General features: G+C 51.9%; 1 protein-coding gene across 1 annotated transcript; it reads left to right on the forward strand.

Moving 5' to 3' along the window:
• Nucleotides 1–1,451: 1,451 nt before the first annotated feature.
• Nucleotides 1,452–58,201, forward strand: LOC129712845 (tolloid-like protein 2). Its single transcript, XM_055661565.1, is given in 21 exon segments — nt 1,452–1,571; nt 13,539–13,649; nt 14,496–14,633; nt 16,395–16,512; nt 19,983–20,161; nt 21,262–21,367; nt 24,104–24,228; nt 25,797–25,912; nt 27,514–27,616; nt 28,546–28,662; nt 30,005–30,150; nt 31,760–31,955; nt 32,893–33,018; nt 40,477–40,592; nt 40,594–40,638; nt 41,501–41,681; nt 42,836–42,961; nt 46,900–47,027; nt 53,827–54,040; nt 56,175–56,425; nt 58,067–58,201. Coding segments are annotated over 21 exon segments (2,895 nt in total). The 5' UTR covers nt 1,452–1,453.
• The last annotated feature ends 13,888 nt before the right edge of the window (nt 58,202–72,089 follow it).

The raw sequence follows: 72,089 nt of genomic DNA on the forward strand, positions 1-72,089 counted from the left end.
AGGGCCTGCTTAAACATATAACTTCGAAATTCATCCTGAGCATTATTGTGTAATGTTTTAAACATAATATTGTTTCCCGCTTTTTGAGATGAAATTAAATAAATCTGATACATTATGTATTTTGAAAAGCCGATTGTTGACGACCTTGAAGCATCTGTGTTTGCGAATTTTTCATTGGTTGCCCAGTTTATTCCTTTCCCTTTCAGATGGAGTCAAAGAGTGATACAGCGTGGACAGGGGCCCTTCGGCCCAGCTTGCCCATACCGGCCAACAATGTCCCACCTGCCCGCGTTTGGCCCATATCTCTCCAAACCTGTCCTATCCCATCCACCTGTTTTAGTAAATTAGTGTAATGTTCCCCTCTTTCTCGCCGCCACTCCATCAGGCTGAAGGGTCGCCGATACATTCCCTGCTCCGCCTCTCACTACTGTACTTCATCCAAACGCTCATCTTCAATGTGGAAGGTTGCACCCCTGCAACGGACTGTTCCAGCTGCTGTGGTCAGGCAAACGCCTCCGTTGCCATGCGGTGAGAACGGAGAGGTTGAGAAGGAGTTTCTTCCCAGAGGCCATTCGGACTGTAAACGCCCATCTCACCAGGGACTAACTCTACTGAACGTTTTTCCTTCCATTATTTATTATGTAAAATAATATGTGTGTTATGATTGTGTTTATAATTTGTTTGGTTGTTTTGTTGTTTGTCTTTTGCACAAAAGTCCGCGAGCATTGACACTTTCATTTCACTGCACATCTCGTATGTGTATGTGACAAATAAACTTGACTTGACTTGACTTGCGCGTAAATCCCCGCCCGGCGCGGGTTGTTCGTGAAAATGTGGTTCCTCGTGGTTTTGCGCGTGGAACTTTGTTTGAGATTGTCTCACTTGTGAGTCCTGTCCCACCCCGGGGCTTGGCTCTGCGTCTGCGGTTACCCTGAATGTCCTGGCTTGGCCCGGGTCTGCTGCCCTCCTACACTGGCCCGGCCCATCCCAATCCCGGGCGGAGCCGTGCCGGGTCCCCTGTCCTCAATACACTGAGCCGCGCTGTTGTGCCGGCTCACCTTGCCACGCCGATCCATCCCATCCCAGACCGTGTCCTGTCCTGCTCTCGCTACACTGACCCGGGCCGTGCTGGGTCTCGCTGAATGTCCCGGCTGGGCCCAGGTCCCCGCCCTGGCTACACTCATTGGCCCATGCCGGGCCGTGCCGGGCCGGGCCGAGCGGCGCTGCCTCCTATCCCAGGACACGGTGCGGGCGATGGGCGGAGTCGCCGCTCAGTGGCGGCCCGTGAACTGACCGGGACAGTCGGGCAGCAGAGAGCTCCGTGTCCGCCCTCCCTCCCTCCCGCTCTCCGGCCCGTCTACCGGACACCCGCACCGTTACCACAGGCTCCGCTCTATACCAGGACCCTCACCCACCTCTCCCGGGGTAGGGAATCTCCTCTCCCCGCCCCGCGATGACCCTCCGCCGCCTCCTCGTGTCCCACCTGCTGCTGGAGCTGTGCGGCCGCTCGCTGCCCGTCGCCCCGGGGCCCGGCTCCGAAACCAGCCGCTACCTGGACCCCTGCAAGGCGGGTGAGTGCGGGGGAGAGGGTCCGGTGAAGTGTTTGTCCGGAATGTCCGTTAGCGGGGTGTCCGGAGCGTGTGCAGGGGATCCAGCGGCCAGAGGAGCGGGGGGTGGGTCGGGGAGGGGGCAGTGATCGGGGGGGATGTTGCCGTGGGGCTCCGGGCGCCGGCACCGGTCAGTCACGGCCCGCTCCCTCTGTCCGGCCGAACATCCCTGGACCGCCGGCGCCCGGCGCCAGCTCCGGACAGTGAACCGGCGCCGCCCGGTGCTCACCCCGCACCGCTCAGGGGTGTGTGTAACATCACACTCTCCCAAGTATCAGAGCTGTCTAGTTTATTTAGCTTACGTTATTCAGGTTTATTCAAACAAAGATCACCAGTTGCTGCCTGGTTTTGCCGGTAACTGGGAGAGGTTGGGATCGTTTACGGTGGCGCAGCGGTAAAGTTGCAAAATGCAGCGCCAGAGACCCGGGTTCGATCCCGACTACAGGTGCTATCTGTATGGAGTTTGTACGTTCTCCCCGTGATCTGCATGGGTTTTCTCCGAGAGCTTCGGGTTCCTCCCACACTTGTAGGTAATGGCTTGATTGAAAAATGTAAAATTGTCCAAGTTGGCGATATGTAGAGTACTGCCCTGCCGACTACAACATTCAGAAGGTTTAGTTTAGAGATACAGCGCAGAAAAGTCCGCGCCGACCAGCCATCTCTGCACACTAACACCATCCATCCTACATACACACGAGGGACAGTTTACAATTCTACCGAAGCCAAGATTCTACCGAAGATTCTACCTACAAACCGGATCACCCGGAGAAAACCCCGCACGGTATCGGGGAGAAACTCCGTACAGACAGCACCCGTGGTCAGGATCGAACCGTGCGTGGTCAGGATCTCTGGCGCTGTTAGGCAGCAACTCCACCGCGGCGCCAGCGTGCTGATAGACTTGTCTCTTTAAAGTAGGAGGTTGCGGGGTGGTGACCGTACTGAGGTGTACAAGACCATGGGGGGGGGGGGATTTCTGTTATTTAGTCCATATCTGTTATTTAGTGAACTGTTTTGTGTTTTATTATTATTATTATTATTATTATTATTATTATTATTATTATTATTATTATTATTATTATTATTATTATCTATTTACAAACCTGATTTGCAGCTGCTGCAGATTCAGTTACCAGACACCTAACGATAAAACACTCTTGACCCTTGGAGAGTTTAGCATCTTCTTTGGAAGATGGGAAGGGGAGGGGAAGGAGGGAGAAATCAAGGACTACCTGAAATTGGAGGTCAATGTTCATACCGCTGGGGTGTAAACTACCCAAGCGGAATATGAGATGCTGCTCCTCCAATTTGCGGTGGGACTCACTCTGGCCATGGAGGAGGCCCAGGACAGAAAGGTCGGATTCGGAATGGGAGGGGGAGTTGAAGTGCTGAGCCACTGGGAGATTGGGTTGGTTAGTGCAAACTGAGCGGAGGTGTTGTGCGAAGCGATCGCCAAGCCTGTGCTTGGTCTCACCGATGTAGAACAGTTGACACCTAGAGTGGCGTATGCAATAGATAAGGTTGGAGGAACCTCACCTGGAAAGACGGCTTGGGTCCTTGGATGGAGTCGAGGGGGGGAGGTAAAGAGACAAGTGTATCATTTCCTGCGGTTTTTCAAGGGAAAGAGCCAGGGGAAGGGAGGGGTTGGTCTGGGTGGGAAGGGATGAATTGATCAGGGAGTTACGGAGGGAATGGTCTATTCAGAAAGGGGAGGAGATGGGAAGATGTGGCCAGTGGTGGGATCCCTTTAGAGGTGGCGAAAATGTCAGAGGATTATATGTTGTATGCGACGGCTGGCAATAATAATAATAATAATAATAAATTTTATTTGTGGGCGCCTTTCAAAAGTCTCAAGGACACCTTACAAAATTTAACAAACATAATTGGAGTAAAATAAATAATAAAGACATCACCAATACACAAATTAAAGACAGAATTCGATCCAAAGACAAAAAAAATCAAAAACACAATGTGAAGAGAGAGCAGCGACAGCTAAACTGCGCCAGCGTCCACTCTCCCTTCCGACAGCCATCTTGGACACAAACTAAAATAATCACTTACACACAAAAATCATCCCCCCACAATGGTTACCACTGTGGATGAAGGCACAATGTCCAGTCCCCATCCCCAGTTCTCCCAAAGTCAGGCCTATTGAGGTAGGGCGGAAGGTGAGGACAAGGGCCTTGTTACGAGTGGGGGGGTGGGGGGGGGGGGGGGGGGGGGGGGATGGGGAGTGAGAGCGGAGCTATGGGATATAGATGAGACCCTGGTGAGAACCTTATCTATAGTAGAAGAGGGGAACCCCCATTCCCTAACGAATAAGGACATCTCTGATGCCCTGGTTTGGAACACCTCATCCTGGGTCCAGATGTGGCTTAGACGGAGGAATTGGGAGTAGGTGATATAGTCCTTACAGGAAGCAGAGTGGGAAGTAGTGTAGTCCAGATAGCCATGGGAGTCAGTGGGATTGTAGCAGATGACGGTCAGTCGTCTGTTACCTGCGATGGAGATGGTGAGGTTTAGAAATTTGGGTGCCGGATGGAAGTTAGTGGTGAAATGAATAAAGTCAATGAGATCTGCATGGGTGCAGGAGGTAGCACCAATGCAGTCGTCAATGTAGCGGAGGTAGAGTTCGGGGATAGGGCCACGGTACACTTTGAACAAGGATTTTTCGTAATTCGTAATTTTACAGAGACTTGGACAGACAGACTAGATATATACAGCACAGAAACAAACCCTTTGGCCCATTGAGTCCGTGCTGACCAGTGATAGTATGGTAGCACTATCCTACATACCAGACACATTTTACAATTTACAGAAGCCAATTAACCAATAAATCTTGCATGTCTTTGGAGTGCGGACGGAGACCAGAGCACCCGGAGAAAACCCACGTAGGTCACATGGAGAACATACAAACTCTGTACAATTAACATCCGTAGCCAGGATTGAACCCGGGTCTCTGGGCTGTAAAGCAGCAGCAATACCACTGTGCCACCCTAATATGTATGGATAGGAAGGGTTTAGCGGGCAATGGGCCAAATGCAGGCAAATGGGACTAGACCAGTATGCCAACGGCTGGAATACTGAGATGGGCCGAAGGGCCTGTTTCCAACTCCATGAAGTGAAACCTGGCAGGTGATGGAAGTGTCAGCGGGGGAACACTTTGGGGATAGTGACAATAATTCAGTAAGTTTCAAGCAAGCTAGTTATGGTAAGAGGATGAAGTTGGTCCTCAAAAAGAAGGCTGATCAGTGGACCTGGTGAACGTACACTGGAGCAGACACATGAGGCTAAAATAACAGTGGAAATAAAAGTTAGTAAGAGTTCAGATCCTGCATGAGGGTGAAAGGCAAAGTGTATAGAAGAGAAACATAAGAAAAATTATCCGGGCAGAATGGAGACTTGAAATGTCAACAGTAAAGTAAGATTAAAGAGACATGTTATGGCTATATCAGGTCCAAGAGGCTAGCCAGGGGAAGGGAGTGGTGTCCAAAGGTGTTAGTCTACGTGTGGAGACAGGGGATGTGGGTGAGGTGCTATAGAATACCTCGTTTGTATACAACAAGCAGAAGGGGCACATGGTAGAGTTGGTACGATCCTGACTGCTGTCTGTGCGGAGTTTGTACGTTCTCTCTGTGACCGCGTGGGTTTTCTCCGGATTCCTCCCACAATCCTGTTCAGGGTAGGGAACGTGGAGAATGTGTGTTAGGTTGGTGTGAAGAAGGAAGTGTTACATGTTGTGGGATGTGTACACATTGATAAATCGCTACGTTTGAATGAGGATCCGCCTCTGGTTGCTATTGGGGCCCTCGCGGATTGATTAGCATTTTCTTTGGCCACAGGTGAGGTAGCAGAAGACTGGAGAATAGTTAATGTTGTTCCTTTATTGCAGAAGAGCAGCAGGGTCTGCACAGTGGTAGAGTTGGCGCCTCACAGCGTCTGAGACCCGGGTTCGATCCTGACTACGGGTGCTGTCTGTACGCATTTTGTACGTTCTCCCCGTGACCTGCGTGAGTTTTCCCCGGTTGCTCCGGTTTCCTCCCACATTCCAAAGTCGTGCAGGTTTGTAGGTAAATTGACTTTGGTAAATTGTAAATTGTCCCTCGTGTGTGGGACAGCGCTAGTGTACGGGGATCGCTGGTCAGCACGGACTTGGTGGGCTAAAGGACCTGTTTCTGCGCAGTATTTCTAAACTAAACTAAACACAAGCCAGCCAACTACAGGCTGATGAGCCTTGCATCAAACCTGAATGGAAACCTCTGGAGACTTTGCACCCCACCCAAGGTTTCCGTGCGGTTCCCGGAGGTTGCAGGTAGGGAGACTGACAAAAACCTCCGGGAACCGCACGGAAATCTTGGGTGGGGCGCAAAGTCTCCAGAGGTTTCCCTTCAGGTTTCCTAAGTGGAACAGGGGCATTATTAGGGATTGGATTTATGCTCATTAGAGAGGCTGGGACTGAGCAGGGATAGCCAGCATGGCTATACAGTTTGAAGGAAATTGTATCTCATGAATTTGAAGACAGGTTGGTAGATGTTTAGTTTAGAGACAGGCCCTTCGGCCCACCGAGACAACACTGACCAGCGATCCGCGCATATTATTACCGCCTACCTACACACATCAGGGACAACTTACATTTATACCGAGCTAATTAACCTACAAATGTGTACGTCTTTGGAGTGTGGGAGAAAACGAGAGATCTCAAAGACAGCTCACGTGGGTCACGGGGAGAACGTACAAACTCCGTACAGACGGCACCCATAACCAGGTTCAACCGAGTCCCCGGAACTGTATTGCCCCTGTCCCACTTGGGTAACCTGAACGGAAACCTCTGGAGACTTTGCGCCCCACCCAAGGTTTCCGTGCCGTTCCCGGAGGTTGCAGGTGGTTGCGGGAGGTTGCAGGTAGTGGAAGCAGGTAGGGAGACTGACAAAAACCACTGCGCCACCGTGCCGCCCATGTTGTGTATAGGGACTTTAATAAAGTACAGTATATTTAAAGGTCCTGAATGATGACTGAAGATAAAGGCACCTGGGATCCAAAGCATCCGAGTGAATTGGATCCATAATTGTCTTGGTGACAGCAGACAGAGGGTGGGGAGGAAGGATGTTATCAGATTGAACAACATGGGACCTGTGATGCCATAAATATCATCTATAATTTTTAAACAGCCTTGATATGAATGTATGAGGTGTGATTAGTAATTGTTTTGGATAACAGGAAAGTAGATGGTGTTGTGCATAGTGATGAAGGTTGTGTAGGAAGGGCCTGCAGATGCTGGTTGTCACCTTCCCCACAGCCAACAATGAACCATTCTACATTTCCTTGATCATTGCCAGCTTTGATCTGACGTTTTCACATCTTTACCCTTCCATATCTCTAGTCTCCCTCTCCTCTGGTTCTCGGTTTGAAGAAGGGTCTCAACCCAAAACATCACCCATTCATTCCTTCCCTCCAGCTGCCTGTCCCACTGAGTTACTCCAGCATTTTGTGTCTACCTTCAGTGAGGAAGGTTGATGATGGCTAGAAGTGGCAGTTGCAGCGGTAGAGTTGCTGCCTTGCAGCGCCAGAGACCCGGGTTTGATCCTGACTATGGGTGCTCTCTGTGCGGAGTTTGTATGTTCTCCCTGTGACTATGTTAGACATAGAAACATAGAAATTAGGTGCAGGAGTAGGCCATTCGGCCCTTCGAGCCTGCACCGCCATTCGATATGATCATGGCTGATCATCCAACTCAGTATCCCATCCCTGCCTTCTCTCCAACCCCCCTGATCCCTTTAGCCACAAGGGCCACATCTAACTCTCTTAAATATACAAGATACAAGATACAAGATACATTTAATTGTCAATAATATAGCCAATGAACTGACCTCAACTACCTTCTGTGGCAGAGAATTCCACAGATTCACCACCCTCTGTGTAAAAAATGTTTTTCTCATCTCGGTCCTAAAATACTTTCCTCTTATTTTTAAACTGTGACCTCTAGTTCTGGACTTCCCCAACATCGGGAATAATCTTTCTGCATCTAGCCTGTCCAACTCCTTAAGAATTTTGTACGTTTCTATAAGATCCCCCCTCAATCTTCTGAATTCTAGCGTGTACAAGCCGAGTTTATCCAGTCTTTCTTTCTTCATATGAAAGTCCTTCCATCTCAGGAATCAGTCTGGTGAACCTTCTATGGCAAGAATGTCTTTCCTCAGATTAGGCGACAAAAACTGTACACAATACTCCAGGTGTGGTCTCACCAAGACCTTGTACAACTGCAGTAGAACCTCCCTGCTCTTATACTCAAATCCTTTTGATATGAATGCTAACATACCATTTGCTTTCTTCACTGCCTGCTGCACCTGCATTCCTACTTTCAATGACTGGTGTACCATGACACCCAGGTCTCGCTGCATCTCCCCCTTTCCTAATCGGCCACATAGAAACATAGAAAACGTAGGCCATTCGAGCCTGCACCGCCATTCAATATGATCATGGCTGATCATCCAACTCGGTATTCTGTACCTGCCTTCAGATAATAGCCTACTTTCCTGTTTTTGCCACCAAAGTGGATAACCTCACATTTATCCACATTATACTGCATCTGCCATGCATTTGCCCACTCACCCAGCCTATTCAAGTCACCTTGCAGCCTCCTAGCATCCTCCTCACAGCTAACACTGCCCCCCAGCTTCGTGTCATCCGCAAACTTGGAGATGTTGCATTTAATTCCCTCATCCAGATCATTATTATATATTGTAAATAGCTGGGGTCCCAGCAATGAGCCTTGCGGTACCCCACTAGTCACTGCCTGCCATTTGTGAAAAGGACCAGTTTACTCCTGCTCTTTGCTTCCTGTCTGCCAGCCAGTTCTCTATCCACATCAATACTGAACCCCCAATGCCATGTGCTTTAAGTTTATATACTAATCTCTTATGTGGGACCTTGTCGAAAGCCTTCTGAAAGTCCAGATATAACACATCCACTCTACTAGTTACATCATCGGTTTGTTGGTTTTGTCCGGTTGCTCCGGGTCCCTCTTACACTCCAAAGATGCACTGGTTTGTAGAATGAATGTAAAAATTCTGTAAATTTTCCCTAGTATATAGGATAATGGTACTGTCTGGGTGACCGCTGGTTGGAGTGGACTTGATGGGCTGAAGGGCCTGTTTCCACATGTATCTCTATACTAAAGATGGATTTTTATCACAATGAGTGTGAGGTGATGCATTAAGCCCACTATGGGGAGGACATATACAGTAAATGCTAAGTTCATAAGTCGTAGGAGCAGAATGGGGCCATTCGGCCCATCAAGTCTACTCTGCCATTCAATCATGGCTGATCTACCTTTCCCTCTCAACCCCATTCTCCTGCCTTCTTCCCGTAACCCTTGACACCCGTATTAATCTCCGCATGAAAAACACTCAATGAAGGCACTGAAGAATGTTGTTCAGAGGGACCTTGGCGATAGAGTCCATAGTACACAAGTGGACAGGGTGGTGAAGAAAGCAAAGAGCATGGATGCCTTTGTTGTTTGGGGTACAGAATATAAGAGATTATTGTGCGACCTTTCCCCACCCTGCCCCATGTCCCCTTGTACCCAATACATCCCCCAAGCCCTTCCCCCCCCCCCCCCTATACTCTGCTCACAACCCCCTCCCCAAAACACCCATCAACACGTCACCCCCTGATAACTGGTCTGCACAAGCTTTAAGTACTTTGTCGAGTACACCATCAGGTCCAGCGGCTTCCCTTGTGTTCACCAACTTGAGCACGCACCTCACTTGGTGTTCCTGGATAGTGTGTGAATGGGAGCTGGAGGTCGGTGACTGCATGGGGCCTCTTTGCTTCAAAGCGAGCAAAGAAACAGGTTTAGTTCCTCCGCCAGCGAGACGTTAGCAGTCACGGGTGTGTTGCCTTTGTAATTGGTGATTTGCTGTAATCCTTGCCACACCTGCCGTGGGTGAGATACATGGTCCTCCACTTTTTTCTTGTGGGCTTCCTTTGCAGCGTTGATGCCTCTCCTCAGTTCTGCTCTAGCCATGCAGAATTGGGCCCTGTCACCCGATCTAAAGGCAGAGTTGCGGGTTCTCAGGAGTGACTGGACTTCACTAGTCATCCAGGGTTTTTGGTTGGGATAAACCCCGGATGCGTTGACAGGGCCAAACGTGGGAGAGGTACTGCTCTATATACATGCTTTAAAGGGTCTGTCCCACTTACGTGTCCTTGGCATGCAAATTACGCGACCTCGTGGTCGCGTTGAGGCGCACGGGCATCGTGTGGCCGCACGGGGCCGGTCCCACTGAGAAACGCGGAGTAGACTCCCCCAGGAGTTGTGCGTGACTCCGAAATTTTTGTAATGAACGAAATCTTTACGCACCAACTGACGGCCAAAGTGGGACAGGCCCAAGACCCTGGCACGACGCAACGTCTCACCTTCAACAGCAGCAGAAGCAGGCAAACGATCGCCGAGCTCGGCCTGGGGCTCACGGCCGTTGTGGTCCGGATCCGCCCCCACTTCTACTTTCCAAGCGGGGTCAAGAAAATTGAAGATAGACACAAAATGTTGGAGTAACTCAGCGGGACCGGCAGCATCTCTGGAGAGAAGCAATGGATGACGTTTCAGGTCAAGACCCTTCTTTTCAGACTGAAGAAGAGTCTTTGCACGAAACGTCACCCATTGCTTCTCTCCAGAGATGCTGCCGGTCCCGCTGAGTTACTCCAGCATTGTGTCCATCTTCAAATTACGTCACGTGCTCCAGACGGCTGTGCGTGCGCATGTAATCGCGCCCGACCAACGCGGAACCATCGTGGTTCAACTCGACCACGAGGTCGCGTAATTTGCGTGCCAATGACACGTATGTGGGACAGGCCCTTTAGTTGCAGTAGACATGATCCAGTGTGTTTTCCCCCCTGGTGGGACACTGTACGTATTGTACGAATTTAGGTAGCACTGACTTTTAGCTTGGTTGGTTGAAATCTCCCACAACAATGTAGACTCCCTCAGGATGAGCCTGCTGTTGTTTGTTTATGGACAAGAGCTGTGCTAACGTTGGCATCTGGTGGAATATGGACAGCTGTCATCATCACTAGTGTGAGCTCTCTAGGCAATGGAAGGGTATGCAAATGACAGTCATTACTTCCAGGTGAGGAGAGCAGAGGGTGTATATGATCTTACTGTTTGAACAGTCATCTTGTACATCGATGCAAAGACCACCTCCTCTGTTCTTACCGGAGTTCTTGTCAGAGTCACCGTTTCTGTCTTGGCGATGGGTGGTAGCATCCGAGATCAGTGTTTCTGTTGTGTCTATCTTTCCCCATCTCTCCATCTTCTCCAGAGATGCTGCTTGACCTGCTGAGTTACTCCATCACTTTGTGTCCTTTCATATATTAACCAGCATCTGCAGTTATCACCTCTTCCATAGCCAACAAGGGGCCGTTGTGGGTTCATAAATTCTTAGAGCAGATTTAGGCCATTCGGCCCATCAAGTTTACTCCGCCATTCAATCATGGCTGATCTTTTTCCCTCTCAACCCATTCTCTTGCCTTCTCTTCATAACCCCTGACACACGTACATCAAAAATCTGTCAATCTCAGCCGTGGAAATATCCATAGATAGACTCCACAGCCTCCTATGGCAATAATTTCCACAGGTTCACCGCCCTCTGAGAAAATTAATTCCTCCTCATCTCCTTTCTGCCAAAGTCCCATGTCATGACTTCCTGACTCTTCCACTCAATGCCCCGACTAATGAAGGGAAGTATACTGTACGTATTATTTACCACTCTATCCATTTGTCTTGCCACTTTCTGTCTGTGTGGAGTTTGCACGTTTTCCTCCGGGTGCTCCAGTTTTTACTCCCACATCCTCTGAACTAGGGAGAGAGTCAGGTGGTTTACAGTTTTCAAGGCAGTACTGAGGGGAGGGGGTATGGGTGGGGTGTAAGACAAAAGGCAGGGTGAAGGGAAGTTGAGACAAGGAGCCGAACTACTGACCAAAGATCTTATAGCAGAGCGGGGCCTGGGGCAGCGGGGAGAAGGAGTGCGGGGCCTGGGGCAGCGGGGAGAGGGAGTGCGGGGAGGAGTGTGGGGAGAGAGAGTGCCCAAGACAATGTTTCTTATTTACAATGTTTCTTATTTAATGTCCCTTGTCTAGTCTGAAATAAAGTTCATTATTGGATTAGAAGAAATATAATTGTGTGTGTTATATACATTTATATAATGTATGTGTGTTTATAAACATTTTATTCTTTAACAAGAATCAACAGAATTATGAACTAACAGAATTATGAATCTAACCCTATAATCACGCACAAAAAGTCCCCCCCTGTCAATCACCCTGCGAGTCGGGTCGGTTCCGGTTACTACAAAATCAACTCAAACACTGCTTGTGAGCCATTTAAAAAGAAATGATTTAAAAAACATTAGAAAAGACAATTACCAGAATCAAATTTTATTCTTGACAAGAAGTTTGAACTGACAGATTTATGAATCTGACCCACACAAACTGTTGCCCCGCAACATTGATTACAGTGCGAGTCGGGTCGGGTCAGGTAGGCTCAGGTTGCTAAAATGGGCGTGGAAAATGCCCATGATCCCCCTCCATAGCGTACTACACGTCAGTCCATTGCATTTAGCAGGAGTAGCCTATCTTGCTTCGCTATAAGATCTTTGCTACTGACTGCTCATTAACAAGGTAATTTAAAGTAAACGGGGTGAGAACGGTACCTAAACGTGGTAGTGGGAAGTGAGAGATCAGTTCACCTGAAGCTGGAGAATTCAATGTTCATTCTTGACGTTGCTGAGAGACCAGATAGAAAGGAAGTGGTTTAGTCGTTGTGATACAGTGAGGAAACAGGCCCTTCAGCCCACTTGCCCCCACTGACCAACACATTCCATCTATACTAGCCCACCTGCCTGTGTCTGGCCCATGTCTGAAGAAGGGTTTCGGCCCGAAACGTTGCCTATTTCCTTCGCTCCATAGATGCTGCTGCACCCGCTGAGTTTCTCCAGCATTTTTGTGTACCTTCGATTTTCCAGCATCTGCAGTTCCTTCTTAAACACTCCTATCCATGTACCTGTCTAACCATTTCTTAACTGTTGAGATAGTCCCTGCCTCAACTATCTCCTCTGGCAGCTCGTTCCATACTCCCACCACTCAGATTTTTCACACATCTGAGGTGTGAAAAATTTACCCCTCAGATTCCTATTAAATCTTTCACCTTAAATCTATGTCCTCAGGTCCTCGATTCAGCTGCTCTGGGCAAGAGAGTCTGTGTGCTTCCCTTAATTATCCCCTCATGAACTTATATCTCTATAAGATCATTCCTCATCCTCCTGTGCTCCATGGAATAAGGTTCAGCCACCTGTTCAACCACTCGCTATAACTCAGGGCCTTGAGTTCTGGCAACATAAGATCAAGTGATAGGAGTAGAATTAGGCCATTTGGCCCATCAAATCTACTCTGCCATTCAAGGAAATTCACATTAGTCAGGAAATGGTGTTGAGTGGACTGATGGGACTGAAGGCTGATAAATCCCCAGGGCTTGATGGTCGGCATCCCAGGGTACTCAAAGAGCTGGCTCTAGAAATCGTGGATGTCGTGGCGTCTCACCCCGGTCACTCACTCATATCCGTAAACGCAGAACTGCGCGCAATACTCCAAGTGCGGCCTGGCCAAAGTCAAATGAATGGACACAAGGAACTGCAGATGCTGGATTACAAAGAAAAGTCACAATGTGATGGGATAAAATAGGTTTAGAGGGAAACGAGTCAAAAGTGGGACTAGTTTAGATGGGGCATGTTGGTCGGCATGGGCAGGTTGGGCTGAAGGGCCTGTTTCCGTGGTGTATGACCCTGACTTTATAGTTGGCCCTCACCCTCCATTGTGGTACACATTGCTGTGCAGCCCAGTGCTGGGAAAACCCACTCGTTAATACTTCTGTTTTACCAGTGGCTTTCTGGGGAGATATTGCTCTGGATGAAGAGGATCTGAAATATTTCCATAGCGATGGAAGCGCAGATTTGACGGGACAGGGAATGGACAGGAGCGGCTACACCTCGGGTAAGTTCCACTACGCTGGAGACTGTGGGGGTGGCTGGTGTGTGGGAGGGGGTGTGTGTTGGAGGGGGTGTGGGGAAGAGGGAGGGAGTGTGGTGGGGAAGGGGTGTGGGGAGAGGGGGGTGGGTGCAGGGGGGGGGGTGTGTGGGAGGGGGGGGGTGGGGGGTGTGGGGTGAACTCTGCTCACTCCACACCTTCAGCTTTCGGCCTCACGCAGCAGATCCCGGGCCCACTCCGGCTTCACTCAGAGGCTTCCGGTTCAACTCAGCAGCCGCAGAAGTAGCCCGCACACTGCACACTCTCGTGAGCCGCTGACTCTCCGCGCGCCGCTCAACACTCTGCGCCCCTTCAGCTTTTTATTCTCCTCGTCGCGTTATTGACAGCGGGTTCCGGAAGGGACAGTTTTTACGATTTTTAAACCTTCATAAATTTTGTACTATTTTACCAATTGAACCTGGGTCTCCGGTTTAGTTTAGTTTAGAGATACAGCACGGAAACAGGCCCTTCGGCCCATCGAGTCCGCACCGACCACCGATCCCCGCACACATTAACACTACCCTACACACACTAGGGACAATTTTACACATACCCCAAGCCAATTAACTTACAAACCTCTTTGGAGTGTGGGAGGAAACCGAAGATCTCGGAGAAACCCCATGAGGTCATGGGGAGAACGTACAAACTCCATACAGACAGCACCCGTAGTCAGGATCGTACCCAGGTCTCCGGCACTGCAAACGCTGTACGGCAGCGACTCTACCGCTGTGCCACCATGCCACAGAGATGGTGCAAGTGTTGTATAATGGGGATGGTGCCCACTGTAATGTCACTGCTCCCTTGTCCTTGCAGGTAGCCCCGTCATCGGGAGAGAGAAGAGTGGGCAAGCGGGAGCTTCCCGGAGCAGAGTGGAGCGAGCCGCTACCTCGAGGGCAGAACGGATCTGGCCTGAGGGAGTCATTCCCTACGTCATAGGAGCGAACTTCACTGGTCAGTGTGAGTCTGAAAGTGGGGGCAAACTTTCACTGTACATAATGTGTAGGAAGGAACTGTAGATGCATCGAAGATCGAAGATAGACATAAATCGAAGATAGACACAAAATGCTGGAGTAACTCAGCAGGATGGGCAGTATCACTGGAGACCCTCTGAGGAAGGGTCTCGACCTGAAACATCACCCATTCCTTCTCTCCGGAGATGCTGCCTGACCCGCTGAGTTTTTCGAGCATTTTGTATCTTTCTTCACTGTACATATCTGTTTTAGACTATAGAGATACAGCGTGGAAACAGGCCCTTCGGCCCACCGAGTCCATGTCGACCAGCGATCTCCCCTTCTACTTCTGCCACTGGCCAAGGTCCCAAAGACTCCTGTCCACAATTCTACAGCTCTAGAGGACTTTGGTTAGTCTGCCTTTGGAGTATTGCGTGCAGTTCTGGTCGCCCCATTAGAGGAACGATGCGGAAGCTTTGGAGAGGGTGCAGAGGAGATTTACATAAACGTTGCATGGATTGAAGCATTTCAGCTACAGGGAGAGATGAGACGGACAGATTGATTTATCTGGAACGTCAGAGGCTGAGGGAGGACTAGATAGAAGTATATAAAATTAGTAGAGGCATCGATAGAGTGGACACAGAACCTTATCCCAAGGTGGAAATGTCCAACAATAGAGGGCACAGCTACGTAAAAGGTGAGAGGGGGAATGTTTAATGGAGATGTGTGGGGCAAGGTGTTTTACACAGAGGGTGGTGGGGACCTGGAATGTGCTGCCAGGGGTGGTGGTGGAGGCCGATACAATAGTGGTGTTTAAGAGGCTTTCAGATAGGCATGATGAACAGCGATGGGCAAGTGGGCATTAGCTGGCAGAGGGATGTGAAACTACTGGGGCATGGGTGGGGAGGTTTAGATGGGATCTAAGGGGAAGGGTTTCGTTTACAGAGGTGGATGAGATGTGGAACACGCTGCCAGAGTCTGCAGCAATCACTACATTTAAGAGACACTTATGGTTATAAGAGTCATTGTACAGTCATACGGCAGGGGAGAAGGCCCTTTGGCCCATGCTGTCCATGCTGACCAAGATAGGCAAGGAATAGCAGGAGGACAAGGTGGGCAAATGATATCAGTGTGGATGGGCAAGAATATTGACATGGGCCCACTGTAGGGCCTGTTTCAGTGCTGTACCACTCACACAGTGAGTTAACCACTTGGATGTGAATGTAGAAGGTGTGTATGGAGTTTCTATATTCTCCTTGTGACCTGCGTGGGTTTTCTCCGGGTGCTTTCGTTTCCCTCCACATTCCAAAGACGTACATGTTTGTGGGTTGCAGAAACCAAGAACTGCTGGTGCTGGTTTATAACAAAGATAGACACAAAGATAGACACAAAGGGTCAGGCAGCATCTCTGGAGAAAAAGGATGTTTCGGGTTTGATGCAGGGTCCTGACCTCAAACATCACCCATCCTTTTTCTCCCCAGATGCTGCTTGAACTGCTGAGTTACTCAAGCACTTTGTGTCTATCCCAGGTGTGTAGGATAATTGACTTCTACAAACTGTCCGTAGTGAGTAGGCAGAACTAGTGTACAAGGTGATCGCTGGTCAGTGCGGACTAGGTGGGCCGAAGGGCCTGTTTCCATGCTGTATCTCTAAACAAAACTAAGACTCTAACATGGGGATGTTTGTGGGAATGATTCTTGTTGTACGTTCTGTGTGTTGTGAGTGGCCCGACTAAGCCAGCTCTTTGTTTGGGACGATGCAGGAACGCAGCGAGCCATATTTAAACAAGCCATGAGGCACTGGGAGAGGTACACCTGCATCACCTTTGTGGAGCGATTGGCCGAGGACAGCTTCATTGTCTTTACCTACCGACCGTGTGGGTGAGTGACGGGCCAGTGGGAGCGGGAACACCGTGGGATCACCCTCTATTTTGGAGGGATATGGTGCGGGGTGGGTGACGGTACTCCGTCTGACTCCATGACTCTATTTTGGAGGGATATGGGCCAAACGTGGACAGGTGGGACTAGTGTCGCTGGGACATGTTGGCCGGTCTGGGCAGGTTGGGCCAAAGGGCCTGTTTCCACACTGTATGACTCTATGACTATACTCATATTTCATATGTTGTAAGAGCAGCATTAGGCCGTTTGGCACATCGTCTACTCCGCCATTCAATCCTGGCTGATCTCATTCCCTCCCAACCCCATTCATCTGCCTTCTCCCCATAAGCCCTCACACCTGAACCAATCAAGAAAGTATCGAGCTCTGCCATAAAAATATCCATTGACTTGGCCTCCACAGCCTCTGCTCGCTGTGGGGAGGGTGGGCTGGGTACTCATGGTCTGGCCCAGAGTCGGGATGGTCACACTCTGACCAATGTTGCCTCACACAGCGATACACAGACACAGCCCTGAGAGTGAGCGTTTGACGGCACTGGGCCTGTACTCGCTGGAGTTTAGAAGGATGAGAGGGAACCTCATTGAAACTTACCGATCCGTGACAGGCCTGGACAGAGTGGGTAACATGAGGGGGAACTTCTTTACTCAGAGAGTGGCAGCTGTGTGGAATGAGCTTCCAGTGGAAGTGGTGGGGGCAGGTTCGATTTTATCATTTAAAAATAAATTGGATAGTTATATGGACGGGAAAGGAATGGAGGGTTATGGTCTGAGTGCAGGTAGATGGGACTAGGGGAGAATACGTGTTCGGCACGGACTAGAAGGGCCGAGATGGCCTGTTTCCGTGCTGTAATTGTTATATGGTTATATGGATGTGGAGAAGATGTTTCCACTAGTGGGAGAGTCTAGGGCCAGAGGGCACAGCCTCAGAATAAAAGGATGTACCTATAGAAAGGAGATCATCACTTGAACATGAGCAGTGCGACCCTCTCACTGTCTGCCCCTCTTGCCAATAACGTCATTGTGAGGGAACCTTGCCCATCCTGCCCGGGGGCACTGGTCACCCATGGTCTTACATTGAGCGTGGCACCGCGCTGGGCCCACTGTTGTATCTCCCACATGGCACCGCCCACAGTGAACCACAGGTCACGGAGGGGTCACAGATCACAGTGCCAGGGTGAGGGTCACAGGCCAGGATACTGGGGTCAGGGAGGGGTCACAGATTACAGTGCCGTGGTCAAGGAATGCTGGTGAGGGGTGGGGGGGCCACGGTGGGCAGAGGTGGGTGGGTGATGGAGGGATATTGGGAGGGCATGGGTGGGTAACGGCAGGTGGGGTGGGGTGGGGCAGGTGGGCTGGGGGTGGGGCAGGTGGGCTGGGGGGGGGGGCAGGTGGGATGGGGGGGGCAGGTGGGCAGGTGGGCTGGGGTGGGGGGGGTGGTGGCAGCTGGGGTGGGGGCAGGTGGTGGCTGGGGTGGGGGCAGGTGGGATGGGGGCAGGGTGGGGCAGGTGGGATGGGGGTGGGGCAGGGGGATGGGGCAGGTGGGCTGGGGGCAGGGGGGGCAGGGGATGGGGGTGGGGGCAGGGGGCTGGGGGGGTGGGGCAGGTGGGATGGGGTGGGGCAGGTGGGGGTGGGGTGGGGGCAGGTGGGATGGGGTGGGGCAGGGGGGGGGGGCAGGTGGGATGGGGGGGGCAGGGGTGGGGCAGGTGGGATGGGGTGGGGCAGGGGGGAGGGGTGGGGCAGGTGGGCTGGGGTGGGGGCAGGTGGGCTGGGGTGGGGGCAGGTGGGCTGGGGTGGGGGCAGGTGGGCTGGGGTGGGGCAGGTGGGCTGGTGTGTGGGCTGTGCGGGGGATTGGCAGGGTAGTGGGGGATTGCTGTCTGATGGAAGGATACTGTTTTTTCAAAGATAAATGTAATCAATTATTTACAATAATATGTAGAATACAAACACACCCACCTCCATAATACAAGTAAAACAAATATACTGACCTGAGATAACTATTTCCCCATCTTTATAAAGGATACATTCCCCCCCCCCCCGGGGATACGCACGGACGTATCCCCGGAAAAGAGGCAGCAGCCGGCTCGGGTAGAGCCCTCTCCCGCCTGGCCCTCTTCCGCCTGGCACCGTGGCTCGCGGATGGCCAGCTTGGCCAGGCCCAGGAGCAACCCAACCAGGACATCTTCAGCCCTACCCTCTCCCCTACACACAGGGTGTCCAAAGATGAAGATGGTGGGTGTGAAATGCAGCCAGAAGGCAAGGAGCAGCCCCTTTAGATATTCAAACAGTGGCTGCAGCCTCACACACTCCATGTACACGTGGTACACAGACTCTTCCAGCCCGCAACAGTGGCAGGCGGCTGGCGAGTCTGTGAACCGCGAGAGAAACAGGTTGCAGGGAACACCCCGGTGCAATACCCTCCACCCCCAGGTCCCCAATGTAGAGGGGGAGAATCCCCACCGGGGGCCCCCCCTCGCGGCCGGAAGGCTACACTGACCGCCACTTGGTGTCCGGACGGTGGACCAGGGCGAGGAAGTGCAGGGTTTGGAGGAGGAGCCCGTACAGGACACGCCTCCCTGCGTATCGGAGGGAGATGAAGGGTGTCGATGGAAAGGCAGCTGATGTTGTGTGGGACCGGCTACCGGGGTGGATTACGGTGCCTGGGTCCGATGAATACTTCCGGCTGAGCGGGGGTTTGCTCAACTACAGGTACTCCACATGTTCGAGCCCCCCCGACACCCGGTGGGGTGGGACAAGGACCGGCTGCTCTCACGCCTGCCCCGTCACCCTCCACCGGCGGAGCGGGGGGGCCCAGTCGACAGCAACCAGGTTCCAGACTCTACGAAGGTCCTGGTAGGCTGGGCATCCTCTGCATGACTGACGGACACCACCATTATCCGCATACCTCCTTGAAGGTAGCGGTCCCGTTTTGAAAAGGTGCGTCACCAGCCCGTGCCATCTGGGAGGATGCCTGGAGTACAGGGGTGGAGGCGGAGATACACCAGCTGGGTGCAAATCCACACCAGCGACTGACCCCCCACCTCGATCGGGAGACTCAGGACCGCTGCAGAGACACAGTGCTTTCCGTTGCCCCAGAAGAAGTTCACCAACTTCCTCTGGATGATCCCAGCAAAGATGGCCAAGGTGGTCAAGCAGAGCATGGATGGAGGCCACCAGTTGGTTAATGGCCAACACCCTGCCCTGGTAGGAAAGCACCTTGAGGAGACCCGACCAGCGTCCCAGCCGGGCCACGAATTTAGTTTCTAGGTCTTGCCAGTTCACTGGCCTGGTCTCTACAGTGGAACTCGGGTAGAGGAGGTGCGTGGTGACGGTGTGGGTGTGGTGGGATGTGTGGGTGGGATGTGTGGGGTGACAGAGTGTGCTGTGGGACGGGTACCTGCCCTGCCCCCTGGCTGACCCCCTCCACCTCCCCCCCCCCCCCCTCCCTCTGTACCCAGGTGCTGCTCCGTTGTGGGCCGGCGTGGGGAGGGACGACAGGCCATCTCCATCGGCAAAAACTGCGACAAGTTTGGCATCGTGGTGCACGAGCTGGGTCACGTGATCGGCTTCTGGCATGAACACACCCGGCCCGACCGGGACGGCCACGTCAGCATCATCCGGGGCAACATCCAGCCAGGTAACCCCCTGTACCGTGCACTGTGTACCGTGTAACCCACTGCCCATTGCCCCCCTCCTTGTCCCACTCCCACTCCCATGTCAGTATCATCACCCCCATTCCCCCCTATACCCCCATACTATGTACCCCTGCTCCCCAAACTCCCCACGCCCCCCACACACATCGCAGCCACCTGCTCGGTAGGACAACCCTGTCTCAGGTGTCCCATTGCCCACCCCCATTACAATGCACCCCAGAAAGAGCCAGCTCGGTGGGACAATGTCTCAGGTGATTTTACAAGACCCCAGAAAGAGAGCAAACACTTCACTGAATATTTCCCCGTTATTAAGTGTAGCAGAATGAGGGGGGACCTAATTGAAACTTACTGAAGAGTAAAAGGCCTGGGTTGAGTGGATGTGGGGAGGATGTTTCCACTAGTGGGAGAGCCTAGGACCAGGGGTCATAAGCCTCAGAATTAAAGGAGGAATTTCTTTAGTCAGGGAGTGGTGAATCGGTGACATTCATTGCCACAGGAGGCTGTGGAGGCCAAGTCAATGGATATATTTAAAGCAGAGATAGATACATTCTTGATTAGTGCGGGTGTCAGGGGTTATGGGGGGGAAGGCAGGAGAATGGGGTTGAGAGGGAAAGGTAGATCAGCCATGATTGAATGGCGGGGTAGATTTGATGGGCCGAATGGCCTAATTCTGCTCCCATCATTTGTGAACACGAACGTTACCAAGCGTGCGTGCGCGTGCAGTTCCCAGTGGCAGCTTTAATTTAGTTTAGAGAAGCAGCGTGGAAACAGGCCCTTTGGCCCACCATGTCTGCACCAACCAGCGATCCCCGCACATTAACACCATCTACACTTGGGACAATTTACAATTTTACTGAGTCAATTATCCTACAAACCATACGTCTTTGAAGAGTGGGAGGAAACCAGAGCACCCGGTGAAAACCCACGCAGGTCATGGGGAAAGCGTACAAACTCCGTACAGACAGCACCCACGGTCAGGATGGAACCCGGGTCTCTTGGCGCTGTGAGGCAGCAACTCTACCGCTGCGCCACCGAGCCACCCCTCTACCGTTCTACAGTAACGCCGTGTGTTGTTGTGTTGTAGGGCAGGAATATAACTTCCTGAAGATGGAGCCGGCAGAAGTGAACTCCCTGGGAGACATCTATGACTTTGACAGCATCATGCACTACGCCAGGAACACCTTCTCCAGGTTGGACGCCAAGGTTGCCGGGAACTCGTCTTTCACACCTTCTCTCAACTGTAACAAGGCCCTAGACGTCTCTGGAGGTCTCATCTCCCCCTCATGGTCCACTCTGTCCCAATGCCCCAGACCCAATCCCACCAGTCCCACCCACAGTTGTGGAGCTCCACACACCCCCACTGAAGTAGCCCTCACCCCTGGCTTAGTTTTAAGGCGTAGTCCAGTGGTCCGTCTGGAAGTCCTGTACCCCTCCAAACCTCCCTGAAGAAGCATGGTGGAGCAGCAGTAGAGTTGATGCCTCACAGCGCCAGAGACCCATGTTCTTTCCTGACTGTCTGTGTGGAGTCTATATTCTCCCCGTGGCCTGTGTGGGTTTTCTCCGGGTGCTCCGGTTTCCTCCCACACTCCAAAGACGGACAGGTTTGTAGGTTAATTGGCTTAATTGAATTGTAAATTGACCCTAGTGTGTACGATGGTGTTAGTGTGCGGGGATCCCAGGTTGGCGTGGACTTGATGGGCTGAAGGGCCTGTTTCCATGTTGTATCTTTGGACTAAACTGCGATGGTTCAGTTCCATAGCAACGCTGCTTGTAATTTGTTGGGTGTAGAGCGTTGCAAGGAAAACATACTCCCCGGATCGTAACTACTGAGGGAAAATACAGGGAACTATATTCTTTGGATAGACACGGGCTGATTAGGGACAGTCAGCATAATTTCGTACGTGGAAGATCGTGTCTTACGGATCTGATTAAGTTTTTTGCGGTGATCACCAGAAAGATTGACGTGGGCAAAGCCATAGACTTTATCTATATGGGCATCAGCAAGGCATTTAACAAGGTTCCACATGGTAGGCTGCTCTGGAAGGTTAGATCACATGGGATTCAAGGAGAGATAGCTGAATTGGCTCAATGGAAGGAAGCAGAGGGTGATGGTGGAAGGTTGTAGTTCAGACTGGAGACTGCCACAAGACTGGAGGATGGCTAATGTTGTGCCTCTATTTGAGAAGGGCTGCGAGGCTAGGTCTGGAAACTATAGACCAGTGAGTCTTATATCTGTGGTTGGTCTTTCCAAATTCTTATCCCTCAGAAACCTCCCACAGTCAGAACCTTTATCCAAGGTGGAATGATAAAATACTAGACAGCATAGATTTGGTCCCCCAAACACTCGATTGAATGTACAGGTTGTCCATAAGTTATGGAGGTTAGTTTAGAGATACAGCACGGAAACAGGCCCTTCGCCCAACTTGCCCATGCCGACCAATATGCCCCATCTGCACTAGTCCAAGCTCCCCACGTTGGGCCCATATCCCTCTGAACGTTTTCCTATCCGTTTACCTGTCCAAATGTTGCTAATGTACAGGGTAACCGCCGGCAGCGTGGACTAGATGGGCCAAGAGCTCTCTCTCTCTCTCTCTTCCTCCCCCACACACACTCTACAAAACATCGCAGCCCAGTGCCATCTGTGAAGCTGCTCCTCTCCAAAGTCCAAGATGATTTTCTAATTTGGGCTCCCCCCCCCCCCCCCATCAGAGGATAGAGTTTCTCCCACCTACCTGTTCAATCCCTTTCAATGTTTATAATCGACACGGTGGCGCAGCGGTAGAGCAGCTGTCTCACTGCACCAGAGACTTCGGTTCGATCCCGACCTCAGTTACTGTCTGTGTGGAGTTTGCACGTTCTCCCTGTCACCGTGTGGGTTTCCTCCAGATTCCTTCCACGTTACAAAGACGTATGGGCTGGTAGGTTAATTTGCCCTCTGTAAATTGCCCCTGGTGTGTAAGGAGTGGATGAGAAAGTGGGATAACATAGAATGTACAACATGCCCACACCGACCAACATGCCCCATCTACACCAACTCCAATGCCTGCGTTTGGCCCATATCCCTCTAAACCTGTCCTATCCATATACCTGTCTGAATGTTCCTTAAACGTTGTGCTTCAACGACCTCATCAGACAGTTCGTTCCATACACCCACCACCCTCGGGTTCCTAAATCTTTCACTCCTCACCTTAAACCAATGTCCTCTGGTCCTTGATTCTCTCTACTATGGGCAAGAAGGTGCATCTACCTGATCTATTCCTCTCATGATTTTATACACCTCTATAAGATCACCCCTCATCTTCCTGCACTCCAAGGAATAGAGAAGCAGCCAGCTCAACCTTTCCCTGTCGCTCAGACCTTCGTGTCCTGGCAACATCCTTGTAAATCTTGTACCCCCTGCAGCTTGCCAACATCTTTCTTATAGCAGGGTGGGTTAAACTGTTAATTGGTGTGTGAACTGGAATGTGCCTGGCAGTGAGCTAGTCAGGGTCGGGCCATTCACACCAAAGACATTGGTAGTCGTGGCTGAGTGGTTAAGGTGCTGGACATAAAGCCATTAGGGATTGCTGGTTTATGCTGGTTTACACTGAAGATAGACACAAAATGCTGTAGTAACAGCGGCTCAGGCAGTATCTCCAATTACACATACACGCTGGTTATTCCAGGCAGACCTGTAGGTCCCGTAGTTGTTTTAGTTTAGTATAGAGATACAACACGGAAACGGACCGAGTCCCTGCCGACCATCGATCCCCGTACACTAGCACCATCCGACACACCAGGACATCTCACTCAGTTCTCCAGCCACTTCCTTCATTAACACTTTCACCACGTCATTGATCTACAGGCTGCTATTTCCACAGCCACTGTGTGTCTCCTGGTGCTGACGTTACCGTGTTCACAGCCGGTGCCCTGCGTTCATTCCCCAGGGGCGTTTTCTTGGACACCATCCTCCCACGGAGAGATGACCAAGGCCTGCGACCAACCATTGGGCAGAGAGTGAAGCTGAGTGAAGGGGACATCAGCCAAGCCAATAAGCTGTACCGTTGCCCAGGTAACCCCCGACCCTGTATCGTTGCCCTTTAACCCCTGACCCTGTACCGTTGCCCTTTAACCCCTGACCCTGTACCATTGCCCTTTAACCCCTGACCCTTTACCGTTGCCCTTTAACACCTGACACTGTACCGTTGCCCATTACCTCCGGGGGTGGCACGGTGGCGCAGCGGTAGAGTTGCTGCTTCATAGGTGTGATGGTGGAAGCACATACTATAGTGGTGTTTGAACAGGCGCAGAACATTGTGGACTGAAGGACTGAGGTATACCTGCCTGCACATGATCCACATCCCTCGATATCCGTAGTCAGGACAACACAAATATGGATTTAAGGGAGAGTTAGATAGAGCTCTAGGGGCTAGTGGAGTCGAGGGATATGGGGAAAAGGCAGGCACGGGTTATTGATACGGGACGATCAGCCATGATGACAATGGATGGTGGTGCTGGCTCGAAGGGCCGAATGGCCTCCTCCTGCACCTATTTTCTATGTTTCTATATCCATGCACACATGGTTGGTGGTGGCCTATTGCAGATGATGACAGTATGGTTGTGGTATCTCGTGTCTTGTGGGCTGGAGTGTGGCTCACAAGTCCAGTGTGTGACTCTAACACAATCCTTATTGAGGACACACCCCACCCCCCGCCGTGCCCAGCGGTCCCGGAAGTCCCCCATGGCACCCGTGGGCAGCGTGTAGACCCCTCTAGTACCACTCGGGCACGAACGTAACCCCGGTAAAGGGGCCGGAGGCCGGCTCGGGCAGATACTCTTCCATCTGGTGACCACCCACTGTTGCCGAGATCGCCGGTGGGCAGTCTCAGAGTCTCACCACCCCAGCCCACAGTCAGAGCCAGGCATTTGATCTCAATGAGTTGCTCCACCTCACAGCTAGCAGTGGCCTGTACAGTAAACTAATCAGCTGCCCTCAGCTCAACACAAATACTCTTTCATCATTTCCCCCTCGTTAAGTTGCCTTAATTGCTTGTAGCGTTCTGGCCATTCTTGTAAAAGGCCGGATCAAAGCAGAGAGAGCTCGGTCTCCCCTCCGGCTGTGTGTCTGCTGTTGACAAGTGTCTGGCCTTCCTCACACAGTGTAGAAACAGGCCCTTCAGCCCAACTCGCCCACACCGGCCAACATACACTAGTCCCACCTGCCTGTATTTGGCCCGTATACCTCTAAAACTGTCCTATCCATCAAGCAGAGTGAGCTCGGCTCGGTCTCCTCCGGCTGTGTGTCTGCTGTTGACAAGTGTCTGGCCTTCCTCACACATCAGCTCTTAGTCACAGTCACACTCACACAGTGTAGAAACAGGCCCTTCAGCCCAACTCGCCCACACCGGCCAACATACACTAGTCCCACCTGCCTGTATTTGGCCCGTATCCCTCTAAAACTGTCCTATCCATGTACCTGTCTAACCCTCTTTCCACCAACCCCTCTTCTCGCTCGCTTCCCCCCTGCCAGCGTGGTCCTGGGCCTCAGTGTGCGTGTGTACCCCCCCCCACATTAATGTCCCCCCCTCTGCGCCTCCACAGCGGTGTGTAATGGCGGCGTGTCCATGCTTTGTGTTGCAGCCTGTGGCGAGAGCCTGCAGGACTCTGCTGGGAACTTCTCCAGCCCGGGGTTCCCACGCAGCTACCCCCCCTTCACCCACTGTGTGTGGAGGATCTCAGTCACCCCCGGAGAGAAGGTACGGGGGTGGGGGGGGGGGGGGGGGGGGGGAGGGTGGAGGAGTGGAGGGGAGTGGAGGGGCAGAGGAGGAGGGGAGGGGGCGGTATGGGAGGGGAGTTAGGTGGGAGGGGGAGGGGTGGGGAAGGAGGGAAGTGGAGGGGACAGGGAAGGAGGAGTGTGGAGGTAGGTGGGGAGTGGAGGGGGCAGGGAAGTAGGAGGCATGGAAGGAGGGGCGTGGAGGTAGGTGGGGGGGGAGGGGTGGTGAAGGAGGGGAGTGGACAGGGTAGGAATGGAAGGGGCATGGAAGGAGGGGCGTGGTGGTAGGTGGGAGGGGGGATGCTGGGCAGGAGCTGGGTGCATTTGAAGGATACTCTATTGTCACGTGTAGCTAGTTACAGTGAAATGCTTTGTGCTGCGTCCCACCCGTTAAATTCACACACAGACCTCACCTGGACAGCACACAAATGTCGCCACGATTCTGGTGCTGATAAAGTTTCAAAAAGCTTTTTGAAGAGACTGATCTTTGCCCATGTGTCTCAGCCGCCTCCTCACTTGGATCCCCCTCATTCTCGGCGGCCTGTGACCCTCGTCACTCTCGGGTCCCCCCCACTGCGGACCCCTGCTGAGTGCCGGCCCTCCTCACTCTGTGACACAGGGCCCTCCTCACTCTCAGCTGCATGGGTCCCTCCTCATTCGCGATCGGCATTGCAGCGCATCTCTCTCAGGCGGTGGGATTGTGGGCAAACGGGGCAGTGGGCAGTGTATGTCTCTGTGTGTTATGGAGGCAGGCTCACTGTAGGGACATAGTGCTGAGGCTTGGACCAGGAGGCATCTCGCTGGGGTCCCATATGTGTCCTGGAGGCAGTGAGATTGTGGGTACACTGTGCCAGTTCCGGGACAGGGACAGTGTGTGTCTCGGTGTGGTATAGAGGCGGTGAGATTGTGGGCACACTGTACTGGACTGGGCTGGGGTTGGCAGTGTCTTAGTTTCGTAGGTTAATTTAGAGATACAACACGGATACAGGCCCTTCGGCCCAACGAGTCTGCACTGACTAACAATCACCCAGTACACTTGCATGATTCTACACACACAAGGGACAATTTACAATTATTCCAAGCCACTTAACCTACAAACTGGTACGTTTTTGGAGTGTGGAAGGAAACCAGAGCACCCGGAGAAAACCCACGCAGGTCACAGGGAGAAGGTACAAACTATATACAGACAGCACCCATAGTCAGGGTTGAACCGGGTCTGTGGCGCTGTGAGGCAGCAACTCTGTCGCTGCGCCACCGTGCTGCCGCAGTCTGGTGTGGTTTGGAGGCAGTCTGACTCTGGGCCAACTGGGCTCCTCGTGCTAGGGTTCAGTACGATTGAATGGCGGAGTAGACTTGTATCGTGTATCTTCCAATCTGCTGTTTCCCCACTGTTCTGCCCCACCTGACACATTGGCCTTCATCAGTCATTGAGTATTGAAATTGGGACAAAAATAAGCACAAAGTGCTGGAGTAACTCAGTGGGTCAGGCAGTCTCTTTCTAGTCCTGGCAACATCCTCGTAAATCTTTCCTATAACATGGTGCCCAGAACTGATGCTGGTTAACCAAAGCTCTCTGCTTTGCAGATCATATTAAACTTCACCTCCCTGGGGCTGTCCAGGAGCCGACTCTGCTGGTACGACCACATTGAGGTACGGGATGGGTACTGGAGGAAGGCACCACTGCTGGGTATGACATACACACCGCAACACATGCTCAACCCCACCCTCACCCCCTAATCCCCCACTGCCCACCCGCACTACCCACTTCCCCCTCATTCTTATCCCCTCTACCCCCTCTCGCCACCTTACCCGCTCCCCACCTCCTCTCTACCCCCACTTACCCCCCTCTCGCCCCCTCTTGTCAGATCTCCACACTCCCCCCTCTCCTCTTACCCCCGCTCGCCTGCTCTACCCACTCCCCCCACCCCTCTCTACCCCCTCTACCCCCCCTTACGCTTGCTACCCCTCACTCCCCCCGCTACGTCCCCACCCTCCCCCGCTCACCCACACCCACCCTCAGACCCCCCTCATTCCCCCTGCTCAACCCACTCCCCCACCCTCACCCCCCTCTCCCCCCTACCCTAATCCCCCTGCTCCACCCCCTCTCTACCCTCCCCACCCCCTACCCCCCCTTACCCGCTCTCCCCACCCCCCTCTACCCCCCTCTACCCCCCTCTCCCCCCCTCACCCCCTCTCCCCACCCCCCCTCTACCCCCCCTTACCCCCTCTAATCCCTTCTTGCCTGTTTTACCCACTCCACCCACCCCCGTCTACCTCTCTCCCCTCGTGTTTCTGCCCATTTGACCTGCCGTTCCCAGCTGACAGTGTGGTCAGCCCTTCCACAGCCACTGGGTCTTGTTGGGATTCACTGCCCAGGACCAGCCTTGTTCTTGCTTGGACAACTGACCACAGGTTGAGGTGGTCAGCTGTGGCCTCTTGCTCCGCGTACGGGCTCCTCCCATGCGTACGGGCTACTCTGTGGCATGCAGTGGACTGCAGTGGGGCTGCCGTGGGATTGCACGGGGGCTGCAGCAATGCAGGATGGGGGTTTGGTGGGGATGGGGTACAGCGATGCTGACTGACACATTCTCTCCCCCCCCCCCCCCCCCCCCACAGGACGGTTCTGTGGACCACGGCCACCCCCACCACTGCTCTCCAGCGACAGCCGCCTGTGGGTGGAGTTACGCGGCTCCAGCAGCAGGGGGAGCCACGGCTTCACCGCCAGCTACACAGGTACTGAACCCCTAAACCCCAACCCATCCCCCCACACACCCCATACACCCCCCCCCCCTTCCCCCCCACCCCCCACATCACCGACCCCTACACAGGTAGTGAACCCCCTCCATACCCCTCGTCCCCTTCCCACTCTAGCGCCCCATCCCCCCCTCCCCCCCCATGGACTGGAGGTTCACTGCCTCCTACACAAGTACTGAACCCCCTAAACCCGGGGACTGGGATGGGGTGCACGGGCTTTGGGGCCGGGTTACTCCGCCAGGGGCCGAGGGAGGGGGTTTGATGGGGAACGAGGGCGTAGGGACAGAGAGGGGGGGGGAAAGGGGTCACCAGGGAGTAGATGGGTCACAGGGGGGGGGGGGGGGGGGGGGGAGATAAGGAGGGAGTTACCGGGGACCGGGTGTATGGGCTCCAGGGGGGGGGGTTATCCCAACACCAGGGACCCACAGGCCAGGGGGGGGGGTAGAGATAGGGGGGAGACAAAGGGGGGGGGGTGGAGGGATCACCAGGAACAGGGTACACAGGCTCTGTGGCGTTCACCCCTAATGCCGGGGGCCCAGGGAGGGGTTCAATGAGGGTGCAGGGGGGGTCATCGCGAGGGGAGGGGGAACGTGGGGGTTGCCAAGAAGGAGGGGGTCACTGGGTTAGGGGAGAGGGAGGGGGTCACTGGGAAATGGGGGCAGTGACAGGGGGGGGGGGGGGCAGGATGGGCTCAATGGGACAGGGTACAGGGGCTCCAAGGGCAATGGAGGGGGTTCACCAGGTAATGGGGTGATGGGGAGTGAGTGGGGGGGGTAATGGGAGAAGTGGGCCCTGTGCACTGGGAACCCAAACACCATGTGGTGGGGGGGGGGGCTTATCCCAGTGCCAGGGAGGGGCAGGATATCACAACCCGTGGGTGAGTACAGGAGGGAGTCAGGCCATTCAGCCCACACTGGGCTAGTCCAACTGGGCCCACGTCCCGCCTAACCATTTATCCGTCCAAACGTTTAGTTTTGTTTGGAGATGCGGCGTGGAAACAGGCCCTTCGGCCCAGCGAGTCCGCACCGACCAGCGATCACCGCACATTAACACTACCCTACACACACTAGGGGGCAATTTACAACCAATTCACCTACAGACCTGTACATATTTGATGCGTGGGAGTAAACCGGAGAAAACCCACGCAGGTCACGGGGAGAACGTGCAAACTCCGTTCAGACAGCACCCGTAGCCGGGATCCAACCCAAGTCTCTGGCCCCACTCTGGCAGACCTCCTTCATTCATTGCCCCCCCAATAATAAGTGGAGTGATGTTCTGTCTGTGGGGAAGGGCAGGGGTGTGACCCTCAGTCTTGTTGCAGCGATCTGTGGCGGAAACATCCGGAAGGACGCGGGTCAGATCCAGTCGCCCAACTACCCCGACGACTACTGGCCCTCCAAGGAGTGTGTGTGGACCATCGCCGTGGCAACAGCCTGCCACGTAGGCCTCATCTTCCAGGCTTTCGAGGTAAACCGTGGCCTGGGCTGCACCTACCTTCACTCTCCCCCACCCTCTCTACCCCTACACTTTCCTCCCTCCCTCTGCTACACTCGCTCTCTCCCTCCCTCCCCCCCCTCCACTCTCTCCCTTTCCCTCTCCGCCCCCTCCCCCCCCCCCCTCCTTTCCCTCCCCCTCCCTCTCTCCCCCCCCTCTCCCTCCCCCCCTCCCTCTCCCTCCCTCCCCCCTCCATTCTCCCCTCCTACTCTCTCCCTCCCCCCTTCCCCTCCCTTTCCTACTCTCCCTCCCGCCCCCTCCATTCTCCCCCCTCTCCCTCTCTTTCTCCACTCCCTCGCTACCTTTCCTTTTCCCTCTGCCTCATTCTCAACTCTGCGTGTCTCTCTCTCTCTCTCCCCCCCCTCCTCTTGGCCCTTTCTTCCTCTACACTTTCTCTTTCTTCCCCCCCCCCCCCCCCCCAACCCAGGATGCTAACTGACCAATCTCTGGGGATCTTGAGATATCTGTGTACACAAGCGCCCCCCCCCCCCCCCCCCCTCCCCCTCCCCTCCCAGCAGCCCTGGTGGGTTAGGTACTGCCCGGTCTGCCTTTGGTCCAGACCTGGGCCTGGGGTAAACATGGGCCACAATTACCCAATTCCCACTCTGGGCTTTGGGTGGAACAGAGGGGCAAGGAGGGGTGGTCACTCTGCTGCTGGGATTTACGACCTCACCTTGGTAGTGAGTGGAAATTAGAGGAGCAAACATGCAGGGAAAGTGCAGGTAATTGTAAGAATACTAGGGTGGTGACATTGTATGGTAATTGTATAGGGGGGGGGGGGTAATAACTTTCCAAATATTGACTGCGACTGCCCTAGTGGAACGTGTAAAAGCAAGTCAGGAGTGATTTATTGTCAAATATTCTGAAATGGCAGTGTGGGGTACAGAGTACAGGGACCTGGGGTACAGGGACCTGGGGTACAGCGGGTGGTCTTGTGGGACCCCGGTCCTTACACTGGGCAGACTACCAGTGGTGCCACCCCCTCCCCAACCGTCCCCTCCTCTAACTCTCCCCCTGGTCCCCACACTAACTCTCCCCTGGTCCTCACACTAACTCCACCCTGGTCCTCACACTAACTCCACCCTGGTCCCTACACTAACTCCACCCTGGTCCCCACACTAACTCCACACTAACTCCACCCTGGTCCCCACACTAACTCCACCCTGGTCCCTACACTAACTCCACCCTGGTCCCCACACTAACTCCACCCTGGTCCCTACACTAACTCCACCCTGGTCCCCACACTAACTCCCTACCCTGGTCCCCACACTAACTCCACCCTGGTCCCCACACTAACTCCACCCTGGTCCTCACACTAACTCCACCCTGGTCCCTACACTAACTCCACCCTGGTCCCCACACTAACTCCACCCTGGTCCCTACACTAACTCTCCCCTGGTCCCTGCACTAACTCCACCCTGGTCCCCACACTAACTCCACCCTGGTCCCTACACTAACTCCACCCTGGTCCCTACACTAACTCCACCCTGGTCCCTACACACTAACTCCCTACCCTGGTCCCTAACACACTAACTCCACCCTGGTCCCTACACTCACACCCCCTGTGGTCTCGGCTGCCCAGGTGGAACGCCACGATACCTGCGCCTACGACTACCTGGAGGTCCGTGATGGCGACGGCCACGATGCCCCCCTGATTGGCCGCTACTGCGGTTACAACAATCCCAGCAACATCAGGTCGAGCTCCAACACACTCTGGCTCCGCTTCATGTCCGACACTTCCATCGGCAAGGCTGGCTTCACCGCAGACTTCTTCAAGGGTGCGTGTGATTCATTGTGATTGTCCCAATGACCTTGGCAGTGGGCAGCTGGCTGGGGTGGTGATCCAGTGACACCCTGGGGTGCTGATCCAGTGGCACCCTGGGGTGGTGATCCAGTGACACCCTGGGGTGGTGATCCAGTGACACCCTGGGGTGGTGATCCAGTGACACCCTGGGGTGGGGGTCCAGTGACACCCTGGGGTTGTGATCCAGTGACACCCTGGGGTGGGGGTCCAGTGACACCCTGGGGTGGTGATCCAGTGACACCCTGGGGTGTGATCACCCTGGGGTGGGGGTCCAGTGACACCCTGGGGTTGTGATCCAGTGACACCCTGGGGTGCTGATCCAGTGACACCCTGGCGTGGTGATCCAGTGACACCCTGGGGTGCTGATCCAGTGACACCCATGGGGTGGTGATCCAGTGAGGAGCTCGGACTGTGGTATTTAACGGGTCCTTTTCAGGACGGGGTATTCCCTCGTCTAAATCGTTAATATATCTTGTAAATAACTGGGGTCCTAGCACTGAGCCATGTGGCACCCCACTGGTCACTGTACCTGGAGGGTGGGGGCATGGGTCTGTGGGGACTGTGTGGGGGATGGAATTGGGGGGCTGTAATGGAAGGGGGGGGGGTGTTGGTGGGGGGTGGCTTTACCAGGAGGGTGGGGGGGGGTGAGGAGGGGGATGGTGGGCGGAGGGTTATGACGGGGTGGGGAAAGTGTGGGTCTGTGGAGGATGGGTGGGGGGGAGTGGCAGTGTGTGTGGGGGGGGGGGGGGGGGGGGGGGGCGTACCAGTATGGTGGGGTTGTACGGGGAGGGTGGGGGAGTGTCTGTGGGTGGGGACAGGGTCAGGGTTTGTGGGGGAGTTCGGTCGGTGGGTGGTGACCAGGTGGGTGTCTGTTCCCCCACGTTGACCCCCACGTCTGCGTCTCATTGCAGAGGTGGACGAGTGTGGGGATGCAGAGCGAGGGGGCTGTCAGCAGCGCTGCATCAACACCCTGGGCAGCTACGAGTGTGGGTGTGAGCCCGGATACGAGCTGGCAGCTGACGGCAGGAGCTGTGATGGTGGGTACCCTCCCCAGTGCCCAGCAGAGTGTTGCCATACCCCCGCAACCCTCCCCAGTGTCCGGCAGAGTGTCACCAGCACACCTTACTGTCTCCAGAATTAAATCAGTCCAGCGCAGGTCCTTAAGTTTGAAGGCACGTCCAGTTGAATTCATGATCAGATACCGAAGTCAGTTGAGGTACCAGGACAGTCTTACAGCAGCATCACAGACCCATGGACACAGACCACAGGTACATGAACAGCATATTCCCATCCTCCATCAGGCTCTTGAACCACCTCACCCCGCACAGCCCTAACCACAAGCCAACCTCAGCAACAATGCCCCTATTGGCCGTTTTAGCTCACTCATTCCTGGGATCATTCTCGTAAACATCCTCTGGACCCTCTCCAGCGGCAGCACATCCTTCCTCAGATACTGAGTCTTTATGGAGTTTGTACGTTCTCCCCGTGACCTGCGTGGGTTTTCTCTGGGTGCTCCGGTTTCCTACCACACTACAAAGATATACAGGTTTACGGGTTAATTGGTTTGGTATAATTGTAAAATTGTCCCCAGTGTGTGTAGGATAGTGCTAGTGTGCGGGGATCGCTGGCCGGCACAGACTCGGTGTTAACATATGATGAGGATTTTACGGAACTAGGCCTTTACTCGCTGCAGTTTAGAAGGATGAGGGGGCACCTCTTTGACACTTACTGAATAGTGAAAGGTCTGGATAGAGTGAATGTGGAGAGGATGTTTCCACTAGTGGGAGAGTCCCGGACTAGAGGTCATAGCCTCAGAATTAAAGGATGTACCTTTAGAAAGGAGATGAGGAGGAAATTCTTTTGTCAGAGGGTGGTGAATCTGTGGGATTCATTGCCGCAGACGGCTATGGAGGCCGTCAATGGATATTTTTACGGCGGAGATTGACAGATTCTTGATTAGTACGGGTGTCAGGGGTTATGCGGGGAAGGCGGGAGAATGGGGTTAGGAGGGAGAGATAGATCAGCCATGATTGAATGGCGGAGGAGACTTGATGGGTTGAATGGCCTTCTTCTGCTCCTTGAACATATGAATTTATGGTGGGCTGTATCTAAACTAAACTTAACCAAATACAGTCCATAGAAGTTCATAGTTGTAAACATAGAAACATAGAAAATAGGTGCAGGAGTAGGCCATTCGGCCCTTCGAGCCTGCACCGCCATTCGATATGATCATGGCTGATCATCCAACTCAGTATCCCATCCCTGCCTTCTCTCCATACCACCTGATCCCTTTAGCCACAAGGGCCACATCTAACTCTTAAATATAGCCAATGAACTGGCCTCAACTACCTTCTGTGGCAGAGAATTCCACAGATTCACCACTCTCTGTGTAAAAAATGATTTTCTCATCTCGGTCCTAAAATACTTCCCTCTTATCCTTAAACTGCGACCCCTTGTTCTGGACTTCCCCAACATCGGGAATAATCTTCCTGCATCTAGCCTGAACAACCCCTTAAGAATTTTGTAAGTTTCTATAAGATCCCCCCTCAATCTTCTAAATTCTAGCGAATACAAGCCGAGTCTATCCAGTCTTTCTTCATATGAAAGTCCTGCCATCCCAGGAATCAGTCTGGTGAACCTTCTCTGTACTCTCTCTATGGCAAGAATGTCTTTCCTCAGATTAGGAGACCAAAACTGTATGCAATACTCCAGGTGTAGTCTCACCAAGACCCTGTACAACTGCAGTAGAACCTCCCTCCTCTAATACTCAAATCCTTTTGCTATGAATGCTAACATACCATTTGCTTTCTTCACTGCCTGCTGCACCTGCATTCCTACTTTCAATGACTGGTGTACCATGACACCCAGGTCTCGTTGCATCTCCCCATTTCCTAATCGGCCACCATTCAGATAATAGTCTACTTTCCTGTTTTTGCCACCATTTTGCCTCACATTTATCCACATTTAATGCATCTGACATGCATTTGCCCACTCACCCAGCCTATCCAAGTCACCTTGCAGCCTCCTAGCATCCTCCTCACAGCTAACACTGCCCCCCAGCTTCGTGTCATCCGCAAACTTGGAGATGTTGCATTCAATTCCCTCATCCAGATCATTAATATATATTGTAAATAGCTGGGGTCCCAGCACTGAGCCTTGCGGTACCCCACTAATCATTGCCTGCCATTCTGAAAAAGACCCGTTTACTCTTACTCTTTGCTTCCTGTTTGCCAGCCAGTTCTCTATCCACATCAATACTGAACCCCCAATACCGTGTGCTTTATGTTTGTATACTAATCTCTTATGTGGGACCTTGTCGAAAGCCTTCTGAAAGTCCAGATACACCACATTCACTGGTTCCCCTTTATCCACTCATAGTTACATCCTCGAAAAATTCTATAAGATTCGTCAGACATGATTTACCTTTCATAAATCCATGCTGGCTTTGTCCAATGATTTCACCACTTTCCAAATGTGCTGCTATCCCATCTTTAATAACTGACTCCAGAATTTTCCCCACCACTGATGTTAGACTAACTGGTCTGTAAATCACCATTTTCTCTCCCTTTTTAAAAAGTGGGGTTACATTAGCTACCCTCCAATCCGCAGGAACTACTCCAGAATCTAATGAGTTTAGAAAAATTATCACTAATGTATCCACTATTTCTGCGGCTACTTCCTTAAATACTCTGGGATGCAGCCTATCTGGCCCTGGAGATTTATCGGCCTTTAATCCATTCAATTTACCTAACACCACTTCCCGGCTAACCTGGATTTCAATCATTTAACCCCCGGCCCCTTGCTATTTCCGGCAGATTATTTATGTCTTCCTTAGTGAAGACCGAGCCAAAGTAGTTATTCAATTGGTCTGCCATGTCCTTGTTCCCCATGATCAATTCGCCTGTTTCCGACTGCAAGGGACCTACATTTGTTTTAACTAATCTTTTCCTCTTCATATATCTATAAAAACCTTTGCAGTCAGTTTTCATGTTCCCTGCCAGTTTTCTTTCATAATCTATTTTCCTTTTCCTAATTAAGCTTTTTGTCCTCCTCTGCTGGACTCTGAATTTCTCCCAGTCCTCTGGTAGGCTGCTTGTTCTGGCTAATTTGTACACTTCATCCTTTGTTTTGATACTATCCCTGATTTCCCTTGTTATCCACGGATGCACTACCATCCCTGATTTATTCTTTTGCCAAACTGGGTTGAACAATTGTTGTAGTTCATCCATGCAGTTTTTTAAATGCCTTCCATTGCATATTCACCGTCAACCCTTTAAGAATCATTTGCCAGTCTATCTTGGCCAATTCACGTCTCATACCCTCAAAGTCACCTTTCTTTAAGTTCAGGACCCTTGTTTCTGAATTAACAATGTCACTCTCCATCCTAATGAAGAACTCAACCATATTATGGTCACTCTTGCCCAAGGGGCCATGCACAACAAGAATGCTAACTAACCCTTCCTCATTACTCAATACCCCGTCTAGAATAGCCTGCTCTCTCGTTGGTTCCTCTACATGTTGGTTTAGAAAACTATCCCGCATACATTCCAAGAAATCCTCTTCCTCAGCACCCCTGCCAATTTGATTCACCCAATCTATATGTAGATTGAAGTCACCCATTATAATTGTTTTACCTTTGCTGCACGCATTTCTAATTTTGTGTTTGATGCCATCCCCAACTCCACTACTACTGTTAGGTGGCCTGTACACAACTCCCACTAGCGTTTTCTGCCCCTTAGTGTTTCGCAGCTCTACCCATATCGATTCCACATCATCCAAGCTAATGCCCTTCCTTTCTATTGCGTTAATCTGCTCTAACCAGCAACGCTACCCCACCTCCTTTTCCTTTCTCTCTATCCCTCCTGAATATTGAATATTCCTGGATGTTCAGCTCCCAGCCTTGTTCACCCTGGAGCCATGTCTCCTTGATCCCAACTATATCATGTACATTAATAACTATCTGCACATTCAACTCATCCACCTTATTACGAATACTCCTTGCATTGAGACACAAAGCCTTCAGGCTTGTTTTTACAATGCTCTTACCCCTTATACAATTATGTTGGAAAGTGATCCTTTTTGATTTTTGCCCTGGATGTGTCTGCCTGCCACTTTTACTTTTCACCTTGCTACCAATTGCTTCTACCCTCAATTTACACCCCTCTGCCTCTCTGCTCTTACACCCATCCCCCTGCCACATTAGTTTAACTCCTCCCCGACAGCACTAGCAAACACTCCCCCAAGAACATTGGTTCCATTCCAGCCCAGGTGCAGACCGTCCTGTTTGTACTGGTCCCACCTCCCCCAGAACTGGTTCCAATGCCCTAGAAATTTGAATCCCCCTTGCACCATTTTTCAAGCCACGTATTCATCTGCAATATCCTCCTATTTCTACTCTGACTAGCCCGTGGCACTGGTAGTAATCCAGAGATTTTTACCTTTGAGATCCTACTTTTAAGTTTATCTCCTAGCACCCTAAATTCACCTTGTAGGACCTCATTCCTTTTTTTTTTACCTATATCGTTGGTGCCAATATGCACCAAGACAACTGGATGTTCACCCTCCCCCTCCAGAATGTTCTGCAGCCGTTCAGTGACATCCCTGATCCTTGCACCAGGGAGGCAACATACCATCCTGGAGTCTCGTTTGCTGCCGCAGAAACGCCTATCTATTCCCCTGACAATTGAATCCCCTATTACTATTGCCCTTCCACTCTTTTTTCTCCCCTTCCTTCGGCGCAGAGCCACCCATGGTGCCATGAACTTGGCTGCTGCTGCATTCCCCTGATGAGCAATCTCCCTCAACAGTATCCAGAATGGTATACCTGTTTAGGAGGGAGATGACCGCAGGAGACTCCTGCACTACCTGCCTACTGCTTTGCTGGCTATTGGCCACCTGTTCCCTTTCTGTCCTCTGTCCTTTTACCTGCGATGTGACCAACTCGCTGTACGTGCTATCCACGACTTTCTCAGCATCGTGGATGCTCCAGTGTGAATCCAACCGCAGTTCCAATCATTCAATGCGGTCTGCCAGGAGCTGTAGCTGGACACACTTCCTGCAAACGTAGTCACCAGGGACACCGACCATATCCCTGATCTCCCACATGTGGCAGGCTGAGCAAACCACGGGGCCAATCTCCACTGACTTAGCTTACTCCCAAATTAACTCAACTCCCTCACACGATACAAATCTTTATCCTTTAAACTGTGCCTTTACTAATAAATACTGTACCCTTAACTCACTGAACCCTTAACTCACCGAACCCTTAACTCACCGAACCCTTAACTCACCGAACCCTTAACTCACCGAACCCTTAACTCACTGTACCCTTAACTCACCGAACCCTTAACTCACTGAACCCTTAACTCACCGAACCCTTAACTCACTGAACCCTTAACTCACCGAACCCTTAACTCACCGAACCCTTAACTCACCGAACCCTTAACTCACCGAACCCGTAACTCACCGAAACCTTAACTCACCGAACCCTTAACTCACCGAACCCTCAACTCACCGAACCCTTAACTCACCGAACCCTTAACTCACCGAACCCTTAACTCACCGAACCCTTAACTCACCGAACCCTTAACTCACCGAACCCTTAACTCACCGAACCCTTAACTCACCGAACCCTTAACTCACCGAACCCTTAACTCACCGAACCCTTAACTCACCGAAACTCACCGAACCCTTAACTCACCGAACCCTTAACTCACCGAACCCTTAACTCACCGAACCCTTAACTCACCGAACCCTTAACTCCACGAACCCTTAACTCCACGAACCCTTAACTCACCGAACCCTTAACTCACCGAACCCTTAACTCACCGAACCCTTAACTCACTGACCCTTAACTCACCGATCCCTTAACTCACCGATCCCTTAACTCACCGATCCCTTAACTCACCGAACCCTTAACTCACCGAACCCTTAACTCACCGAACCCTTAACTCACCGAACCCTTAACTCACCGAACCCTTAACTCACCGAACCCTTAACTTAACTCACCGAACCCTTAACTCACCGAACCCTTAACTCACCGAACCCTTAACTCCCCGAACCCTTAACTCACCGAACCCTACCCTTAACTCACCGAACCCTTAACTCACCGAACCCTTAACTCACCGAACCCTTAACTCACCGAACCCTTAACTCACTGTACCCACCGAACCCTTAACTCACTGAACCCTTAACTCACTGAACCCTTAACTCACTGAACCCTTAACTCACTGAACCCTTAACTCACTGAACCCTTAACTCACTGAACCCTTAACTCACTGAAAGCAGAAATGCAAACCTGGGATTGCACCCAATCAGCTGCTTCCTCTGGTCCTCTTCCACCAATCAGAGGCTTCCACCAGACCCCTTCTCTGGAAGTGAGATGTAACGCTGCAGATTGGGTAACTCCTCCTCCCGTTCCAACGGCTCCCCGGGCCCCGCTCGATTTATAACTCACTGCCCAGGTAACTCCTCCTTTCACCAACGGCTCCCCGGGCCCTTTTTTTTTTTTTTTTCCACGGACACACCAACTATCCTTTCTTCTTTCATATTTGTCTCTCGTATAGATCTTTACAGTGACAGAACAGGGCATAAATGTCCCATGCTAAGTAAATCTCAGCATCTCAGTAAAATTGTCCGTAGTGTGCAAGATAGTATTAGTGTGTGGGGATAACAGATTGGCGCGGGCTCCATGGGCTGAAGGGCCTGAATCTGCACTGTATCCTCAAACTAAATTAAAGATACGTGGCCCAAAGCTGCTCACAATGCTCCAAGTGAGCATTCCTCCTTCACACAACAGGTGGTAGTAGTATAGTATAGTAGTATATCTTTATTGTCATTTTCCTGAGTACTCACATACCCAGAGGAAACAAAAAAACGTTGCTCAACCAGTGTCCATTCAGTGTGCAGTAAAAAATAAATAGAAATAAAAATACATATATCATGAACCAATTAAAAACACTACTCTCTACTAAACATCAACAGGCGTTCCGATCGGCAGCGGCACGACAGTGGCTCTGCTGCAGTGTGTCCAGGTTGGTGGTTGGTGCGCGATACTTTGGCAGGGGGGAAAGTCCGTTTATCAGTCTTATAGCCTGCGGGAAGAAGCTGAGGAGCATCTTCTGGTGTATGGAGCGAGCTGCCAGAGTTGAGGCAGGGACTATCCCAATGTTTACAAAACAGGTACGTGGACAGGAGAGGTAAAGAGGGATATGGGTCATACGCGGGCAGGTGGCATTAGTGTAGCTAGGCCATGTTGACCAGTGTGGGCAAGTTGGGATGAAGGGCCTGTTTCACGCTGTATCACTGTAAAATTGCCCCTGGTGTGTAGGATAGTGTTAGTGTACTGGTCGGCATGGACTTGATGGGCCGAAGGGCCTGGTTCTACATTGTATCCCTAAACTAAACTAAAGACACGGGTCCCAATTCTGCTGACAATGGTCCACGGTGTGAGTGCTGGTACCTCTGACGGCGTCTCTGTCTCTCTGCTTCCACAGCGGCGTGCGGGGGCCTGCTTACCCAGCTGAACGGTACAGTGAGCAGCCCCGGCTGGCCCCGGCCCTACCCCGGCAACAGGCGGTGTGTGTGGCATCTGGTGGCACCGGCACGTCACCCGCATCTCCCTGCGATTCCTGGCCTTCGAGCTTGAGGGAAACGACGTGGGTACCCAGCAACAGCACGACAACCAGCCCACACGGGGGGGGGGAGTGACCTCGGGGAGTAATGGGATGGTGGAGGAGAACAGCCCTTGGGGGCGGGGAGATTGGCCCATGGGGTGGTGGAGAAGGAGAGATATGGAGAAGGGAGTGATGGGGGGACGGGGTGTGTGACCAGCCTATGGGGAGACGGAATTAGACCCTTGGGGGTGTAGGGGTGTCCTGTCCCCCACACACACACACGCATTGTGACCCCACCATTGCTACACCTGCCCCTAATGCTGGGACCTGTGGCTGGAAGGTGGATGGGGCAGGATGTGGGTTTGGGGCAGAGTGGAGGTGGGTGGGGGGGTGGCTGTTGGGTGGGATGCTGGGTGGTGGGGAGGGTAGGGTGGGGAACAGGATGGGACGGGGTGGGGTGTGGGGAACGGAGCAGGGTGGGGGATGGGACGGGATGGAGGTGGCGATGGAGTAAGGTGGGATTGGGCGTATGGACCTGCTGGGGGATGGGCCAGGGAGTGGCGTTGGGAAGGGGGGGGGTTTGGGGGTGTTAAGGCGAGGTGGGGGGGGGTGTGGAAAAGAGTTTGTCTTTGCGAGACCACCTGCAGCAGCCTGGAGCTGCCAGCACCACCCACATGGTCCATGGTTGAACTTGCTGCTCCATGGTACACACCATTGGCCGTGACTGGGCACCACCCACCATGCTTGGACACCCTGGTCTGTGGTGAGTGAAGATCATGCACGTGGTTGCATTTGGGAGGGCCAGCATTCCAGTGCTGCTGTGGGGGGAATGCGTGGTGGGTTCCAGGTGGGGGAGAGGGTGAGGTTTGTGGAGTTGGGTGTGAGGGAGCTGTGTTGTCCCCAGGTGTGTAAGTACGACTACGTTGAGGTCCACAGTGGCCTTGACTCTGGATCCAAGCTCCACGGCCGTTTCTGTGGCTCCCAGACGCCGGATGTCATAACGTCCCAGCTCAACAACATGCGCATCGAGTTCACGTCTGACAACACTGTGTCCAAGAGCGGCTTCAGGGGGCAGTTCTTCGCAGGTGAGGGTCGCTTCAGGGTGACGGGGATAAGTGAAGGGGTGAAGGAACGGGCAGGGTGGCGCTGCGGGCCTTGCAGTGCCAGAGACCCGGGGTCCATCCTGACTGTCTCCCCTTGAATCCCCCTCATAGGGTCTGGTCTCAAGCTGCACCGGACCATCCCATCGGTGAAGCCCCTTGTAATTTGGGCCGCAGCGGTAGAGTAGCTGCCTCACAGCGCCAGAGACCCGCGTTTGATCCTGACTATTGGTGCTGTCTGTACGGAGTTTGTACGTTCACCCCGTGACCTACGTGGGTTTTCTCCGAAGGCTCCAGTTTCCTCCCACACGTGCAGGTGTGACGGTTAATTAGTCCTCTGTACATTGTGTGTGTGCAGGGAGTGGATGTGAAAGTGGGATAACATAGAACTGGTGTGAACGTGTGATTGATGTTCAGTGTGGACTCGGCGAGCCCGTTTAGTTTAGTTTAGAGATACAACGCGGAAACAGGCCCTTCAGCTCTCTGAGTCTGCGCCGACCAGCGATCCCCGCACACTATCCTACACACACTAGGGACATTTTACAATTTTTACCAAAGCCTAATAACCTGCACGTCTTTGGAGTGTGGGAGGAAAGCAAATTCCCGGGGAAAACCCACGCAGGTCACAGGGAGCACGTGCAAACTCCGTACAGACAGCACCCGTGGTCAGGATAGAACCCGGGTCTCTGGTGCTGTGAGGCAGCAACCCTACTGCTGATCCACCGTGCTGTACCTGTGAATCAATCACTGTTTAGTTTACTGTTCAGTTTAGTTTATTGTCATGTGAACCGAAGTGCAGTGAAAAACTTCTGGGTGATATCCAGTCAGTGATAAGTCTGTACATTTAGTTTTTTTACTTTTAGTTTTAGAGATACAGCACGGAAACAGGACCTTCTTCCCACAGAGACCGCACTGACCAGTGACATCCACGCATTAACACTATCCTCCACACACACAAGGGACAATTTTACACATGCACCAAGCCAATTAACCTACAAACCTGTACGTCTTTGGAGTGGAGTGTACATGATTACAATTGAGCCGTGTGCAGTGTGTCTGATTGAGGGTGGGGCTTACCATTGTGCTCCCTACTGCCGAGTGTGTGTGTGTGTGACGGGGTGTTCTCTCTCTGTCCCCAGACAAGGACGAGTGCTCACTGAACAACGGGGGCTGTCAGCACCAGTGTGTGAACACACTGGGCACCTACATCTGCCAGTGTCGCCTCGGCTACACCCTGCACGGGAACGGCCTCGACTGCAAGGAAGGTCAGTGCCTCCACCGCCATCTCGCTCACCGCCATCTTGCTCACCGCCACCTCGCTCACCGCCACCTCGCTCACCGCCATCTCGCTCACCGCCATCTCGCTCACCGCCATCTCGCTCACCGCCATCTCGCTCACCGCCATCTCGCTCGCCGCCATCTCGTTCGCCGCCATCTCGCTCGCCGCCACCTCGCTCGCCGCCACCTCGCTCACCTCCACCTCGCTCACCGCCACCTCGCTCGCCGCCATCTCGTCGCCGCCATCGCCGCCATCTCGCTCGCCGCCACCTCGCTCGCCGCCACCTCGCTCACCGCCACCTCGCTCACCGCCACCTCGCTCACCGCCATCTCGCTCACCGCCATCTCGCTCGCCGCCACCTCGCTCGCCGCCACCTCGCTCGCCGCCACCTCGCTCACCGCCACCTCGCTCACCGCCACCTCGCTCACCGCCACCTCGCTCACCGCCACCTCGCTCACCGCCACCTCGCTCACCGCCACCTCGCTCACCGCCACCTCGCTCGCCGCCACCCTCGCTCGCCTCCACCTCGCTCGCCGCCATCTCGCTCACCGCTCTGCAACCACATTCGTTTAGTTTATTGCCACGTGTACCGCGGTACAGTGAAAAGCGTTTGTTGCGAGCTAACCAGTCTGCGTAAAGACAATGCATGATTTGAGCCATTCACAGTGCACAGATACAAGGTAAATGGAATAATGTTCAGTGCTAGGTAAAGTCCGATCAATGATAGTCCGAGGATCTCCAATTAGGTAGATATTAGATCGGGACTGCTCTCTAGTTGGTGATAGAATGGTTCAGTTGCCTGATAACAGCTGGGAAGAAACTGTCCCTGAATCTGGAGGTGTGCATTTTCACACTTCTACATCTTGCGTGATGGGAGAGGGGAGAAGATGGAGTGGCCAGGGTGCGACTCGTCCTTGATTATGCTGCTGGCTTTGCCGAGGCAGCGTGAGGTATAAATGGAGTCAGTGGAAGAGAGGCTGGTTTGTGTGATGCATCCACAATTTGCTGCAATTTCTTGCGGTCTTGGATGGAGCTGTTCCCAAACCGTGCTGTGATCCCCTCACTCACAGTAAAGGGGAGCATTCTATCACTGCCTTAAAAATACTATTGACGCCTCCACAGCCTTCTGTGGCAATGAATTCCACAGATTCACCACCCTCTGACTGAAGAAATTCCTCCTCATCTCCTTCTGAAACTGATCTCCTTTAGTTTAACTAGGCATGATTGTGAGCTGCCAGAATTGAATTCCAAGTTCAATGTCCCAGGTTGATCAATATCCCTACAAATGTGTGTGGGGAGGAACTGCAGATGTTGGTTTATACCAAAGATTGACACAAAGTGCTGGAGTAACTCAGTGAGTCAGGCAGCATCTCTGGAGAAAAAGGATGGGTGATGTTTCGGGTTGGGATGTTTCTTCAGACTGAATGTAGAGGGGAGAGAACTGGAGGTAAGAAAAGGCCAGAACAAAGCAGGGCCGGTAATAGACATCCGTATGCGCTTGGTCTCGCTGTTATATACTTGGAGGCTGCAGTGAATCGTCCGATCAGCAGAGAAGATTATTGGCTGCAACCTTCCCTCCATTGATGAACTGTACACTGCAAGGGCCAGGAAGCGAGCGGGCAAGATCATCTCTGACCCCTCTCACCCTGGCCACAAACTCTTTGAATCATTTCCCTCTGGAAGGCGACTCCGGATTGTCAAAGCTGCCACAGCCAGACATAAAAACAGTTTTTATCCACAAGTAGTTGCTCTACTCAACAGCCAAAAATTTGTAGCCTCCCTTTGATCTGGTATTTTGTTGGTTTACATGCTTGATCAATGGTGTTTTATCATTAATGTTTTTATTATTATTATTAATGTTTAGTGTTTTCTGAGTCATTCGTAACTGTCACTGTATGTCATGTTGTTACTTGTGGGCGGAGCACCAAGGCAAATTCCTTGTATGTGAATACTTGGCCAATAAACTTACTTACTTACTTACTTACTTATATAGGACCCACACCTCAACATGGATACAGTAGATGAGGTTGAAAGAGGTGCAAGTGAACCTAAGCCTGACCTGAAAGGGTCAGGGGTCAGGGTCCTTGGACAGAATCGAGGGAAGGAGGTATAGGGACAGGGGAAAGTACCAGGGTAGGGGGCAGTTTGGGTGGGAAGGGATGTGAATGATACGATACAATAAAACTTTATTGATCCCAGGAGGGAAATGAATTTGCCAAAAGTCATTAAAAAAACTCCAAAATACATGAACAAGAAAATAAAGTGACGAGTGGTGAACTCTGGGGATGTTGGGGGAGGGGGAGACCATCGACCCCACCACAGAAGGGGGAGGAGTTGTACTGTTTGATAGCCACAAGGAAGAAGGATATCCTGTGGCGTTCTGTGCTGCATCTTGGTGGAACCAGTCTGTTGCTGAAGGTGCTCCTCAGGTTGACCAGTGTGTCATGGAGGGGGTGAGCTGTATTATCCAGGATGCTCCGCAGTTTGAGGAGCATCCTCCCCTCCAAGACCAACCTCCCATGAATCCAACTCCAACTCCGCCCCCAGGACAGAGCCAGCCTTCCTGTGGAGGAAATCGGTCTCTGCGGAAAGCAGAAAGGGGTGGAGGTGGGAGGATGTGACTCCATATCTATCTGCCCTGCTAAAAAGTCTCTTAAACACCACTATCGCATCTGCCTCCATCATTACCCCTGGCAGCACATTCCAGGCACCCACCACACTCTGTGTTAAAAAAACATATCCTCCCAACAGTTCAACTTGCAGGCAGTAACAGCTCGGGGCATTGAGTAGGGTCAGTGACTCATGATGCAACTCCATAACACGTTGGTTAGGCTGCATTTGGAGTATTGCATGTAGTTTTGGTTGCAGTTGTGTGTGCCTGTGTGTGTGTGTGTGTGTGTGTGTGTGAGAGCTGTATGTGTCTGCATGAGTGTGAGCGAGTGTGTGTGATTGTGTATGAGTCTGCATGAGTGTGAGCGAGTGTGTGTGAGAGCATGTATGTGTCTGCATGAGTGTGAGCGAGTGTGTGTGTGATTGTGTATGAGTGTTTGTGTCTGAGTGTGTGCATGTGAGTGAGTACATGTGTGTCTCCATGTGTGTGTGTCCCAGTGAGTGTGTGTGTTTGTGCATTAGTGTGCATGTGTGAACATGTGAGTGTGTCTGTGTGCATGAGTATGAGCGAGCATGTGTGTATGTGAGTGTGTGTGAGCGTGTAAGTGTGTGTGTGTATGTGCATGTGAGTGTGAGTACATGTGTGTGTGTATGGCTCTGTCTGGGAATTTGAAGGTAATGCTTTGGGAGCAGGCATGGACCTGAAGGGCTGAATGGCCTCATGTGAATCTGAGCATCAGGTTTAGTTCAGTTTAATTTATTGTCACGTGTACTGAGGCACAGTGAAAATGTTTTTTTGTTCCGTCCTATCCAGTCAGCGGAAAGACTAGACATGATTACAATCAAACCGTCCACAGTGCCCAGTACATGATAAAGGGAATAACGTTTAGTGCAAGTTAAAGTCCAGTAAAGACCGATTAAAGATAGTCCAAGGGTCTCCAATGAGGTAGATGATTTGTCAGGCCCACTCTCTAGTTGGTGATAGGATGGTTCAGTTGCCTGATAACAGCTGGGAAGAAACTGTCCCTGAATCTGGAGGTGTGTGTTTTCAAACTTCTGTACCTCTTGCCTGATGGGAGAAGAGGGAGTGACCGGGGTGAGACTGGTCCTTGATTTTGCTGCTGGCCTTGCCGAGGCAGCGTGAGGTGTAGATGGAGCCAATGAAAGGGAGGTTGGTTTGTGTGATGGTCTGTGTGATGGTCTGTGTGATGATCTGTGTGGCTCTATGTGATGGTCTGGGCTGGGTGGGTGGGTGGGTGGGTGGTGGTTTTGTCAGACGGTGTGACCCAGATGCTTCCTCCTGTCTCCCCACAGCCGGCTGTGGACACAGAGTGGACAATGTGGAGGGAGTCATCACCAGCCCCAACTGGCCCGACCCGTACCCCAACCGCAAGGAGTGTAGTTGGACCATCTCCGCACCCCCTGGGCACAGGGTCAAGCTGGTAAACCCCCCGGGAGCAGGGGGGTGGGGGGGGGGAGGGTGTGTGTCACGACCTGGACCCCTGCCCCCCCCCCCCCCCCCCCCCCACCGCACAGCACAGGGAATGTCCACGACCTGGTGGCCCACGGGGAATGTTCCGGAGGGTTCCTGGGCCGATACTGCAAGCTAGGTCTCCCAAAGGGGCAAGGTGGGCACTGTGCCTACATGGGGCATGATGGAGGGGGGAGAGACTGCATGAGGGGATGGGGGCTGTAGGAGATTTGTCAGGGGTGGGGGAGGGAGACCACGTGTAGGGGGCTGTTAGAGATCTGTGGACGGGGGGGGAGACGGCGGGGGGGCGGGGTGTTGGGGATCTGTGGGGAGGAGGGGAACGGGCGAAGGTTTGTGGTGAGGGTCAGGGCGACATTGGCAAGGGTCTGGTCCGGGGTGTGCGAGGGCGGTGGGAACATTGGGAGGGTGGAGGATGGGTGGGGGTGGGGGCGCGCTGGTCAGGAGGGAGAGGGGGGAGGGGAATGTCGTTCAATGAGGGGACCAAGGGTTGTCAATGAGGATCGGGGAAAAGGGCGGCACGGTGGCGCAGCGGTAGTGTTGCTGCCTCACAGCGCCAGACACCACGGTTCAAATCTGATTACGGGTACTGTCTGTTTGGAGTTTGCATGTTCTCCCCTTGACCTGCGTGGATTTTCTGCCGGTGTTCCGGTTTCCTCCTACACTCGAAAGACATACAGGTTTGTAGGTTAGTTGGCTTGGTTACATTGTAAATTGTCACGTGTGTGGGATAGTGTTAGTGTCGCTGGTCGGCGTGGACTTGATGGGCCGAAGGGTCTGAGCTCAAACTCCATTTATGTCTGGGACATAAAATTCTTCCCACTAACGCACCGAGCAGGAACATTACTGCTGTTGACTCTCGTATAGGTTTGATCCCATTGATCATTAATTGTACACCCATCAATAGACCTGGTTTCATGGGACAGGCACAAAGTGCTGGAGTAACTCAGCGGGTCACGCAGCATCTTTGGAGAAAAAGGATATGGGATGTTTCAGGACATAGAGTGATACAGTGTGGAAACAGGCCCTTTGGCCCAACTTTCCCACACCGCCCAACATGTCTCAGCTACACTAGTCCCACCTGCCTGCATTTGGCCCGTATCCCTCCAAATCTCTCCTATCCAGGTACCGGTCTAACTGTTTCTTAAATGTTGGGATAGTCCCGGCCTCAACTACCCCCTCTGGCAGCCTCCATACCCCACCATCTTTTGTGAGAAAAAGTCACTCCTCGGATTTCTGTTAATTCCTTTCCTCTCAACATTAAATCTATGTCCTCTGGTCCTCGATTCACCTACTTTGGGCAACAGATTATGCATCTACCTCTCATGATTTGATACATCTCTATACGATATACCCCCTCATCCTCCAGAGTTCCAAGGAGTTTGCACGTTCTCCCCGTGACCTGCGTGGGTTTTCTCCGGGTGCTCCAAGTCCCAGCCGACTCAACCTCTCCTTATACAACAGCCCCTCTAGTCCTGGCAACATCCTCGTAAATCTTCTCTGTACCCTCTCCAACTTGACAACATTTTTGCTATAACCAGATAGAAACAGAGAAACATAGAAAAATAGGTGCAGGAATAGGCCATTTGGTCCTTCAAGCCGCACTCAATATGACCATGGCTGATCATCTAAAATCACTGCTGCTTTTTCCCTATATCCCTTGGTTCCTTTAGACCTAAGAGCTAAATCTAACTCTCTCTTGAAAACATCCAGTGAATTGGCCTCCATTGCCTTTCATGGCAGAGAATTCCACAGATTCACAACTCTCTGGGTGACAAGGTTTTTCCTCATCTCAGTCCTAAATGGCCGACCCCTTATTCCTAAACTGTGACCCCTGGTTCTGGACTCCCCCAACATCGGGAACATTTGTCTAGCCTGTCCAATCCTTTAAGAATTTTATATGTTTCTATAAGATGCCCTTTCATCCTTCTAAATTCCAGTGAATACAAGCCCAGTCGACCCATTCTTTCGTAATTTGTCAGTCCCGCCATCCCGGGAATTAACCTGATGCACCTATGCTGCACTTCCTCAATAGCAAGAATCTCCTTCCTCAAATTAGGAGAGCAAAACTGCACACAATACTCCAGGTGTGGTCTCACTAAGGGCTCTGTACAACTGCCGATGGACCTCCTTGCTCCTAAACTCAAATCCTCTCGCAATTAAGGCCAACGTTGGCTTTCTTCACTGCCTGCTGTAACTGCATGCTTACTTTCAGTGACTGATGTACAAGCACACCCAGGTCTCATTGCACTCCCTCCCCCCTCCTTTTCCTAATCCGACACCATTCAGATAATAATCTGCCTTCCTGTTCTTGCCACCAAAGTGGATAACCTCACATTTATCCACATTATAGTGTATCTGCCATGCATTTGCCCACTCACCCAACTTATCCAAGTCACCCTGCAGCCTCACAGCATCCTCAGATTTGTGTCATCCGCAAACTTGGAGATGTTACATATAATTTCCTCGTCTAGATAGAAACATAGAAACATAGAAATTAGGTGCAGGAGTAGGCCATTCGGCCCTTCGAGCCTGCACCGCCATTCAATATGATCATGGCTGATCATCCAACTCAGTATCCCGTACCTGCCTTCTCTCCATACCCTCTGATCCCCTTGGCCACAAGGGCCACATCTAACTCCCTCTTAAATATAGCCAATGAACTGGCCTCAACTACCCTCTGTGTCAGAGAGTTCCAGAGATTCACCACTCTCTGTGTGAAAAAAGTTCTCCTCATCTCGGTTTTAAAGGATTTCCCCCTTATCCTTAAGCTGTGACCCCTTGTCCTGGACTTCCCCAACATCGGGAACAATCTTCCTGCATCTAGCCTGTCCAACCCCTTAAGAATTTTGTAAGTTTCTATAAGATCCCCTCTCAATCTCCTAATTCTAGAGAGTATAAACCAAGTCTATCCAATCTTTCTTCATAAGACAGTCCTGACATCCCAGGAATCAGTCTGGTGAAACTTCTCTGCACTCCCTCTATGGCAATAATGTCCTTCCTCAGATTTGGAGACCAAAACTGCACGCAATACTCCAGGTGTGGTCTCACCAAGACCATGTACAACTGCAGTAGAACCTCCCTGCTCCTATACTCAAATCCTCTTGCTATGAAAGCCAACATACCATTCGCTTTCTTTACTGCCTGCTGCACCTGCATGCCTACCTTCAATGACTGGTGTACCATGACACCCAGGTCTCGCTGCATCTCCCCCTTTCCCAATCGGCCACCATTTAGATAATAGTCTGCTTTCCTGTTTTTGCCACCAAAATGGATAACCTCACATTTATCCACATTATACTGCATCTGCCAAACATTTGCCCACTCACCCAGCCTATCCAAGTCACCTTGCAGTCTCCTAGCATCCTCCTCACACCTAACACTGCCCCCCAGCTTAGTGTCATCCGCAAGATCATATATATTGTAAATAACTGGGGTCCCAGCACCGCACTAGTCACTGCCTGCCATTCTGAAAAGGACCCGATAATTCCTACTCTTTGCTTCCTGTCTGCTAACCAGTTCTCGATCCATGTCAATACCCTACCCCCAATACCATGTACTCTAATATTGCACACTAATCTTTTTTTAAATTTTGTTTTCTAATCAAAAATATTTACACTACAATAAAACAAAACAGAAGCCACCACCATAAAACAAGACAAACAATGAACTATTATACAACTATCTTACAATCCTTGTCAAGGATGCTCACACTAATCTCTTGTGTGGGACCTTGTCAAAAGCTTTTTGAATATCCAGATACACCACATCCACTGGCTCTCCCTTACCCATTCTATTTGTTACATCCTCAAAAAATTCCACAAGATTAGTCAAGCATGATTTCCCCTTCATAAATCCATCCATCCTACCCAAAACTGAACACAATATTCTAAATGTCTTATACAACTGCAACATGACCCCCCAAATTCGATACTCAATACTAAGAGCAGGGAGGTCCTACTGCAGTTGTACAGGGTCTTGGTGAGACCACACCTGGAGTATTGCGTACAGTTTTGGTCTCCTACTCTGAGGAAAGACATTCTTGCCATAGAGGGAGTACAGAGAAGGTTCACCAGACTGATTCCTGGGATGGCAGGACTTTCATATGAAGAAAGACTGGACAGACTCGGCTTGTACACGCTAGATTTCAGAAGATTAAGGGGGGATCTTATAGAAACTTACAAAATTCTTAAGGGGTTTAAGGCTATATGCAGAAGATTATTCCCGATGTTGGGACCGAGGGTCATGATAAAGGGAAGTCTTTTTTTACACAGAGAGTGAGAGTGGTGAATCTGTGGAATTCTCTGCCACAGAAGGTAGTTGAGGCCAGTTCATTGGCTATATTTAAGAGGGAGTTAGATGTGGCCCTTGTGGCTAAAGGGATCAGGGGGTATGGAGAGAAGGCAGGTACAGGATACTGAGTTGGATGATCAGCCATGATCATATTGAATGGCGGTGCAGGCTCGAAGGGCCGAATGGCCTACTCCTGCACCTATTTTCTATGTTTCTACTATGACTGATGAAGGCCGATATGCCTAAAGCTTTTTTGACCACCCTATCTACCTGCAACTCTGCCTTCAAGGAACCATGCACCTTCTGAAGAAGGGTCTCGAACCTGAAACGTCACCCATTCCTTCTCTCCAGAGATGCTGCCTGTCCGGCTGAGTTACTCCAGTATTTTGTGTCCACCTGCACTCCTAGATCCCTCTGCTCTACAACACTGCCCATAGGCCTACCGTTTACTGTGTAGGTACTGTCCATGTTAGACTTCCCAAAATACAACAGCTCACATTTCTCTGTATTAAATTCCATCAACCATTCCTCTGCCCACCTGGCCAATCGATCCAGATTCTGCTGCAATCGTTCACAACCATCTTCACTATCTGCAAAACCACTCACTTTTGTATCATCAGCCAACTTGCTAATCTTACCCTGTGTGTTGATGTAGATGACAAACAGTAACGGGCCCAGCACCAAACCCTGATGCACACCACTAGTCACAGGCCTCCAGTCTGAGAAGCAACCTTCCACCATCACCCTCTGCTTCCTTCCATGAAGCCAATTTACTATCCATTCAGCTATCTCTCCTTGGATCCATGCAATCTAACCTTCCAGAGCAGCCTACCATGCGGAACCTTGTTGAATGCGTTACTGAAGTCCATGTACACAACATCTACAGCTCTGCCCTCATCAACCTTTTTGGTCACGTCTTCAAAAAAATCAATCAGATTTGTGAGACACGGCCTCCCACATACAAAACCATGCTGACTATCCCTAATCAGCCCTTGCCCATCCAAATGCCTGTATAACCTATCCCTCAGAATACGCTCCAGTAACTTATCAACTACAGATGTTACGCTCACCAGCCTATAGTTCCCAGCATTTATCACTGCAGCCCTTCTTGAAAAGAGGCACAACATTTGCCACCCTCCAGTCTGCCGGCACCTCTCCACTATTTATAGACGACTTGTAAATTTCAACCTGGGCTCTGGCAATTTCCTCTCTAGTTTCCCACAATGTCCTTGGATATATCTGATCAGGTCCTGGAGATTTGTCTACCATACACGATAGTAACTTCAGTACTTCTTCGACAGTAACACTGGCTGCTCTCTAGACACTTCCATTGACTGCCCCAAGTTCCTCCGTCCTACTGTCTTTCTCCTCTGCATACTCATTGAGGACCTTGCCCTTCTCCTGTGGCCCCACACAGAGGTGACTGCTTTGATTCTTGAGAGGTCCCACTCTCTCTCCAGTTACCATTTCCCCTCTTAGGTATTTATAAAATCTCTTGGGATTGCCCGTAATGCTATCCTCCAGAGCTATCTCCTGGCCCCTTTTTGCCCATCTGATTTACTTTTTAGTTTGCTCCTTAGTTCCCAAAACTCCTCCAGGGATGCACTTGATCCCAGCTGCCTATACATGTTCCATGCTTCCTTCTTGTTTTTGACCAACGCCTCTATTTCCCTCGTCTGCCAAGCTTCCTTACGTTTACCCTTCAGTCTAACGGGGATGTGCATATCCTGAGCTGTTGTCAGCACACTTATAAAAACTTGGCTGATGTTCCTTTCCCCTCAAACAACCTGCCCCAAACAGCTTGAGCAAGACTTTCTCAGACTGAAGAAGGGTCCTGACAAAACGTCACTAATTCATGTTCTCCAGAGATGCTGCCTGACGCACTCAGTTACTCCAGTCTATTGTTGGCATAAACCAGCATCTGCAGATCTATTTCTACTGGTTTTACAGGATGTAAGTCTTACTTTTTAGCGATACAGTGGGGAAGCAGGCACTTTGGTCCACCAGTCCACACTGTCCAGCAATCAACCCGTACACTAGCACTATCCTACACACACTGGGGACAATTTATAATCCTTACCGAAGCCAATTAATCTACAAACCTGTACAGTACGTCTTTGGAGTGTGGGAGGAAATCGGAGCACCTGGCGAAAACCCACGTGGTCATGGGGAGAATGTACAAACTCCGTACAGACAGCACCCGTGGTCAGGATGGAACCCGGGTCTCTGGCACTATGAGGCAGCAACTCTAGACTGCGCCATCGTGCCAGTTGTGTGAGTTGTGGAAGGTGAGGTGGACCTTCTCAACTTCTCCCCGCCACTTCGTTCACCATCAGCTCAACAGCGGCTGGATGGTGGAAAGATCACGGGGTGGAGCCTGGGAGACGATTGTGGTGGGGAGGTGGTGGTCCCAGGATGGACAGTATCCAAACTCGGGCTAAATGCTTCCACCCCTCTAGGCCTTCATGGAGTTTGAGATGGAGCTGCACCAGGAATGTATTTACGACTATCTGGAGGTGTACGATGGTCTCAGCGAGAGGTCCGCCTTGTTGGGCCGGTACTGCGGCAGCAAGAAACCAGAAACCATTGTCACCACGGCAAACAAAATGTCCCTCAGATTCTTCTCAGACGCATCGGTGCAAAGGAAGGGGTTTCAGGCACAGCACAGCACAGGTGAGTCACAGAGTGATACAGCGTGGAAACAGGTAATTCAGCCCAACCTGCCCACACCCACCAACATGTCCCAGCTACACCAGTCCCACTTGCCCATGCTTGGGCCATATCTCCCCAAACCTGTCCATCCATGTACTTGGCGAAATGTATTGCTGTTGTACCTGCCTCAACTACCCTCTCTGGCAGCTTGTTGCATATACCCACCATACTTGGTATAAAGACATTGCCCCTCAGGTTCCTATTAAATCTTCCCCCACACCTTCATCAGTTCATAATATATATTGGGCCATTCGGCCCATCAATTATGCTCCACATTCATTGATCTTGATCTATCTTTCCCTCTCAACCCCATTCTCCTGCCTTCTCCCCATAACCCCTGACACTCGAACCGATCAAGAATCCTGTCAATCTCTGCCTTAAAAATACCCATTGACTTGGCCTCCACAGCCTATATGTTTAAGGTGCAACTCACAGGGCAAGCATGGTGCTTCAAGTATGGGGCCTTTGTAAGTGTCCAAAAGTAGAATTCCACCGAATTAGAAACAGAGAATGTTGGAAATATTAATTTATTAGTTCAGTTCATTGTCACGTGTACCGAGGTACAGTGAAAAGCTCTTTGTTACGCGCACACCAGTCAGCAGAAAGATAATATATGATTACAATCGATCCATTTACAGTGTATAGATAGATGCATGATAAGTGAATTATATTTAGTGCAAGGTAAAGCCAGCAAAGTCTGATCAAGGCTAGCCCAAGGGTCTCCAAAGAGGTAATTAGTAGTTCAGGACTGCTCTCTAGTTGTGGTGGGATAATTCAGTTGCTCGATAACAGCTGGGAAGAAACTGTCCCCGAATCTGGTGGTGTGCATTGTAATAATAATAGAATTATTCTAATTCTAATTATTAAATGTATTATAATTCTAATTATGCATCTGTTCTTTCAAATTACACCTGCTGTATATTTCCAATGTTTTCTATTTTATATCATTGATGCTTCTGTGTTAGAGTTGCTGCCCCACAGCGCCAGAGACCCAGGTTCGATCCTGATTATGGGTGCTGTCTGTATAGAGCGTGTATGTTCTCGCTGTGACGACGTGGGTTGTCTCCAGGTGCTCTGGTTTCCTCCCGCATCCCAAAGACGTGCGGGTTTGTAGGTTAATTGGCTTCTGTAAATTGTCCCCTAGTGTGTAAGGAGTGGATGAGAAAGTGGGATGACATAGCACTGGTTTGAAGGGGTGATCGCTAGTCAGCGCGGATTCGGTGGGCCAAAGGGCCTGTTTCTATGAGGTATCTCTAGACTATTCATAGTCTAGAGATACCACCCCCTTCCCCCATCGCCACAGATATGCCCACCCCTCTCTCTCCTTCCCTGTGCCTCACGGTTTGCACCCCCTTACCTTACCCTTATCTCACTATTTGTCTATTCATCTCTGGCCTTTGAACAAACATCTGCCAATATACTTTTCTCCCCTTCCCTCTCCCCCCCCCAGCCCCCCCCTTCACCTGTATCCACCTATCACTCGCCTGGCTTTGTCCTGCCCCCATCTCTCTTCCAGCTTTCCTCCCTCTACCACAATCAGCCTGAAGAAGGGCCCGACCCGAAAGGTGGCCTCTCCATGTTCTCCAGAGATGCTGCCTGACCCGCTACATTACTCCAACACTTTGTGTCTTTTTTTTATAAACCAACATCTGCAGTTCCTTTAGTCTCCACAAATTGACTGATTGATGGATTGAAAGATACAGCAGGGAAACAGGCACTTCGGCCCATTGACTCCACGCTAGCCACTAAACACCCACTGGTTCTATGTTATCCCACTTTCTCATCCACTCCCAATACACACTAGAGGGCAATTTACAGAGGGTCGATTAACCTACAAACCCGCACATCTCTGGGATGTGGGAGGAAACCGGAGCACCCGGAGAAAACCCACACAGTCACAGGGAGAATGTACAAATTCCACATAGACAGCACCGGAGGTGAGGATGGGACTGGGGTCTGTGGCGTTGAGAGGCAACACTCGCTGCACCACTGTGTGCAACCGGCCTGTGCTGTGGTTATACAATGATGGGTGTGGGTGAGGGGGTAGCGGGGAGTGGTGTGTGTGTGTGAGTGTGTGCCTCTGCTTGTGTTGCAGAGTGTGGAGGGGAGCTACGTGCCAGGGTGAGGACTGGAGAGCTGTACTCGCACGCCCAGTACGGGGACAACAATTACCCAGGGCAGCTGGCCTGCGAGTGGTTGATCACGGCAGAGGAGGGCTACGCAGTCGAGCTCATCTTCCTCACCTTCCAGCTGGAGGAGGAGGCCCACTGTGCATACGACCGCCTGCAGCTGTACAATGGCCCCAACCACAGCGCGCCCCTACTTGGCACCTTCTGTGGGGCAGGGGTAAGGTTCGGGGGGGAGGGGGGTGGGGGGGAGTAACGGTCTGGGGGGGGGGGGGGGGCATAAGGGTTGGGGGGATTGGGGTCCCAGGGGTTAAGGAGAGTGGGGGTGGGCAATGCTGGCTCGGGAGGTTCTGTGGTGCAGGGGTACAGGTCTGGGTGGGTGGGATGGGTGGGAGAGAAGCAAGCACGTCAATAGGTGGGGATGGGTGGCCCCACACGGTGACGGTAACGTGGGGGGTGGGGAGATGGGACTGAGTGGTTGGGGAGGGGGGTTTGATCAAGGTCTCTGGGGAGAGTTGGGCTGATCAGATTCTTCCGGGGATGGGGGTGGGGTTGTGGGGCCTCGGGCAGGAGGGGGTGGGATGAACCGAGGTCCCTGGGGAGAGTGGGGTGGATCGGGGGGGTCTCCAGCGGGGAAGGGGGGGGGTGTGGGGGTCCCGGTGAGTGTTGACTGGGTTGGGGCCTTGCGGAGGGCTGAGGGGGATTGAGGTTGGTGGGAGAGAGTGGGGTCGGGGGTGTGGGGTGGGTGGTCGGGGCTGCGGGAGGAGGAGGGGGTGTGGGATGGGGGGGTAGGTGCCAACGTGAGGCCCAATGAATCCAAGAAGACCCTTCAATAATGACTCGATTGATCGATCACGAACCTTTCCATTAGTTTGTCGAATTTAATTGCAGGGTTCAAGTCCATTCATGCTGCTAATAAATACAGTCACAGAGCACGGAACAGGCCCTTCGGCCCACCTCGCCCATGCTATCCAAGTTGCCATTCTGGGCTAGCCCCTTATGCCTGCATTTGGCCCATACACCATCAAATCCTTGCTGTTAATACATTTGTCCAAAAGTCATGCATAGCTTCCTCTGGCAGCTCATCCCAGATACAGACTACCCCTCTGTGTGAAAATGTTGCCCCTGAGCTCCCTCTTAAATTTCTCCTCCTCTCTTCCCTTAAGCTTGTGCCCTCTAGTTTTAGAATCCTCTACCCTGGGAAAAATACTTTATCTGTGCCCCTCATGATCTTGTACCCCTCAATACAATCACCCCTCGGCCCCCGAATCAGCGGCTGGTAAACCTCTTCTGCATCCTTTCCAGAGTCTCCACAGAGTCTCCACAACCTTCCTGTATTAGGGGGTGAGCAAGACTGCACACAAATCCCAGAACTCTCTCCCTCCCTCCCTCGCCCAAACTCTCCTAGCTCCTGTTCTAATGTTAACACTGGAGTGATTAGACTTTAGAGATACAGTGTGGAAACAGGCCCTTCGGCCCACCGAGTCCGTGCCGACCAGTGACCTCATACACTAGCACTATCCTACACACTAGTGACAATTTACAACTTCACGGAAGCCAATTAACCTACGAACCTGCACGTCTTTGGAGTGTGGGAGGAAACCGGAGCACCCGGAGAAAACGCACATGGTCACGGGGAGAACGGACAAACTCCACACAGAGAGCACCCGTGGTCAGGATCGAACCCGGGTCCCTGGCGCTGTGCGGCAGCAACTCTACCGCTGCGTCACTGTGCTACCAGATTTTTAAATGAATGTCTCTGGTGAATAAGACTACGGAAGGTTTCAGTGTGCGGAGGGTTGATCGTGGCTTGGTCCGGAGTGATGAGTTGCCTTCTCTCTCTCTCTCTCTCTCTCTCTAGCCCCAGGAGGTGGTCTACTCTGAGGGGAACTCCATGTTGCTGCGACTCCACACAGACGACACCATCAGCAGGAAGGGATTCCACGCTCGATACACCAGCACCAAGTTCCAGCACCAGTTACACCCCACGATGTGACCCTCCACCTTCACCTCCAAACGACCAACTTCACCCCCCCCCCCCCCCCCCCCCCCCCCCCCCCCTCCAGACCAAGGTCGGCAGCCCCTCCCCCTCAAGTGAATCAGATTCAGAAACATCTATCCCATTTCACCCCAAACTAGTGATTCAGTGTTATTTATACCATTCACAAAACTGTCCCCTTCATAGTGGGGATGTACATCTGTGTCCCCACTGCTCCACCTGGTCCCTTTCTCCATTCTTCTCCCCTCCCTCTCACTAACTCTCTCTCTTTCTCTCCCTCACTCTCTCCATCTTTCATCTCTCCCTCTCCCTCTCCTTCTCCTTCGCTCTCCACCTCCCTGTCACTCCCCCTCCCTCTCCCTCTCACTCTCCCGTGCTCCCCCTCCCCTTCTCTTTCCGTCTCTCTCCCTGCCGTTCAATCTCTCACCCCCTCCCCCCTCCCCCCTCCCCTCTCCACTCATTGCCCTCTCTCTCTGCTGCCCCCCCCCCTTTAGCCCCTGTCCCACCTCCTCCCCTGTCCCTCAGCATAGCCAACATCTAGAAGTGCCTCTCCTTGTTGCGTATAGACGGTGGTCAGTGCCTCGGTGTGATGGAGACTGCCCTGTCCCTCTCCTGCCCAGCCCAGCCCAACCTGACCTGCCCAGCCCAGTCCTGCCCAGCCCAACCCAGCCCAGCCAACCCAGCCCAACCCAGACCCCCTGCCAGCCCTGCCCAGCCCAGTCCTGCCCAGCCCAACCCAGTCCTGCCCAGCCCAGTCCCCTAGCCCTGCCCACCCAACCCAGACCTGCCCAGACCTGCCCAGCCCTGCCCAGCCCAGTCCTGCCCAGCCCAGCCCAACCCCAGCCCTGCCCAGCCCAACCCAGCCCACCCAGACCTGCCCTGCCCAGCCCAGCCCTGCCCAACCCAGCCCAGCCCAGCCCTGCCTAGACCTGCCGTTGTTGATAGTTAATCTAGATTAGTGACATTCTGTCCACTATTTATTCTTCAGGGGTGCGAGTGAGGCAGAGGAGATGAGGGTTTAGAAAGACACAAAAGCTCAGCGGGTCAGGCAGCATCTCTGGAGAGAAGGAATAGGTGACGTTTTGTTCGAGACCCTTCTTCAGACTGAGAGTCGGGAAAGGTAAAGGAGAGATATAGACGGTGATGTAGAGAGATATAGAACAAATGAATGAAAGATATGCAAAACAGTAACAATGATGAAGGAAACATGCCGTTGTTAGCTGTGGGCGAGGTGACCACGATAGACAATGTGACTCACCTGGACGGTCTTGAAGTTGTCTAGGGTGGTGGTGGCTCCATTGTCTACATCCCTGTGTTGTACATGAAGCAAGGTAGTGACTGCTGGTGCCCAGCTCCTGCCCCAGTCACCTTTACACCAAAGCCAAGTCCCCCGGCAACACTAATTCCCCTCTCCGCACAAACAGCTCCGGGTACACATCCTTCTGGCCTTTTGTGAAGTGCCTGAAAACAAAAAATATGTTTTTAATCTGAATTTATAATTCACTGTTTCTGTCGACATTGAAATAAACTGTTGCTTATTTAAAAAGTGCAATAAAGACATGAAGTGGATTATTCCATGTGAGGTGATTCAGAATGTTCATGAGACACAGGAGCAGAAGTAGGCCATTCGGCCCATCGAGTCGGCTGCACCATTCAATCATGGTTGATCTTTCTCAATCCCATTCTCCTGCCTTCTCCCCATTACTTTTGACACCCATAATAATCAAGAATTTGTCAATTTCCATTTTAAAAATATCCATTGACTTGGCCTCCACAGTCGTCTGTGGCAATTAATTCAACAAATTCACCACCCACTGGCTAAAGAAATTCCTCCTCATCTCCTTTCTAAAGGTACGGCCTTTTATTCTGAGGCTGTGTCATCTGATCCTAGACTCTCCCACTAGTGTAAACATCCTCTCCACATCCACTCCATCCAATACCATTGCCCAATGAGATTCATTGCCTCTACCATTCCAAAGATGTAAAGGCTTGTAGGTTAATTGGCTCGGTATAAATGGAAAAAAATGTCCCTAGTTTAGTGTAACTTAGAGATACATAGCGGAAACAGGCTCTTCAGCCCACCGAGTCCGTACCGACCAGCGATCCCCACACACTAACACTACCCTTCACACACCAGGAACAATTTACATTTATACCAAGCCAATTAACCTACAAACCTGTACGTCTTTGGAGTGTGGGAGGAAACAGAAGGTCTCGGAGGAAACTCACGCAGGTCACAGGGAGAACGTACAAACTCCATACAGACAGCTCCTGTAGTCAGGATCGAACCCGAGTCTCGGGGCTGTAAGGCAGCAACTCTACTGCTGCACCACCGTGCCGCCCTAGTGTGTGTTAATAGAAACATAGAACATAGGTGCAGGAGTAGGCCATTCGGCCCTTGGAGCCTGCACCGCCATTCAATATGATCATGGCTGATGTGTGTGGATCGCTGGTCGATGTGGACTGACTGGACCAAAGGGCCTGTATCCGTGGTGTATCTCTAAACTAATTAACTAAACCTCAATGTCCTCCTCATTTCAACACTTCTCACAAACAAACATTAAACCAGATCCGACATTGTTCCGGGGGCAAATTCTGATCCATACATCCCAGCTGTTGCCTCCTGATGTCAGACTAACATGGGGAGGCCCCTCCACCCTCGCCTCCATCCAGGGACCCCAGCCGTCCTTCCAGGTGAGACAGATGTTCACGTGCACCTCCTCTAACCTCATCTACTGCATCCAGTGTTGCTGATGTGGCCTCCTGTACATCGGCGAGACCAAGCGTAGACTCAGCGACCGTTTTGCTGAACACATGCGTTGGGTCCTGACCGTGTTTGGCTCAGTCATTTTTGTCTGAAAGGCCTGTTCCTGTACTGTGTTGCTCTATGTTGTAAGAGTCTACCTATCACTGCCTTAACAACTATTCAAAGCCTGCTCTGCTGCCCTCTGAGAAAAAGTTGCAAAGACACACAAAGCCAGAGGGTAAAACCTCCATCTCATTGTTGCTTTATAATGAACAGTAAGGGGTGAACATCTGCAGCAGTTGTCCCCTGGAATTGTGAAGGAAAGGATGATGGCGATCCTGGAGTTAATGGCTGTCATCTCCCAATGTTCCGGATCCTAGAACAGAAATAGAAATGTTAGATCATGTTTTGGCATGGGACAATGTGATAGTGGATGGGGGGAGGGGTGGGGGGGGAAGAAAGCTGGAAAAGAGGAGGCGCAGGCCAAAGTCTGGCAGGTAATAAGATGAGATAGGTGAGCAGGGCTATTTGATAGGCAGATGCTTGCACAAAGGTCAGAGAGGTGTGAGACAAAAGGATTGGAGTGTTGCCAATTGTGAAGCTAGAGGAGGGAGTGTAGATGGAGGGGGCGAGAGAGGTGCGGGTCCAGGTGGGACACGAGAGAGAGGGGGAACAAAGGTGAGGGGGGTGTGGGGGAAGAGGTAGGTGGGGGGTAGTCACCAACAATCAGAGAATTCAATGTTCATAACATTGGATGGTACACTCGTTCTGTCCGACACACTTGGGTCAATTTTACAGAAGCCAAATTAACTTACAAACCCTCAAGTGATGGCGGAGGAAACCGGAGCAACTGGATAAAATCCACGCGGTCACAGGGAGACGTACAAACCCGAAACAGTTGAGTTCAGCTGTTCACCCACATGCAAACGAGAAAAATACCGGCCTTGGCTCCTGGTTCCTGCTCGTTTAGTTTAGTTTCGAGATGCAGCGTAGAAACAGGCCCTTCAGCCCACCGAGTCCACACCGACCATCGATCACCCCGTTCACACTCCTTCTATGTTATCCCACTTTCTCATCCACTTCCTGCTCACAAGGGGCAATTTACAGAGATTACTGAACCCACACATCTCTGAGATTTTGTTTGAAACTGGGGCCCCGGAGCAAACCCACGCGGTCACAGGGAAAACGTGCAAACTTCACACAGGCAGCACCCAAGTTCAGGATAGAGCCAGGGTCTCTGGCGCTGTGAGGCAGCAGTTCTACCCGCTGCGCCATCACCGTGGTGTACCGTAACCAACGCATGGTTGAGACCTTCCAGAACAAAGACGTCTAACAGAGGAAACCCACGGGGTCACATGGAGAACGTGCAAACTCCACACAGACAGGGCCCGTGGTCAGGATGGAACCTGGGTCTCTGGTGATGATGATACTTCACCGTCACACACTAGGTGCAGGGGAACTCATTGTTGTTGTAAACAAAATACACAAAAGAGTCGCCACAAAGGCACCGACACAGTTACAAAAAGCACCCCTGACTCACCTGGTAAAACTGTTCATTTGATAATGTATAGGAAGGAACTACAGTTTAAACAACTGGTTGCAACTGAAAAAAGACACAAAAATCTGGAGTACTCAGTGGGACAAGCAGCATCTGTGGAGAGAAGGTAATGGGTGATGTTTTGTGTCGAGACCCTTCTTCAGACGGGTCCCTTTGGGAGACTTGCCTGCTGAACACAGAGCCCAAGAGCAGCTGTAATGCAACAGATCTGCGAAAAACTATCCACCCCACCTACTGGTAAGGAAGCCTGCTTCACTGCAGAATGTTTCAACTTGAGCTGTTTTACCTAGATTCTATCTTGGACATCATGCTCCCCAGTCTGTGTGTTCCAGGATTTATTTCCCCTCCCCCCACTCTCCCCCTCTCTCTCCCCTCCTCCCCTCTCCTCTCCTCCCCCCTCCTCTCCTCTCCTCTCCTCTCTCTCTCTCCCCCCTCTCTCCTCCTCTCTCCCTCTCTCTCCCCTCTCCCCCTCTCTCCCCTCCCTCCCTCTCTCCCTCCCTCTCTCTCCTCCTCCTCCTCCTCTCCCCTCTCTTCCCTCTCCTCCTCCTCTCTCTCACTCCTCTCTCTCCTCCTCCTCCTCTCCCCTCTCTCCCTCCTCCTCTCCTCATCTCCTCCCCCTCCCCCCCTCTCCTCTCTCCCCCTCCCTCTCTCTCTCTCTCTCTCTCACCCTCTATCCCATCTCTCTCTCCCTCTCTCTCCCCTCTCTCTCCCCTCCTCCCTCCTCCCTCTCCCCCTCTCCACCCCTTTCTCCTCCCTCTCTCTCATCCTCTCTCTCCTCCCTCTCCTCCCTCTCTCTCACACCCCTCTCTATCCTCCCTCCCTCTCTCTCCTCCCTCTCTCTCTCCCCCCCCCTCTCCCCCTCTTCCTCCCTCACCCTCCTCCTCTCCTCCTCTCTCCCCTCTCTCTACCCCCCTTTCTTCTCTCTCCACCTTCACTCCCCCCCCTCTCTCTCTCTCTCCTCCTCTCCCCCTCTCTCCCCTCTCTCCCCCCCCCTCCTCTCCCCCCTCTCCTCTCCCTCCCCCCTCTCACCTCTCTCTCTCCCCCCCCATCTGCCCCCTCTCTCCTCTCTCTCTCTCTCCCCTCTCCCACTCTCTCCCCCTCTCCATCTCTCTTTCTCCCCCTCTTTCTCTCCCCACTCTTTCTCCGCTCCCTCTCCCCCCCCGTCTCCCCCCTCCCCCCCCCCCCCCCCCTCTATCTCCCCCCTCTCCCCCCCCCCTTCCCCCCCTCTCTCCTCTCTCTCTCTCCTCCCTCTCTCCCCTCTCCCCCTCCCCCCTCTCATCCTAAATTCCAGTTAATACAAGCCTAGACGACCCATTCTTTCATCATATGTCAGTCTGGCCATCCCGGGAATTAACCTGGTGGGATTGGGGTGAGTGTGTGATGGGGGTGAGTATTCTGGCACCTATCGTGGGAGTGGTGAGTGGACACTGCCCACTCATCTCATGAACAGCACCTCATATTTCGCTTGGGCAGCTTACACCCTAGCGGTATGAACATTGACATCTCTAACTTCAAGTAGCCCTCTCTCTCCATCTCCCTCCCCATTCCCAGTTCACCCGCCCGTCTTGCTGTCTCCGACTGCATGTACCGCCCACTCCCCTTACATCCGTCTGAAGACCTGAAACGTCACCTATTCTTTTTCTCCAGAGATGCTGCCTCAACCCGCTGAGTATCTCCAGCATTGAACCAGTATCTGCAGCTCTTTCCCACACAATGTATCGACCCACTGACCGACTGACCCAGCTCCCACTGGCCCATTGACCCTCAGGCCACTGCCAGGCATCAGTGTCCATGTACACAAAAATGCTGGAGAAACTCAGCGGGTGCAGCAGCATTAACTTTGCTCCATAGATGCTGCTGCACCCGCTGAGCTTCTCCAGCATTTTTGTGTACCTTCAATTTTCCAGCATCTGCAGTTCCTTCTTAAATACATCCGTGTGCATGTGTTGATGGGGAGAATGTTGCCACCATGGAGGCAGCAAGTCTAGGAACACTGCCCTCTGCACGTCTGTTTCCCCTGCGATCCCTTGCACAACATTAACGGAATACCAGAAGTTCTTCTGAGCACAGTTCCAGGTACATTGTTCGGGACATGTCGCTGCCTTTACATATGCAAATCATTGTAATAATGTACAAGCACAGCTTCACTATTCTGCCGCTTAACTTCCTTCTTGGCTTCCAATTCAGTCCCTCATTTCACATTTGATTCTCATGTGAGCGGTGTTCACTCTGGGCTGTGTTCTTCAGAAGCTGCTGCCTCCAAGCTCCACACGATGGTGAGTTACTGACCTTTCCACCGGGCCAATGGTTCGTAATTGCCACATGTAGGGTCAAATGGCCTACTCCTGCACCTATTTTCTATGGTTCTATGTCTATGTTTCTATGTACATCTGTCCAGTGAAATCACTTTTTTAGCATTATTTTCAGTAATATCTTTACCTCCAAATTGTGCTCCAAAGACGTACAGGTTTGTAGGCTACTTAGCTTGGTAAAATTGTAAATGATCCCCCTGTACGGGGGTCGCTGGTTGGCGTGTACTTGGTGGGCCGAAGGGTCTGTTTCTGTGCTGTATCTCTAAATTAAACTAAACTAAACTGCATAAGGAGAATCGCACCATTAGTCTCCCAGGCAGGGTTAGGTTAATGTCACATTCGAGTGCGTAAATGCGGCATGGTGGCACAGCGGTAGAGTTGCTGCCTCACAGTGCCAGAGACATCAGTTTGATCCTGATTACGGGTGCTGTCTGTATGGAGTTTGTACGTTCTTCCCGTGACCCCCGTGGATTTTCTCCGCGTGCTCTGGTTTCCTCCCACATTCCAAAGACGTGCAGGTTTGTAGGTTAATTGGCTTGGTGTAAATATAAATTGTCCCGAGTGTGTGTACCATTGTTAGTGTGAAGGGATCACTGATCGGCGCAGCCTGGGTGGGCCGAAGGGCCTGTTTCTGCGCTGTGTCTCTAAACTAAACTAAACTAAACTAAACTAAACTAAACTAAACTAAACTAACAGTAGATTACACTGAGGCAGAAGAGTTTCCATGTTTCCAGAACCATCTTGTATCCTTCAAGATTCCAAGTGTTTAAAATTGTAAAGTCTTTACTTGAATTTGACGGCCAGTTGTCCCGGCAACGGCACAGGGCTGGAGTTGCAGGGTGGGCCTGGCTTGCCGATGTTGTCGGTGTTCTCCACCACTGCTCTGCCGTTCTTTGTGCTGCTGCAGGCCGCGTCCAATCCGCCTGCTCCTCCCCGGCCTGTGTGTGGCCTCCAGTGGGGCCCGATCCACACGAGCCCCAGGCTGCTGCTGGGCCTCCAGCGGCCTACTCCACTCCACTCCACTCCACCCCACTCCATCCCACCCCACCCCACCCCACACCCCCCCCACCCCACCCCACCCCACCCCACCCCACCCCACCCCACCCCACCCCACCCCACCCCACCCCACCCCACCCCACCCCACATCCCACCCCACCCCCCCCCACCCCACCCCACCCCACCCCACCCCACCCCACCACCCCACCCCACCCCACCCCACCCCACCCCACCCCACCCCACCCCACCCACCCCCCCACCCCACCCCACCCCACCCCACCCCACTCCACCCCACCCCACCCCACCCCCCCACCCCACTCCACCCCACCCCACTCACCCCCACCCCTCCACACCCCCCCACCCACCACCCCCACCCCACCCCACCCACCCCACCCCACCCCACCCCACCCCACCCACCCCACCCCACCCCACTCCACCCCACCCCCACCCCACCCCACCCCACCCCCCCCACCCCACCCCCCCCCCACCCCACCCCACCCCCACCCCCCCCCCCCCCCCCCCACCCCACCCCCCCCACCCCACCCACCCCACCCCACACCCCACCCCACCCCACCACACACCACACCACCCCACCCACCCCACCCCACCCCACCCCACCCCACCCCACTCCACCCCACCCCACCCCCACCCCACCCCACCCCACCCCACCCCACCCCACCCCACCCCACCCCCCCCCCCACACCCCACCCCACCCCACCCCCACCCCACCCACCCCCCACCCCACCCCACCCCACCCCCCCCCACCCCACCCCACCCCACCCCACCCCACCCACCCCACCCCACCCCCACCCCACCCCACCCCACCCACTCCACCCCACCCCACCCCACCCCACCCCACTCCACCCCACCCCACACCACCCCACCCCACCCCAACCCCACTCCACCCCACTCCACCCCACCCCACTCCACTCCACCCCACTCCACCCCACCCCACCCCAAACCCCCACCCCACCCCACCCCACTCCACCCTCTCCACTGCCATCACATCCCTCCTCAGATATGGGGCCCAAAACTGCTCACAAGAAGATCTTATAGAAGTATAGAGGTTTCTGAGAGGTTTAGATAGGGCAGACAGCCAGAACGTTTTTTTCCAAGCTGATCACATTGAATGATTAATTCAATGGCTGGCTCAAATAGGTAGATTATATTCTATGTAAAATGTCAAAGATTAGAGGGCACAGCTTTAAATTGAGAAGGGCAAAGTTTAAAGGAGATGTGCGGGGCACGTTTTTTGCACAGAGGGTGGTGGGTGCCTGTAAGGAGCTGCCTGGGGCAGTGGTGAAGGCAGATGTGATAGTGGCATTTCAACTTTTAAATAGGAATATGGAAATGCAGGGGATGAAGGGGAATGGATCATGTGCAGGCAGCGGAGATTAGCTTAATTTGACATTGTGTTTGGAGTGGATATTGTGGGCCAAAGCGTTGCAGTAACTCAGCGGGTCAGGCAGCATCTCTGGAGAAAAAGGATGGGTGACGTTCCGGGTTGGGACCCTTCTTCAGTCTAACCTACCCCTGTGCACTGAGGCAAATGGTGGCAAAAACCCACCCCAAATTAAAAACAACCCCCCCACCCAAGGCTTGACCCCACCCCAGGGTACCCCCACCCCTGTCCACCTGAACCTGAACGGAAACCTCTGGAGACTTTGCGCAGCTACCCAAGGTGTTCCCCCCGCAGTTCCCGGAGGTTGCAGGTGGTTGCCGGAGGTTGCAGGTAGTGGAAGCCACCCGGTAGGGAGACTGACAAAAACCACCCCACCCCAACCCACCCCAAACCTTGGGTGGGGCGCAAAGCCTCCAGAGGGTTCCGTTCAGGTTTCCTAAGTGGGACAGGGGCATTAGACTGAAGAAGGGTCCCGACCCGAAACGTCACCTATCCTTTATCTCCAGGGATGCTGCGTGACCCACTGAGTTACTCCAACACTTTGTGTCCTTTTGTATTGCATTAGTCCATTTAGGTCTCAGAGTGTTCATTAAGCTGCTGTAGTCACCGCGATCAATAGACAAGGTCATTCCTCGGAACAAGAGGCCAGATTTACGCGTGGAAGGCAGCGACTGGCTTTATTGGAACTGGGGTCATTATGCAGCAATATGATGAGTCGTAGAGTGATATAGCATATAAACAGGCCCTTCGGCCCAACATGCCCATACCGACCAGCATGCCTCATTTACACTAGTCCCACCTGCCCGCATTTGGCCCATATCCCTCTAAACCTTTCCTATCCATGTACCTGTCCAAATGTCTTTTAAATGTTGTTATTGAACCTGCCTCAACTACCTCCTCTGGTAGCTCATTCCGTAGACCCACCCTCTGTGTGAAAAAGCTGCCCCTCCAGTTCCTATTAAATCTTTCCCCTCTGACCTGAAACCTAAGGTTCTTGATTCCACAATTCAGAGTCAAAGATACTGTGCATCCACCCTATCTATTCCCCTCAAAATCTTACACACGTCTATAAATCACCCCTCAGCCTCCTGAGCTCCGGGGAATAAAGTCCTACCTTGCCCAGCCCCTTCCCACAGCTTAGGCCCTCAAGTTCCGGCAACATCCTCGTAAATCTTCTCTGCGCTATTTCCAGCTTAACAACATCGTTCTGATAACAGGGTGACCAAACCTGGACACAATGCTGCAAATATGGCCTAACTCTTTTGCCCAGAGTAGGTGAGGTGAGGTGAGGTGGGAAAGATTTCATAAGAACCTGAGGGGGTAACTTTTTTAAACAAAGTGTATGGAACGAGCTGCCGGAGGAGGTAGTTGAGGCAGGGATTATTGCAACGTTTAACAAACATTTGGACAGGTGCGTGGATAGGAAAGGTTTAGAGGGATATGGGCCAAACGCACGCATGTGGGACTAGTGTAGATGTGGCATGTTGATCGGAGTGGGCAAGATGGGTCAAAGGGCCTGTTTCCACATTGAACGATTCTATAACTCTATGACCATCACCTCAATAACTGTGCATGAATAATTATATTATATGCAAGTAACATCTTTGAAAAGTTGGAAGAAATACTATTTTGCAAAACAGTGCCAGCTTTTAGAAAGAAGGGCAGAATGGGGTCAGCATGAAAGCTAGATCAGCCATGATTGAATGGCGTAGTAGTACTTGATGGGCCGAATGGACAAATTCTGCTCCGATTACTTATGAGCATACTGTTTCCAGGCTGTATCTCTAAATCTTTCCTCTGTCGCCTCCAGTCTATGCTCTCTGGTTTCCACTCTGGGTAAAAGACTCTGTGCATCCCCCTACTCATTCTCCTCATGATTTTACACATGAACGATCGAGGCCGAGGTGCTCACTGCTCCCGGTAACACCTCATAAATAAAGGTCATAGAGAATAGGAGTAGAATTAGGCCATTCGGCCCATCAAGTCTACTCCGCAATTCAACCATGGTTGATCTATCTCTCCCTCCTAACCCCATTCTCCTGCCTCCTCCCCATAACTTCTGACACATGTACTAATCAAGAATCTATCTATCTATCTCTGCCTTAAAATATATCTCTACACTACCTGCCTCTCCATCTTTGCCTTGAAATATCCACTGACTTGTCCTCCACAGCCTTCTGTGGCAAAGAATAGTAAGGTTAAATGAGAACTTACCAGTTTGAAGTTTGATCTGTATTTTATGAGGAGTTACGATGAGGGATTACGTGAAGAACCCGTCCAGCACGCATGCGCGATATACTTCAAAGCAGCGGTGTGGAATCACAGGAAACACAATAATTGAAATAAACATAGTAAAGAAAAAGGAGAACTAAAAATACCAGTTGATCTCTATAATTGAGGGTGGGAGCGGAGGGCACGTAATCCCTCATCGTAACTCCTCATAAAATACAGATCAAACTTCAAACTGGTAAATTCTCGTTTAATCTTACTATTTTACTTCGGAGTCACGTGAGTGACTACGTGAAGATTTTAAAGCTCTGTGATTTCAAACCGTGTAACAGTTCATACTTCACTCGCTGCCGAAGTCATTCGAGGGAGGAAGTATGTTATCGTAATCAACCACGAATCTGTTTGTAAAACAATAATGGTGTTATCAACAATAACAAGACAAATGCTCCCCCGGGCTTAAATTATATATTTGCAGATTCTAATACTTTTCTGCAAACGATACAGGTTCTGCCAGCGGCTTGTTATAAAAGTTTGGAATGTATACTCCCTAGACCACCCCGCTGTAGCCAGGATGTGGTCCATAGGCACGTCCATCCTCTTAGTCACCGATGTGGATGCTGCCCTGGTGGAGTAAAATTTATACACGTTAGTATTTACTCCAGCAACTCCCAGTACCTGCTTGGGCCACTTCAGATAGTTTGGCTCGTCACCCAACCATGAGGTTTCTTGTGGCTGACCGATAAGGCTTTTTCTCTCCCTCGGGGATTTCTTATTGTGTCGATGTAGTTCAATAAGTGGGTCATGACATATAACCGTGGTTCAGGTGGGTATGCCCGGAATTCCATGACTGGACCTGATGTTCCTGGTCTGCTCTGCTTGACCAACCCCTGAATAGTAAATGTGACACGGTCTGGTGTTATAACCATATTGTCCAATCGTAGTAGATGGAGGAACTGGACTCTTTGTGCTGAGACAAGGCCATCAGCATGACTGTCTTCAGGGTGGGCTGTTCCAGGGTGGGGGACCTGGCTGGTGACCATCCCCTAAGGTACATCAGGACCACACTGACATCCCAGATTTGTGTGTACCTAGGTCTGGGGGATTAGAGTTGAATATGCCTCTCCTGAATTTGATCACCAGCGGGTGGTACCCTATGGCCTGTTGTCCTGGTGCCTGAGTTAAGTAGGCTGACAAAGCACTTCTGGCTGTAGTGATGGTGCAGTAGCTGAGTCCTTCATTGTGGTGAAGACCTGCCAGGAACTCCAGTACAGGTTTAGTTGTAGTTGAATATGTAGTTCCTGTATTTGAACAGTATCTTCCCACTTCTTGATGTTCGCCAAGTATGTTCCCTAGTGGATATGCGATGGGATGCTGTCATCGTGTCGATAGTGCTGTCTGACAAATCCAGGCCCGGCAGTGGTCTTCCCAGTTCTGCAACCCAGGCCCAGCAGTGGTCTTTTCAAATCTGCAACCCAGTAGTTTAATTTATCGTGGCATGGGTGGCTTATGCCTGAAACTGGGTGAGTTGATAAGTCTGGGCTATTGGGAAATCATTAGGGTTTTAATGACCATGTCGAGGACCACTGGGAACCGTGACTGTGGGTTTAGTCGGGTACTATCAAAGTACCTGAAGCAGAGTCCATCTGTATTTTGCATAGTACCCGACTGATGAGGCCGTAGTACCTGACTGATGAGGTAGAAAAGGGAAGAACATAGAGATTAGATCCCCCCCCCAGTTCAGCGGGAATGTATCCATTGCCGCTGCCTCAAAGTTTGGTTTCATGCGACATACATCAGTACGTGGTGATTCAATTGGAATACAAGGAAATCGATATCTGGTGTTCCATATTGCTTTGTAATTTCAGCAAATACTTTGGTTTAATATGTCTGTTTACAGTATTTAGCTCACCTGGTAGGTAAGTTGCTGATGGTCAAATATGTTTGACGACATATGGTTACCAATTGTTAAATAAATTGTCACATGATATCGATTTTATTCCGCCCAAGTGCTTGGTATATGCCACCACTGTGATGTTGTTAATTTATAAACCAACATGCAAAATGGTGCACTACTGAACAATATGCTTTTACCAATAGAACGTACTCAATATTTCCAACTAGGTTTTATGCCCAGTGTCTATGTGATGACTCCAGATTAGTCCATTTGCCACCATGTTCTGGGTATGGGTTATTTTGTTTAAACACTAGCACCTTAGCTCTAATGGAAAGGTTCGTTAAGTAGCTGGTAATGCTGCTACTAATTCCCAATTACTCTAGCCACTTTGTTGAATGGTTGGTTGATTGTTACCATTAATTGTTACAGGTTGTGCCATACGCTGACTCTCCTTATGGCAATGTTATAGATGAGTGGGTAGAGTTAATTGAATACCAGATAGTCAATAGTTGTGGATGGTGTCAACGTAGATTTATCTGGATAATATGACAGAGCCCAGGCTAAATAAGTTTTAGTAGCTAATGCTGCTGATTTAGCTATTTCCATGGATTTGTCTGTCGTTAATATCATAGAGACATGCCATGACGATATGTTCCTTCATAGTGTCAGGGCTGGTTTGAATATCTGGAAACAGTTTTGGCTCATATTTAGCCATTGTCAATAATTTATACTGCCATAGTTACCCCAT

This window comes from Leucoraja erinacea, chromosome 34 (genome assembly GCF_028641065.1).
Source record: "Leucoraja erinacea ecotype New England chromosome 34, Leri_hhj_1, whole genome shotgun sequence".
NCBI classification, from domain to species: domain Eukaryota; kingdom Metazoa; phylum Chordata; class Chondrichthyes; order Rajiformes; family Rajidae; genus Leucoraja; species Leucoraja erinaceus.